This window comes from Anas acuta, chromosome 1 (genome assembly GCF_963932015.1).
Source record: "Anas acuta chromosome 1, bAnaAcu1.1, whole genome shotgun sequence".
NCBI lineage: Eukaryota > Metazoa > Chordata > Aves > Anseriformes > Anatidae > Anas > Anas acuta.
In genome coordinates, this window is record NC_088979.1 from 12332626 (window position 1) to 12404714 (window position 72089).

Here is a 72089-nt window from a genome sequence, read left to right on the forward strand (position 1 = left end):
CGCACCTCGAGTACTGTGTTCAGTTTTGGGCCCCTCGCTACAAGAAGGACATCGAGGTGCTTGAGCGGGTCCAAAGAAGGGCGACGAAGCTGGTGAGGGGCCTGGAGAGCAAGTCCTACGAGGAGCGGCTGAAGGAGCTGGGCTTGTTCAGCCTAGAGAAGAGGAGGCTCAGGGGTGACCTTATTGCTCTGTATAAGTACATTAAAGGAGGCGGTAGCGAGGTGGGGGTTGGCCTGTTCTCCCATGTGCCTGGTGACAGGACGAGGGGGAATGGGCTAAAGTTACGCCAGGGGAGTTTTAGGTTGGATGTTAGGAAGAATTTCTTTACTGAAAGGGTTGTGAGGCACTGGAACGGGCTGCCCAGGGAGGTGGTGGAGTCACCATCCCTGGAAGTCTTCAAAAGACGTTTAGATGTAGAGCTTAGGGATATGGTTTAGTGGGGACTGTTAGTTTTAGGTCAGAGGTTGGACTCGATGATCTTGAGGTCTCTTCCAACCTAGAAAATTCTGTGATTCTGTGATTCTGTGATAATAATTTCTCTTCCTTTTCTGTCCTATTAAACTGTCTTTATCTCAACCCACAAGCTTTTACTTTCTTTTCCTGATTCTCTACTCCATCCCACTGAGAGGGGGAGAGTGAGCAAACAGCTGTGTGATGCTGAGCTGCCTGACAGGCTAAACACTGACCAAGAGCTTTTCTGAGAATGGAGATTTCACATTTTCACTTTTGCTAATACATTGCTGACTACAAAGGTAGGCAGTCTCTAACCAGAGCCATGTTAGACCGGTGAGGGAGTGAAAGCAACCATGATTTTAGGAGGATTGCTACAGATAAATGAGGCTTATTGTGTTTCTGCTACCAGTGGGTAGGTACAGAAGGAATACTAATGCTGGAGAAAGGGGGAACCTTTTCCAGAAACAGAAATCATAATCCCACCTGTTTTGTCATTCCAGCAGAAATAAACCTAGCATCTCCAGACCATCGTCTTGCCTTCCTATCTCATTGTTAGCCATTCCGGCTTGGTCACCTACTCCTACATGTATATTATAAGAGCAGGCTGGTACTATCCAAACCCAGCTCCATATCAGGAGACTATTTTTGACAAAATACAAAGAAAACTGGTTTAGTGAAATGCTTGTTAGCAGTACAATCATTGTCTTTCTGAAGCATGTGTCTGTTTATCTATGCAATCTACCTAATCTATCAACATTTTTTCTTCTTTCTCTTGCTTCTTTTCCCTTCCATGCTCCTAAATCTGGATTTTTATTCTAGCATGCATATTTCAAGAACCCTTTTTATTCTTGCATATCATTGATAGAATTTCAAGGTCATGCCCCAAAAAGCAATATTTAGCAGAAATTTTTGTCCATACTTTTCACCTGCTAAAAGCAGGAAATGGCCAACACCAGTGAAATACCCAATATTAGTAATACCGTGGATGCACTGTAACATTCTCTTATTTTTTTTTCCTTTCATTGCCTGGTGAATAGTGAAATCCAAAGCATGTCCACTATCAGTCAGCATGTCACAAAAGTAACAGGTCAGATTCATCTGGCAAACGTAGAGATCTACATTGTAGACATCTAATTCTGAGCTAGGTCTTCCTTCACAGTAGTTGGAGACAGACGTGTTCATTAGGTGTTATAACAAAAATGTTTGAAACAGCTCAGGAGAACTGCTCCCAAGGAAAATCTGTTTTCCTCTGTTGGCCATAAAGCAAGCTCTGAATGACCTTTTGAGATGTAGACAATATTGATATCCAAAACTGCTAGTTCCAAGAGCTGTAACCTGCTTGTGAGGAGCTCCGGTATGGTATCCGCCCAGCAGAAAGCCATGTCCTCTGCATCTCCTGTGGTCTCTCCAGCCACGGGAAACAATGCAGCTACCAGAAGAGTTCTCAAGAGAACATGTGGCCACCTAGATCTCAGGGTGCAAAAGGAAGAAGAGAGAAAACATTGTTCCATTACTTGATGAGGATTGTCACCTCACAAAGGGAGAGCTGGACAAAGCTGAGATATTTAATGCCTTCTTTGCCTCTGCTTTCAACAGTGATGATGGGCTCCGGAACCCCAGGTGCCCTGAGTTGGAGGACTGTGAATGAATCTCCCAGCCAACCCTGAAGCTGTGTGGGATTTGCTGCTCCAGCTGGATGCACTTAAGTCTATGGGACCCAATGGGATTCATCCCAGGGTACTCAAGAGAAATGGCTGATATCATTATGAGACCTCTTTCAATCATTTTCAACAGTGGTCATGTCACTGAGCCTGCCAGAGTTCAAGATGTGTTTGGACAAAGCTCTCACATATTTTGTCTGATTTTTGTGTGGTCCTGTGTGGAGCCAGGAGTCGGACTCAATGATCCTTGTGGGTCTCGTACAGCTTGGGATATTCTATGAATCTAAAACTGATGAGGTAAGTCTGGTCCCCGTTTTCTGACAGTTGTGTAGCCCATAGAACTCCTTTGTGAATAGCTTCACAAGATTCTGTGCTTGAGATAAAATCTTCAGAGACACATCTGCACACATTTTTTTCTATTACTCTGAGAGCAATAATTTGCTGAGGAAGCACCTCAAGCTCCAAACATCTGGTGGAGGCACAAAGCCTCTCTGGCTGCTTACCTATTTCCCAACCACCTGCTTGACAGAAGAACTGCTTGCTTTTCTGATACGTGTGTAACTGCAAACTTCAAATCCTATGTTCAGTATGATCAGGACTAGTGGGTGGAGGGTAAGGAGTTCATTTGATAAAGGATTAAAGTCATACTTGCTGCCAACTCCCCAGTGACTGTCCTTTTGCTGCTCTGTACTGGTGTGGATGTAGTGTAGTTAACAGCATTCAGACAGCAATCTTCAGTGTGGTGACACATATCAGCAGAGGATGTGTGGCACAGGAAGTTCAGAGTACTTTCTTGGTCCCAAGCTCCCTAATAGGAAGGGGAGAAAAGCAGGTGCTTTCAAAGAGTGCATCAGGCTGTCTCTGGTAGCTACATCTCTCCAGTGTCTTCAGAGAAGCTTAGCTGCACTTCACCATTATTTGGTGACTCAAAAATACTAGATTCAGCTCTGAGTTTCAATAGATGCACAGTGGGTTTTTCTAACCTCTTGACCTCCAGACTTCTATAGATACATCCTATCATTCCTGTTTAACCTTTTATCACTGAAGTGTAATGTAACAGACTTTATTACTCTTGAACATAAGAAACCTGACTTAACTGAATGTGACTGGCTGGAGGTCTGCCATTCAGACGTAAGCACCTTTTGGGACCAGAGAGAAATAATTCTGAGCAGGACTAAGGGAGTGGGGGGAAAGAGATTATTATTTTTGTTGTGAGTGTGGTTTAAAAACAAACAAACAAAAAAAACTAGTGCTAGTTCTAATGACCACTGCTAAATAATAGAGCAGCAGTGAAAGAAGTAGCTGAAATGTTATTAGCTCTGTTTTGCAATCTGCTATTGCATGCCTTGCTAATTTTAATGTATTAAACATAACAATATACCACATATAATCCAAAATCATAAAAAGAGGCATCTATGGTTTGTCTGCCTATAACTGGTGGGTTTGCCTGTCTCACAAGATATTGGCTAGCTTCCATGATCCATAATTTGTCATGATCAAAGCACACTTTGCAAGGAATGCAGAAGATGATTTTGCTTAAAAATCAGCTGCTGAAACAAACATCTAAGCATTCATTTATTTATTGTATGGCAGCATTAAAATAATTGGCAGCACTGCAGCAAGTGTATCAGTAAAATGTATTTGTGCTTCATGCTGCAACAAAATGATTTTAGTAGGGACTAGCACAACCTGAATGCCAATAAGGTACTGAGAGCTGTGAAACATAACCACCACATCGTATTTGAGGTTTAGGATTTACTCAACTTACTACAAAATCAATAATGGGATCGTTTGTAACAAAATCTATTTGCTGAGAAGGAATGTCAGTGCAGGTATTCATCACAGGAACGAGATGCAGACAGTACAGTGCCAATGCCAAGGATACAAATGAAGGTCTTTTACAGTATACTGGCTAATAGCTGACAGTTTCAGAAATGCTGGGGACTAACAGGATCTTAATGGGACAGAGTGGATGGGAAGACATTATGAAGTGGAAATATCCACAAAATGGTAGAATTATTTTTGAGCTCATGTTTCCCCAAGACAAGCTGGAATCAGAGTCTCTTGCCTTCTGAATATTTCTTGTTTTCTCTCATGAGTTTTGTTTACTGGCTAAGTGAATCATGTGGTAGTAAAACCCCTCATTTTTTGCTCCCCAAATCTGTTCTGGCCCATGGTAGAAGTGTAGTTTTGCTTCCTTTTTATAGTTCATTACATTTTTCATTTGTATTTTTCCTTTTCTGCCTTAATTATGCCTTGGCTCATAGTCTCTACAATTAGAATGTAAAGCCAAAAGTATCAGAGTTCAAAATACAGCTGTGGTTTCTGCGGGAAGGGTGATACAGGTACATTGCCCAAATAACTGTTTTTGAAAGAACTAGAGGTATTACCTTTCAAGCTGCCTATTCCAAATCAGAAGCACCTCAGGTGTGCAAAACCCCTTTTCTTCAATCATCTTCTGTGAGGGATGGATCTTATTTGAAGCATTTAGTCATTTACCTTATAATAAGACTTACCTAAAATTAAATGTTTTAGTTTTGTTGAATTGGAATTCTTTTTCTGTTCCCTTTGAATGTGCATTCTGTTTCTAGGCATATTCACTGAAAGCATACATGTATGTCTGGAAATGGCTAGACAGAAGAGTTATTAAAACATTCTTCGAACTATCTGAAAGCATCAGTGTTCTTGTAAGACAGTCTCTGCTGACTCTTTTGGTTTGGGTTTTTAAACACAGAAAATTCCAATAGATTGGATCAAGCAAAGTCACAAACTTCTTCAACAAAAGGACTGGACCTGTTCTTCCAGCTTCTTCTCACCAGCTTGTGGCCCTGCATGTGTGAAATGAGGAAGCAGACTGCCACCCTTGCTGTGGTTTGCTTCTGAAGGATGTGTTATGCTGGTAGAGATGGTGTCATCTCCATCAGAACAAATGGCACCATTCCATGTTCTGATCTCTGCATATAGCTTTGGAGTAGTGAAATCCTAATCTATGTGTATGAGAGATATTAGTAATTCAAACCATCTCTGTTTATCTTCCATACATTGATCTTGCTTGGCTGCGTAGAAAGCACAGACTGAATTAGAAACTTAGGAAGTTTGGATATTACATCTTTCTTTGTCTGTTTTGTTTATTTGCCATGCCAGAATCTGGCATCTTTAAAGAGTATGAACTGGACTGCTCATAACAATGTTGAGTTTAGACACTAATTGTAGGTGCTCTGAATGGTGGTATAACCACTCATCAGAACCTAGAAAAAAAAAAAAAAAAGAAGAGAAGATGAAGTTTGCCATAGGTGAGAAGTCCAATAACATTTAAAAATCCGTAACTGTTAGTCTTGGCTCAGGACCTACTGTTGAAGTTACAAAGAATAAAATGATTCACTGTATAACAGATTAACAGAAAGTGATAAAGGTTATGAATCTGCTGGAAACACAGCAGGAGGAAAAGTGATTGGTGAAAAGTTGTCTTGATTTCTTAGGGAGAATTGAAATGGATGGTTTGATTTGTGTGACTGACAAAACAGTTTTGGAGCGTGCTGCTGGAGGTGCAATAGCAGAGCAGTAAAAGAGTAGGAAGCCGGTGGGTTAAGTACCCAATTAAACTTAATCACATATCTTTAAACAACCAGCACAGCTGCAGCACCTGGTATCTGGCCATTATCATTACAAGTTATTTGGCAGAAAAGGACAAAAAATTTTGCAATGAATGCCTACTAGTATGGATGATAGTACTATCAAAGTGTTCTTCAGCAAGGAAAAATCAACGGTGTGTTCACACCACAAATAAGGATGGAGTCTCTAAAACTTTCATATAACGCAACCCACATCTTTCTGGAAAGTGACTCAAACATGCAGAAATAAAATAGTGACTAAGAAGTTCTTAAATATTTAAGGTGTAAGTGGCAGCAATCAATTCAAAAGACAAAAATCTGGAAATATAGTCTAAATTAATGCCTGACTAATGACAACTATGTCAGCACCAAGGAAACAAGAGTTTAAACGTTGAAATCAAAGATTTTTAAAACATGACTTTTTTTTTTGTTGTTGTTCCTTTGCAGCATCTGATACCAAATAAATGAATCCCAGTGTAATGAGCCAAACCTACCACAGATTTTAGTGAGTTGCTCTAATATGGTGGCAGATGGTATAAATTGGTGAAAAAATTGGCAATAGGTGTTAACTGGAATCTGTGATGTTTTCAGGGACTCATAAACATACAATTCATGAATCCATCTGAAATAAGTTTTTTTTTTCATGCGCATGTTTTTTTTTTTTTTTTTTTTTTTTTTTTTTTTTTTCATGAAAGCATGAGCTTGATTTATCCTCATGGACTATTCCTTGTCTTTAAGTTGTCATTAGTCTTAATTCTGAGTTAGAAACAAGTGTATGCTAGGAAGTCAGAGTATGGAAACTAGTGACAGAGAGTCATTAAAACTCATGTTTGGTAATTCAAATAAAAATCTCATTGGACAAAAAGCTGACTACTGCTGTATGATAAGACAGTTTTTCCAGATCTTCATTTCTAATGACTTGAGAGAAAGACTTGGCAAAAAGGCATTCAGCCAGCTTGGAGTTGCTCTCTCTGGTTGTTTGAAATACATTGGAGAAAATAAGTCCAGGAAACAGGACTCTTGACTAAGCACAGCTAAATACTACTCAGCAGTGAGGAAAGAAAAGTCAAGGACAGTGTATGACACATATTTGGTTGTTGTTGTTTAAATTCTAGTATTCTGTCTTTAGGAAAAAAAAACAAAAAACTACTTTAGCAAATCATCTTGTGATTTTATGTACTGGTTTTATTTACTGTTTATGACTTACCAAAGCATTATTTCCTATGATTACTGAACTCTTCCTTTTCCCTGCTCCTTCACCTTAGCTTTGTGTTGCAATTTTGTATGGTCAGGGACGTTGCAGAACTGTATATTCCCAGAAGAGCTCTAGTACCTTGCACATGTACCCACGTATTCTCTGGAATGCTTCCTTATAACTGGCATGAGTTATAACCATTATCCTGTGTCCTCTGCATTTGTGGTGTTTTAACTTTGTAGCTTAGCTGCAAGATACCAATAAAATTTTTGTATGTCAAGTGATTTCTGAATCTGCATTCAGAAATTCAGCTTGACTCATGCAAGAATAGGGACAATCACTGAAATATTTCTTCCCTTATCAATCCCTTACTATGCATTAATGAAAGGATGCTCTATATGCTCTTGAATGATTGGTGTCCTGAGATGAGGACCTTATTTTTCAGGCCATTAGATCATATTTTAAGATAATTACGGTAGTGCCAAGGCATAAGACAAGAAAAGTTATTGGTTGAGAGAGAAAAAAACAGTAGTACAAATTTATTTCTCTTAATGATTTGTACATAAATAGGGTGCAAATCTTGGAATACCAAACATTCTACATGTAGTTATTAGTCATCAACAGGAGAGAGTCAGCTCCAGACAACAATGCACAGAGAAATAGAAAAGATCTCATGGTGTCATCTAATACATCCTCTTGCCTGAAGGCAATATCAACTTTTTCTTTGTTATTCCTAACAGGTGTTTGTATAGCTTGTTCTTAAAGGCCTCTGCAATCTCTCCAGACAACCTATTATAGCTCTTTATTATCTTCACTACTAGAACAATTTCTTCTTTCTTTGTAATAACTACCACGATCTTTCTTGATGCTACTTAAGTCCATTGCTTTTTGTCACATCCATCATGAAGAATGTCCTCTTTCTTTTTCTGTCTGAAGAGCATTCTCTAACCCTGACTTTATTGATCTTCCTTCTTGGAACTGTTGTTTTAGATTGTACACAATTCCTCCTGCTCTTGTCTGGACTGTCTCCAGTAAATTCCCTGCTTGAAATGTAGACCTCCAGATGGGACACCCCAAATTAGGCCTTACTATGCAGTAGGAGATGTTGGTGAATTATATTTCTGTTTCTATGACCTATTACTATATTAAGTCTTTTCACACAGCATGACATTATAGATTTGCACTTAGCTAACTATTCTTATTAACTCCCCGTTCTTTCCAGTAAGTCTAGTTGATTATTTCTACAACATTTTATGTTCATCTCTGTTGAATTTTGTCATATTTTTCCAGTTCACATTCAGAAACCTGCCTCCAAGGTATTAGCAGCTAATTACTGTCAGCGCCCTGACACTTAAAGGTCAACACGCTCTATGAACCTAGTACACACTGTACTCCACCATCGAGGTTATGGACAAGTGGATCAATGAGGAGCACTACAACCAGAACAGACACTTGCAGGACCTAGGGTCATTCTTAATCTTTTCATAGTAACATAGAATGACTGATAACTACTCTCTTTACAGGATCAAATGGCTAGTTTTATACCCATCTCTTCCACATCTTAGAAGGGTTGATACATCATCCTATAAGCCTGTCTGTCCTTTGCTGTTGACTATATAGAGAGACAACTAAATTCCTAGGGTCCCCGTTAGACTTTTAGATTTACTGGGGAAAATACCATCCTTTAGAACCACAGGATAATCATGCAGTCTTATGTGAGCCTAAGATTTTATATTTTATAGGGATTTTCCTATTTTCTTCCATGTAATCTGATTTAGTTACTTTTCAAACTGAAAAAAGTTCCACTTGATATCAAGGAAAGTATTCATGTCCTGTGTAGGTAGTTTGGTCTCCCAGCTCTACTGTTCTAAATTGATTCTTTAGATTGAACAAATCCAAAACAAAGAATCAGAGACAAATTCTCTATCCCTCCTCATCCTTAGAAATTTACATATTTAAATCAAAACAACACTTTCACATTGTTTACAACATAAAGCGATAAAATTCACAATACTCAGGCATCTGAAACAAATACCCACCAAATCACAAAAATTAGCAATGTAATTATCACAAAGAGCCTATTTGAAAAATTAAATATTATTTCAAGCAATTATATTCAACTTTCATAGGAATAACTCAATCAAAATGCAGGATTTCTTACTTAAATTATTAATTTGCAAATATGACAAGTACTGGTTCAAAAATAAATAAAACCAAGCAAGCAAATAAATAAAGACAAACAAATAAACAAACAACCAAAACCTCTAGATCAAGTCAAGGTGGGAAAAAAAAGATTCTTTTATTTTTTTTTTTCCCTTAGAGTCATGGAACTAAGTTTAAATGGTAAAATATTTAGAAAGTAAGACTAAATTCAGTTGGCAAAACCACAAATCTTCATGCTTTGAATTTACAAAATAAAGAAAACAAACAAGTTGCAATATTGATATATTTGAATGGTACAAATTGTATGGTGTGCATCAGGCTTAAATATTGTTCACGATGACTGAGTCATGAAGAAAGTATGAGGGCAAAAACCTGGGAGTGATTTGATTTGATGACATGCAGTATTTTGTTATTTTTTTTTGGTGTTGGGCCATACTTCAGTCAAGGTAAAACACATAGGCAACTCATGCATTTTAGCAATAAACAGCTCTGGCTATGTTCCCCCTGGCCGAGCAAACTTTAAAATGTTTCTGATCTCTTATTATCAAAAAAATCCTATTTGCACTTTTCATTTAACTTTTCTTTAAAAAAAAAAATGAATAATTTTAGTGAAAAATTATTGGTGATAGACTCCAGCCAAATTAATTTAATGCCTACAGCTTAAGTGTTTGGGCACAAATGTATTAGGACAGAAAGGATGCTGGGAAAATCTAGTGGATTTTTAGAGAACTAGGTATCTTGAGCTTTCAGCTATGAAAGACTAGAGTTTATATTGACAATTTTGGTGGGGTGAGCCATTTCTTGTGTGATGTGCTCCCTGTGTTCAGATCCTGGTTGCATGTAGGCTGTGTCATGACTCCACCTGTCCCTGACTTTTTCATTCTTTTCATTCCCTAAATGGAGAGTTAAAGATTCCCCTTCTGTTGTGAAGCCCAAGATTAGTGTGGAGCTATGGTGTCTGTCTTCCTCGGTCCATCCTAGGTGCCCCAGTGGTGGAGCTGTGCTGGAAGCATGCTAATGACAACGGCGTTGCAGGATGTCAGCAGTCCTGCCTGTGCAGCTGTGGCTATACCAGAGCTTCAAGAGTTTCTGTAGACACTCTATATTATGCTGATTTGAACTGTCCCTACTAACTCTATGCACTAGGGGAACAGATAGCCCTGAGTTCTTTTTACAGTTTTTGAGCTGATGTTTATATTGCATCACACCATTGTTTTCAGAAAGGATTGGTTGCCTTTTCTGTACTGGTCTAATTTTTTGCAGACGTTTTCCTCTTGCTGTACCTTGTAATTTGATTTAGGAGGTGGGATGGAGGCAGAGAGATTATTTAATTAAGCAATACTTAATGTTTCTGATGCCAAACCAGAATCAGAAAAAAGTCTGAGACTTCAAAGTCAGCAGTGAGTTGAATAGAATATATTTCTTTTTCTTTTGTTCTTTTTTAAGTGGGAGAAAGAGACAGACAAAAACATAATACATGTACACATTGTACCTTCTGTGGATCTGACTGCCTTTATTCATGGAGATCATCCCTCATGTCCAGCTGTCCTGGAAATCTTACCTACCCTATCTATCATTAGAGATGTTTCTTCTTGACAAATACGCTTTAGGGGATGAATCAAATATTATTGAGCTGTCACTGCTTACAGGTAGTTCAGGAGACCTCCCCTCCCAGATTAGTTCTTTTCTTGCCTTTGGATATTTTAATAGATTCTTGTATTAGAACTGACCTGAGGTCAGTGGTTACAAAAACTGCAAACTGGAGCTCCAGTTTTCTCAGCAAACCAGTCAATTTTGCCAGTTGCTCTCCTCTGGGCAGCTTTCAAGGCCTATTTAATTGTTAAACTGGGAAGAAAAAGCTGAATTCCCCTGCAGTAGCAGATGCATTCTTATGTAGGCACCATGGAGAAAGTAAAAGTTGAAGGACCAAGTTGGGGAGATTTCATAACGGTTTTCTGTCAGAAATTGAGTGCCAAAGCTTTATGTTTGTATTTACATGGAGAACAGCTGGGCACTGACACTTTGAGGTCTAGGGATATGGCCCTGGACTGTCGGGGAATGTGCGCAGCAGTACCTTTGGTGGACAGGATGAGATGGGAACACCCATTGCAATTTTGCTGCAAGTTCTCATCACTGCCTTTTACTTTGTTCAGCTCTGAGCACCCATGTCCATGCACCACAGTTGGATTGTGTGCACACTTGACAGACATATAGGGGCTGAAGATTTTATCACAGTGGATCCTGTGAATGTTGAATGCCTGTAAAATGGCTATCAGAAAGAGCTAGATTTCCTTATTAATAAATACATAGTCAGATGGCTTCTTTCCTCTCCCACATTACCCTACGTAACTCCCTGCCTTCAAGTATCTAAAATAGCAAAAAAGCTGTTTTGCCGTTCCAGATACTGACTCACTTTCCCTGGATACTTCCCAAAAACTCACTCAGTAAATAACCCATCCTTCCCTCTTCCCAAAACTTTCATAAATCTCATCTCCTCCTGCAAGCTTCAGACTCTGGAGGCTGAGCTTTCCTGCAGAGGACTGCATATGAGCCTCTTGTACTGCCAACCTTAACCCTCACTTCAGGATTTAGTTGCTACTGTCAGTTGCTACTGTTTAGTAGTACAATCAAAGCTGACTCTCCTCATTTCCAGCCAATTCAGGACACAAACTCAAACTGAGGGTTTCTGCCTCTCCACAATCTTGTAATTTTGAGGAAAGCAACCACCTGAATCTTTTACAGTTGTGAAAAAAACACAGCAAGGTATCAGTAGGAGTCACAAATCCCTCTTTTGGACAAGGGAAATTCAGATTAGGATTAGGGTGAATTAGGGTTATCAGTCCTCAGTGGTGTTTGAAGTCAAGCAATAAAAATTTATCCTTTCTGAACTTGCATGCTAAATTTCTATACAATACGGAAGAATATGGAAGTATTTACATCAAGACTACCTTCTAGAAGAAGCTGATTGTCTTCATAAGTAGCTATTCAATTTCTAATTTTTTTTCTTGACGTTATAGATTTAGTTGGAACCCCTTCAAAAGGAAGAGAAATTTACAGATAACTAATAACATCTCTTAAAGATATTTATAACACATACACAAACATTGTATGTACATGTATACAAGCCTACATTTAAGTACATTTTATTACATATTCATATATGCAAACATAAAATTACATAAAATGCAATTGGTTACACATATCATAATAATAAAAAAAAATCACACCTCTAAATGGCACATTACTTGATATGGGCTTTTATATGGTTGTATCCCAGATGACCACTTCTGAAAAAATTAAAATGCATACTAAAATTTTTTGAGAATTAATTTCCTGATAGCATAGCTCTTATCAATGACTTCAAGGTCTGTTATGTTGGTTATATGCAAATATGTATAAGTGATGTTTCAGAATGTATTAGGACAAGTTAATTCCCGTGAAAGAAAAACCAGACAAAAAAAACAACCAAACAAAAAACCACAACACCTCTGCTATAGGTACTTCTGCAATATTTAAGGTGACTGGGGAATCAGTGGATCTTAGGGAGGCAATATAAGTTGTACTTTACATTTGAGGTACTTTTGGCAATGGTTGGAGACCATTGCTTCAGCCAAGTATGACATTTGTACCACATAAGTGAGTTTTGCATTATCATGGCATGCTTCTATAGAATCTTCATGGTTCATAGCTATAGCAATGCAATATGTTTGTGCTGCTTTGTGAATTCAAGCTCTCCCTTTGCATGTTTTACTGATAATAGTTTCATGTAATGGTTCCAACCAAAAAGCCTAACAAGTGATCTGACTCCTCTCAGCACCTGGCTTTTTGGCAGTGCTCTTGGGAAGCCCATGTGGCTGTCTCCTGACATATTTAACCTCTTTACCATTAATTTGTGTGCTGACTCTGGCACCAGATTTGCACCTTTTTGGTAGCAGTCATTGAGCCCTGTACAAATAATAGTTTGTTATAGTTAACATTAGCATATCGTTCATCTTGTGTGTTTTCGTAAAAGTACCTGATCTGTATTTAAAACAGAGAAAATATCTATTGTGTTTTTGGTCTGCCATCCCAGTTTTCAAGGAGGAGTTACAAACCTTGCATGGAGTAAGTACAAGGAAACTGGTTTTTGTTTGTTTGTTTGTTTTGTTTTGTTTTTGTTTGTTTGTTTTTGTTTTTAAAGAAATGTTGGTGCTTTCCTAATACAATTGCACAAGTAGTATGAACTGTAATTAGACAATAGAACAGATGTTGGAAGGTCATTGTAGAACCAGGAATGACACATCTTTAGATTTAACATGTTGGTCTGATTCCCAGGCAGCTGATTCTCCCTTGATTATTAAACAAGAAAAGAGCAAGTGTTTGGACCAACCTTTTGTTTGGTGTTCATGCAGCGTGTAACACAACAGGATGCTGGTCCATCAAACAGCAATGATTGATTGTAACTCCATCTCCATGCCTGTAATGGGTTTAAGCAGTAATTGCTGTATCAATGCCAAAAGATTTACAAAGGTCAAAATCAAAAGGGGGAGAAGACCCCTGTCCCTGTCCCTGCCACCAGGAAAGTAATTGTTATCAGTGGCTCCAGTAATAGCAAAAGTGCTGAGCTTGCTTTTTTGGTCCTACATTAAAAACATTATGCTTCACTGGTGTGAATGCCTCACTGGCAGGTGCTGCATACTGATGACAGTCATTTTTCTTTCCACTTGAAGTTGACCACTGCAGCTGTCCTTGTAGAAAAATAACAACACAATCTCATTATAGTTTCAGCAACACTCTTGCAGAACAACAAAAGAGGCTTAAAGGGAGATGCCCCCTCTGGTAACTCAGCAGTGATGGGCAGCAGAGATTGATGCAATAGGGGAGCCTTTGCTCTTGGTTAGATCACTCTGCTACCCCAAAGAGAGTGAGACTGTCCTAGTTTTGGCTAAGACAAAGTTAATTTTCTTCATAGTGGATGGTATGGTGTCATGTTTTGGATTTAGGAAAATAATTCTGATATCGCACTGAAGTTTTAGTTGTTGCAGAGCAGCGCTCACACAGAGCCAAGAACTTTTCTACTTCTTGTGCTGCCCTGCCAGTGAGGAAGCTGGGGGTGCACAAGGAGGTGGGAAGGGACAAAACCAGGACAACCGACCTGGACTGGCCAAAGGGCTGTCCCATACCATCTGATGTCATCATAAGGAACAATAAAAACATGGGGAGAGTTGGCTGGGGAAGGGATACTGCTCAGAGATGGGATAGGCATCAGTTGTCTAGTGGTGAGCAATTGCATTGTGCATCACTTGTATTGTTTTTATTATTATCCCTTCCTTTTCTGTCCTATTAAAGAGTTTTTATCTCGACCATTTTATTTATTTATTTATTTTTCTTCTTTCCCCCATCCCACTGTGGGGGAGTAAGTGAATAGCTGTGGGCAATTTATCTGCCCGCTGGACTAAACCACAACAGAGATAGTGGTCATTTGGAAAGAAGAAGGCCTGAAGACATTTTTTTGACATGGGAAGTGCTTGCTGGGGATGCTGTCAGTGAAGTTTTTCAGTTTAGGATTAGCCTCTGCCACAGATGCTTTGACCATCACTGCCTGGTCAGCAATGAAATGGCCACAACACACAGAATGGTTGAGGCTGGTGGTGATAAGCAAAATGCTCATACTCCTCCTCCCTCTCATCCCTCCTTCCCTCCTTCCTTCTGTTTGTGGTTTGCCATGTAGCCCTCTTGCCCCATGAGCCACTGTGAACTGCATCTTCCCTGTTCTTGATGCCAAATCATCTGTTTTGTATGGGAGGGGCAATACCATGCCCATTGACTTTGGTATATATAGGAAAGAGTATCTTACAATGCATCCAGGCTGTGCCTGATCTTCCTTCTTATTTCCACTGATGTCAAAGCAATACAGATTACTTTGCTTCCAGAATGCCATTCTTGCCTTCTGTTGGTGAGGCAGGACAATCAAGCCAATCTGTTGAACTCTGTACTAACTTAATTTTCGTGGTTAAAATAGACACTTCTTAGCTACGATGCTTAAACTAGATACAAATGAATTTATGTATGAACAGTAAGTGAATGCCAGCATATTTTTCATTGCAATAATGTTTTCCTCCAAATGCCTTGTTCTACTTCTAGTCATGTAATAAATTAATAACTATTCCTCATATTCTATATACAGTCTATCGAAAACGATATTTTTCAACCTTTGTCTATTTACAAATTATTACTGCTTTTCCAAAAGCAGGTACACAGATCTCATTTTCTAGGGAAAATCAACTACGTTAGCAAGTTCACTGAGGATACTAAACTGGGAGGTGCTGTTGATTTTCTGGAAGTCTGAGAGGCCTTGCAGAGGGACATTGGACAATCCTTAAGGACATGAAGTTCGATAGAGGAAAAAGCCAGGTGCTGTACCTGGGATTGAGTAATGCCAAACAGGCCCAGACAGGGAAATGTGTGGCTGGAGAGCAGTTTAGCAGAAAGGGACCTGAGGGTGATTGTCAACAGAAGGCTCAGCATGAACCAATGGTGTGCCCTGGCATCCAGGAGGGCAAAATGCATTTCAGGGTGCATTAAACACGTCATGGCCAGTTGGTCAAAAGTTTGCTCTGTTTAGCTGGTAAAAGGGCAGGGAGGCATCTGCTATGAGGGGAGGCTGAGGACTCTTGGGCTGTCCAATCTGGAGAAGAGAAGGCTGTGAGGTAGCCTCACTACTCCCTGCAGATCCCTGAGGAGGGAAGCACCAAGGGAGGTGCTGGTCTCTGCTTCCTGGGACCGGTGGTAGAACACAAGGGAATGGCACAGATCTGCACCAAGGAGGGTCAGCCTGGGCATGAAAGAAATCTTCTGTACCATGAGGGTGGTCAGATGCTGGAACAGGCTGCCCAGCAAGGTGGTTGATGCCCCACACCTGCCAGTACTCAAGAGTCATTTGGATAATGTCCTCTATAATAGCCTTTAAATTTTGGTTAGCTCTAAAGTGGTCAGATGGTTGAACTCCATAATCTTTGCAGATCCCTCCCAAATGAACAATTCTATCCAATTCTAAAAGCCATCCTAAATCCACCATTGTTCTATTCACTCAGATTATGATTTCAGAAGTTATGTAGTCTCAGGGAGTGGCACCAGAGGATATCAAAATAGTTAAAGAAACCAAATTCAACAACTTAGACTTTGGTTTAAAATTCAACTTCAGTTGGGAAATGACTTCACATTTAACTAGACAAAGCATGAAAAAAAACTCACCACACAAACAAAACAAACAAAAAACTCAATCATTTTCTGTTCATATCCTCCTAGTTTTTCTACAACATAACCAGAACAGAGCATCATTTCAAATCTTATGACAGAGAAGACATCAGCTTTATGTAGTCGTTTATCAGAACAAGTATACACTTTAATCCTTATATTTAATAGCTGCTGAGTTCTGCTCTACTTGTCCGTGCAATGTTTTATAATATCAGGGTATCCCTGCTTGCCATTCTGCATTGATTTCATCCTTTATTTCCTCTTTTTGTTGAGCTTTTGAATTGCTTGCTTTATTTTTTAAATTTCATTTTCCATTATTTGAGTTTTCTTTCTAAGCCCTAAAACACACCTTTTGTCACTGAAACACATCTTACCTTCTGTACATATCTTCCTCTGTTCAGCTAGACAAATGAAAGGGAGATAAATCCGTCAGTGTCTAGAGACTGTTTTGCATGCATCTGCTATTCCTAGAAGTTCCTAATTTCAGATTGTCATAAAGGAAGGAAATAAACCAAGACAAATCAGTACAAGCTTTATTTCTTATATTCTTTACCATTGTCTTTACTTTCGATTTCACTTGCAGACACTGTACAGGGGTAAATTAACCTTTAAAATAGCTCTGTATCTGTATTCTTTTTGTCACGTTTATGTATTTTTTCCCTTTGTTTCCACTTCTGTCTTTTAGTAAGTCTTATCAACTAATTCACTTTTAGTTTATGTAATTTTTTAAATCTTTGTCTTTCCCCGGTTATTGTAAAGCATGAGGAAATATTCTCTCCATACTAAAAACCTCTCAAACAAAACCCACTTCTATGCTTGATATGTTTATTTGCTTCCAAAATCTTGTAATTACTGCATGGTATTATTATTATTACTGTGATTATTTTAGAGAGCAACATCTTTTCACCAACACATTGTTTGCATGATTTCAATCAGATGCAAAACCTGATTATTCTCATTTTAAAGGGAAATCTAATTTTTTCTGGTAGTATCTATAAGCTGATGAGCAAGATTTACTGGGTGGCAAATAACACTATCTAGTTATGCTGCTTCATAATGTGTCTTTAGTTTGTGGTGCATTTGAAACAGTTTAAAATGTCCTTCACAGTAGTGAACTACAACTGCAGAGAGATTCTAGTAACATAGCTAATATAAATAGTGTTAGAAAACTTCATTTCTGGGTTCATGCCCAGTTTTTTGACAGCTATATTCATCAAGTAAAGGTTGAAAGGTAAGAAACAGCTTTAAGAAATAATGAGAATCTAGAAATAAGATATTAATCTTATCACAGTTTAGTTAGAGGAGACTGGGTGTAAGCCAGGATTTGAAATTGGAGATGCAGAAATTAATGGCAGAGAGTGATATGGGTTGTAAATCACATGCATTTACGTGCCATCAGTCTTGTCATACAGGTGGATTGTACCATGACTGACAATTGAGAAAGTATTAATTTGTAAGGATCAAGATGTTGGAGTTAATAGAATTTGATCATCAGACTCACCAAAGGTATGGAACTGAAATATTTAAATGACATAAGAGTGAGGCATAATCAGACAAAAAATTAGTTTAAAGAAACCTAGGAACCCTATGTTTTTCCCCTTCTCTTATGCTGTAAATGCTTATTTTTCTCATGAATGTCCTTGGCCCATTCTTTAGACAATCTCATCTACTTCCTGGACAATATTTTTGTCTCTAGCATTTTTTTTTTTTAACATTACTACTTCTATTACATTTTGATTTCCCTGGGTGCAACACAGAGAAACTCCTCTACATGTGATTGCTCTTATCCTGTACATGAAAGTGGATTTGGGACAGAGGATGAAGTACTGTAAAGGATTAGCTGACAGCAGAGGTTTACAAGATCTTTTCCTCCCTCTCTCTTTTATTCCTGCAATGGCAACAGTGATTCATAGGAACTGGGTGTGATCCCTAGCAGGGAACTGGCAGAAGACAGTAGGTAATTATTTTGCCATGGGCCTTCAAAGAAGATGGACCACAATGTTACCTAACCCCTTATGTTTTTCCACCTTTCTATATGTCTTCTATAATCACATTCTAGTCAATATTAAGGTCAGCAACTGGGGAGCCTTTGATTGTTCTATGTATATTGAAATCTTGTTGCTTCTTTCTCCATATCAATTTTATGAAATGCTTTCTGAAAAGAAGCAGCAGCATAAAAGTAACAGAAAGAGAGCATTTGTTGAAAGTAAAAACTTGTAAGAGGAAATGTGTGCTTGGTGTGTTGTGTACTTACTAGCTGATTATCTATAGATATTTATTAAAAGCAATGGTCAGTTTAGTTTTATATTTTTTTATCATGTGAAAGTTATAAGCAAGTTAAGATGTTGTATGGTACTGCGGACTTGTTTGGCATGTGATGATTTTTGTGGTATTTGCCTGGACCTTCATCTGTGCAGTCTAATGTCCAGACATGCACACGGCATATGCCATCTTCAAATCTTTTCTTGAAAAGCAGTTTTTAAATGAACATTTAAAAGCTTCATTTTGAAAAGATCCTGTCTGTGGTGGACCAGAAAACTTAGATGTATGTGGCTTTTTGCTACATGTTGTAACACATTGTGCCATGCTGAACGGGCATTTGTATTGATATAGGGGCATGGTCTCACTCTTGTGAATGCAGAAAGCTAGGAGAAAAATCATATTGATTGTCCCATCTATACACTTGTGTTTCCTCACCTTCCCAGTGCTTCTTGGCAGAATTAAGCTTTAACAAATATACTCTTTTTATACTCTTTTATACTCATTTATACTCTTACTGTATCATCAGCAAAATAGCTCAGATAGTTGAAGAAATAAGCAGACAAGGAACAAGGATTTGAGCATGGGCTCAAATCTTTCATCTGGCCCTGATGATTTCTTTCCCTGTGGTTCTCTCTCGTTATTTGACAAGTAAAGCTACTGCATGCTACAGAGTTGCAGCAGAAATAATAACATGGAATATATCAATGAATAAAATACACAGAAGTTTTAGCCAGATCAGGCCCTCAGTTATCATGAAAGATAAAAGCTGAGGAAAATGTAAGTAATAAACAAGCTTAGCTTTGATATATTCTTGTTTCTGTCTGGACAAAATTCCAGAAATTTTAGGTATTCAGAGGCTGCAGTTTAGAAGACACTAGGAGCACTAAAAGGTGAGAGTCACTGCTTCTCTTGCTGTTGGTGTAGGACAAGACACAGTGATAAAATAAAGTTTTTAACATCAAGTTTGAAAGTAACAGCAGTTCACACAATTAAGCTGGTGACTCAGCGAATTACATCTTTTAAAATTTCCCCAGCTTTGACACATCATGGGGTGACTTTATGTCCTACTGTTTTTACATCCTTGTTGATATCTTGAATTAGCCAAGCATCTGTTACCCCAATGAAATCAGATATCTGTTTTAATATGGTTGTTTTCAACACTGCAGCGTGTTCTGATTATTCTTTGTATTAAAAAAAAAGCATGCACTTCTATTCCTTTTTTCTTTCTTACAAAAGAAAATTATTTGTTCCATTCGCTACTCCTTTTCTAGCGGTTCAATTAGATTTACCTACCAATAGCTTCTATCAAAGCTTCTCCTTATCTGATTTGGTATTCTTTATATGAAAAAATATTATATTCAGAAAATAAGTATTCTGAAATATATACCCATTAAAGGACTTTCATTAGCTCTTTCTGCACATTCCTAGGGTAGCAATGGCAGGGATTTGTTTTATTTTATTTTTTCACAAAACATGACATTTTTTGACCACACAGACTTAATTTATCCATGAAATGTGGTGTTTTTAATGTTATTCTGTTACAGGATGACTTCTTTTCTGGGGTCAGCATGGCTTAACATTCTTAATTTTGTGTGTGTCTGCTTCAAATAAGGGAGCAAAATGCTGTTCTGAGATTTATGGAGATAAATTTGGAGCAATTCTAGGCAAATAAGCGATGTTGCTCCAAATTTAGTTTTTGTGACCTAAGGGTACTTTCTGGACATGTACAACCTTTTATGTCTTTAGAACAGTCAAGGGAAGAATGCTGTATTTCTAATGCATTAATGATATTAATGAAGTTGGTAGACATTGATATATACTGATGAAGTGTTTTGTACTTCTCACTAGTCACATGTAGGGTAACTCACAACTTCAAGGAAATAAAATCAGTATATTTTCTTTGAACTTAGTAGATAGAAACCTTCCTTAAACTTATATATGACCCTACAGCTTTAAGTAGTTTTCAATAAGCTCTGGGGTATAGGTCACAATCAATACTCTTGGGTTATCCGTTATGACTCTTGTGTCTCTTTGCCAGATGGTAATATAGATTATTTCTGCAGGTTACATGTGATGTATACCCATGATCTCCCTATAGGTGAGATCAGAATTGGACCTTTAAACTCTATGCCAGAAGCCAGTTAATGAAGTGAATCTATTCCACATACTTCTTGCCTAATTGCAACTTGTAACATGCTATCACAGAAAATTTATCAAAGCCCAAAATGTAAATCAGGTAATGGAGCCACTTATAAGGTAACTGGGGTTTCTGTAAAACACTGTAAAGTATCACTGAAGAGATAATATGCAAAAGATTTCCCTAACATAGATATGTGTGCCAGCTGTTAGATTCAGCAGTGATATTGGCGTACGATGTTGCTATTTAACCACTCCAATTCAGCCACTTTCTCCTAAAACATGTTTCAAATGTGCCATCTCAAAGTAATAGGGAATTATCTGGATTTGGGGAGAATACTTTAAAAGCCAGAGCTTCTGATATACTGAGGCAGGGCCTCTAACTGTTACAGAGATGCTACATCTCTAGTCATTTTGTATGTCACTAGTAAAGAATTTTAAGAAAAGCTGCACCAAGCAGTCAGCAGTGATGTTAATTGATGCATATCACAGAAATCAGATTTATTTATTTATTTATTTATTTTGTCATCTAGCCACACAAGTTAGGAATATGCTTGTTCTCTATTGGGAGCTATTGCCATTCACATAATAAACTCTAGAGACCTCAGTCTGAAGAGTTGGAAAGGGGGATTTGCTCAAACTAAAGCTTACTCATGCAATGTATTTGCTTATTTCTAATGCAAAATTTGAAAATGTTTTTCAAATGTTTATAATTTAAAGGATGTAGTTTTTTATTTCAGAATATACACCACAAGTTTATAGGGAGTTTGTTTGTGCCATCCATGATTATATCCCTTGCCTGAATTTTCCTTACAGACTTGTGGGAGCACCTCTGCTCTTCTTTCTGGTTACTGTTCACTGAGTTTAGTGGCCCTTTTTTGCCTGACTTACTTCCTTCAAATGTTCTATTCTGTTAAAACTACATAATATATGCTTCTCTGTATAATCTACAAACTAAATTCAGCGTATGCCATTCCATCATGTGGTCAGACTCTATGTTTTGAATGGTGCTTGGATCTCTTTGTGGTTAACATCACAACTCACAGCAACTGGATCTCAACATAAATCGAAGTTGGAGCCAAACAAACAAACAAAAATATTTAAGTATCATCAGCTGGCTAAATCACAAGACACATCCTCCAATTAACTTGAAACCCTAGTTAACAAAGTCCATTATTTAGCACAAATTTTAGTACAAATTACTTCCAACAGTATTATACTTCAAGTACTGCATCTCATAGAAGGGGAAGAGAAAGCAAACACTAAATAGACAGTCACTTTGCTCAGTCCATTGACTACAGTCATAAGTGTGAGAATCTGCACAGAATGGGAGAGGTGTCATTGTTCACAGCCACCCTTTGCCCTTTACTCATTAAATGGGAGAAAGATTATCTGAATAACTGGAACTGAGAACTGCTTGATATCACACTGTATATGTGGCTATTTTTCAAGTGAGTATTGTTAAACATTTACCAATAAACCAAAATATTTACCGCAAAATGTGTTCTGACAGATACCATTTAAAAGCTTTGCTTTTTCTCATACTACAACAGCACAAGTTGCTCATCATTTTTATTTTACAAAATGCAATAAGAAGCTAAAACTGATGCAATATAAAAGTTCAAGTTGAAGAAAGTCATAACCCTTGATCCAGATCTAGCCATAAATACTCTCATTAAAGGACTGGAGACTGTGAAAAACCGATGCTGTAGGCTATATTGAGAAAAAATAAAAAAATAAATAAATGCAAAATCTTCATCATCTACTGCTATCCTTGCCCAGGGAGCATGTTTTCTCAAACAACTACAAAATACTAAAAATACTTTTTAGCAATGGGGTACTACCTAGAAATAAACTGAATGAAAAACAGCAAGCCTGGTACAGATCAGGACTCAGCTCTGGTTGTGAATATGAAACAAAACATTACATACATCTCAGAAAGTGATATACCACATCTGCAATTTACATCATTGAAGGAGAGGCTCTAAATTGTAGAAAACAAGAATCCAGACAATCTCAAAGGATAGAGGTGGATTAGAGGCAGAGCAGACTTTCTTGGCCCATTGATTCTCTATGAGTGTATTTTGTTGATGTGAAGTGGTGTTGCACTTTTGTTGCAAAGTCTACAGAAAAGCTCACACTCATCTCCAGCTGTTGGGTAATAGGAAGGGTTGTTGAGATATGCTGATTGATCTGAACTGTAAAATAAGTTAATTTGTCATCTATTTCATGTGGGTTTAAGTCACAGTGAAGATACGGCAGATATGTCCTTTAGGATCCAAGCAGATGCACAGGATTCAGGACTCTAGCAAGGCTCGACAGCACATACTAAAATCCATACTGCTGCATACAACTGCTCCTTGAGTTGCTTTATGCTTATGCTTTAATTTTACCACTGAGCATTGTGCAGATGTATTCAATCCTTCTCACATCTTTCCAATATTGTCTTTATTCACTTTTACCATCTAATCCATTCACCAGTTGCATGAATTGATCACTCAGGTGACAGGACCCTTCAGTTTCTAGAAAGAGGAATAAATACAATTGAGCAGACATGACATGTGTATGATTACACACACATACACATGCCTGCAGGGTGTTCCTGCATGTGCATTTGTATGGAAAAATGGTATTCCACATTAACTTCTCACACACAGGTGGGAGGTTCCTGCCCTGCTTCCCTTGGGACAGGGTTATGGTCTGAGAAGCTCTTCCAATATAGGGCAATTGTGGGTCATTTGGATGCTACTTTAGTTGACCATGCTACCATGTTCACAGCTACTTGCAAAAGTCTGTTTTCTAATGTGAAGGAAAAAAAAAATCTAAAGGAGAAAATGGAATGGGAGCAGCCATGTCCTATACCAGAAGAATATATTTTCCTTTTTTACTATACACAGGAAAGGAATAGTTGGGACATTTATCCATACGACTGGATGCCTTGGCCCAGTGATTTCTACCAGTCCAAAGAGAAAATTGTGGCATAAATTACTTTTCTTTTGTTCTAAGGGCACATTTAAAACTCAACCTGGCAAAATTACCTCTGTTGATTCAATGTGTCCTTAACTGATGTCCCAAAGACATAAGATAGGAATAATGGTACATTGTGTTTAAGACTGTAAGATAAGTTTCAATAAAACTAGACATAGCTTCTTTATGGTTCTGGACAAATACCTCATCTCTGCTGTCTGTACGCTGAGGGTAAATTTGTTGTAACTCATGTCAAAATCCTTACAAGGATAATTCATAAAGTCTCAAGATGCACTGACATATTGCCAGAGGGACTATATTGATAGATAAAAACCACTACACTGTCAACAAATGTCTTACTGGTACCTACAAAAATGGATGAGCTTTTCTTACTCTGCTGGGTGTCCTGCAAAACAGGGCATTCACTCATATCAGTAAATCTCAGTCAGTTATTTTAATTGTAAACTGAATTTTCTAAGTGCAAAATTTGTAGCCTGGAATGTTCATACCTGCATTAAATAAAGAGACGGATTTGCTTTACCAATTGGAATAAGTAGATGTTTTCCTTGTTTAGCAAGTTGTGAACTGCTACATTTATTATTGGAGGGAACCAGACCAGGAAATAGTTATGACACTTTGTGAGCTACAGGTTATTACTTATGAGCAATTCCAGACACGTCCCATGAACCAGTCCTCCATGAGGTCTGAAATTGAAGAAGCTGTTTCATCTTTTGAAATCCAACAAAGTGTTTTGTATTGTTCAAGATAATGGCTAGGAATATGTGCAACAAAAAGATATCATTTTCAACATCGGTAGTGACGTCTTTTTTCTTTCTTTTCTATTTGAAACAAAGCTGTCAGACAAGAAAGCAACCCTCTAATCTGTCAGAAAAGATATCACATTGCATCACAATGTCTAGCAAAAGAGTTGCCAAAATATTTTATAAAAATGAAGTGGCATGTTTAACATGTTCAAACAATCCTTTATTGAAAAATCTCTCATTAGAGCAAACTACTAATGAAAGGTCAGCAAAACCATTCATTGGTTTGAATTAACTAAACCATATAATAAATTCCTCTAATGTACACAGGAAATATTGTCAAAAATTGGTATGCTTTTTGTGTTTGGGTGACTTGTTAAGCAGTTAAATATTATACCTCTAGATGTTGGAAGTTTTATCTTTCACCTGTAAGAGGATTAGGGCCAGCCATACATTCTGTTTGGGAGCAGGTTATGCCCTGGATGGCCTTTTGAAATCCTCTTCAGTGTCATTTCCTACTTCTGTGTTTCTGGAAACAATCTAGACAAAGCTGACCAACCTGACTACTGGTAGGCCTGAATATATAACAGACCAACTTAACCAAGGTATTCTATCTTTCTGTGCATACATTTAATATTTACTACTTACTGTTTACTATTTACTACTACGAGCTTACCACAGCTAGGCACTCAGAGTTTGACATACTGGATCAAGGCAGTGGTCCTTCAGCAGTGCCTTGCTGGGTTTGAGCAGAATCCTCTTGTAGTCTTTAGAGACATGGTCACATACTTAGACTCTCTACCCGATCACTTCTTTGCAAATTATGTTGAAACTTCCTACCCCTAGCACTCCCTGCAAAAACCTGTACCTTTCCTAGACAATACAAATGTTTGAATTGTTCTAGTAGGAAAAAAACAGAGCAAAATAACTTTGCAAAACAGCTTCTTAAACAAACACAACTTTCACTTCCCAGGGAGAGACTAGCCAAAGACTATACTCAACATCTTTTTCATCTAGTGGTCTGTAAATTATTGCATTTTCCTATTACTGTTAACTAGGTACCTAAGTGCAAAATATTAAAATCTCTGTCTTCATTGCCGCCACATTTTTAAAGCTCTTCTGGCTTTGATAACTGTTTGAGATCAAAAGATACGCTTCAGCTCAGGCTTCCTTCCATGTTTGGTTCATCAAAGCTGCCTGCAAAGCTGTTTGAAGATGTTCTTACACATTTTCCTATCCAAACCATTTTTTCTTTGCTTACTTCTACTCCACTCCTTATGTTTACTCTGCTCTATTTGTACTTCTTGTTTTGTGTCAGTGTAAGGCATAGTGAGATACTGTGTAAACTAGATCACTGTTCCTGTTCTGCTTTAGCCTGAATAAAAAGGAGAAATGTGTGCTGTTAGCAGTGCTTGATTTACCTCCACTGCTTGCCTTCCACAACAAGTATTGAATTGTGAGTCTAAGGTAGGAGCTGAAAGACAACATGGCAGACATGACACGTTTTCATGACCAAAATGGAGTTTGCGGTTTGGTACAGGTAGGTAAAATGGGATTAATCTCATCAAATTTAGACATCTATTGTGTAGATATCTACATCTGATCTTTTTGTCTACAGTCCCTTTGCTGTTAGTGGAGAAAAACAGGCACTTCATAGATAGAATCCATATCATTTAAAGGCATATATCCAAAGTAGGTCAGGAGATCTGCCTTCTCCAACAACCTTATTGCCTCCACTTGCTGTGACTGGACTTCAGTGACTTACAGGGAGTCAGGTGAGATGAAGCCCTATTATAGTATATACCCAACTGACACATTTACTTTACTAAGTCACTGCACAAAATCTCAGAAGTGGCCAGTCAACACAGAATCAGCATCATTGAGATGATTCAGTATGGTTCAGAAACAGAGTTTAGCAAATGCCTCCAGGAAACCACTCTTGTTGCTCCTGTCTCCCCTGAGAGCTGTAGTGCTTGTGCTTGGCTCAGCTAGAGGCTTGACATCCCCACACCTATGAAGCTGCAGACCTGGGAGTCTCTGTGCCTGTTTGTCGGGAAAGGGAAACTCAGTCCTCTACAAGATCACCACCGTCTCTCTACCACAAATTCTTGGACCCTATAGGAAAACATAAGCTTGTGGACCTAGTCCCATTACCCAAGTCTTTCCACAAAACTGCTCTGTATTTCACTTCACAGTCCTTATCTAATGTTTGCTTTAGACAAGTGTTTCTACTGCATATCCATTGATTATAGGAAGGCCAGATGAAGCTGTGACATGGATGAAGAGATAATGCTGTGGTCAATCAAAAGAATTTATGCAGAGAGCAGTGCTGACACCATCTCCAATATCCTGCCAGGAAATATATCCCTGGGTTATATTATGCCAAAGCTGTCTTGTCCATGGAGAGTAAAAATAACTTGTTTGCTTACAGTAAATATTTGTAGGCATATGGGTTGGGCCATGGCTTATTTTACATATGGGAAAAATAAACCACAGTGCAATCATTGTGGGAATGGCCAAATCTGAACTGTTATCAGGAATGTCATACAACAATCTGTACTCATCATGTCCCAGATCTCCTCAAATTCTCCAGCTGAAATTTGCTTTTTGATAGTGCTGTTTGTTCTCTTTTCATTTCAGATACAGTCACTAACACATAAAATTGTATTTGCAAGAGTGAGAAGACACATCTGTGTCCTTCCTGCATGTTGTGACCTGTGTATAATATTGTTCTTTTTCTTTATCTCTGACATATCTATAATCCAAATCTCGATGGCTTGTCTACTACTTTTTAAACAATAGCCTGTTGTTCCTCAAAAGAAATTTGTAATGCATTATCAGTTTCAGCGGTGGACAGAGGAAGAAGAAATGCATGAAAATATCGTCTAGCAGTCATGTTATGAGCAGAACAAACCCACTGTGATAGAGACTAAATGGTCCACAGCTTCACAGCAGTGTAGTTGGATAGCTACAGACTGACCCTCTGGTAATAACCCCTCATGTTTGCTCTGTAGAGCTGGTGCCCTTCCAAAAACTTTTCACAGAGACATTTTTTGGAGGTTCTGAAGGGGAAAGACTATCTGAAGCTTGTTGGACACTATTGGCTTCATGGGCGTGGGGACGTTGTGGCAGCAGATAATTTAGTGTATGAGGGGAAGCTTTTACATTAAGCACTAAAAGAAAAAAAAAAAAGAAAAAAAAGAAAAAAAAGAAAAAGGCTTGAAAGGGACAGGTCTTTCTTCCTCAGGGCAAGATATTATCCTTGCAAGCTGTTCACCAGATAGAGTAAGCCAGTCACCTCATACATGGTCATTAAGAATATCTAGATGCTTCATGCTCTGCTGGGACACTGTAATGAGCTTTGTCTGTCAAGTCTTCTCACCACACCTGCTAGCAAAGGCAGTCTGCTGTGTGGGGGCCCCTGTCCGCGTGCCGGAGGAAGTGTTCAGTGTGCTGTTGCCAGCTCTGCAGGGTGTACCCTACCCAACTGTGCTCTGCCCACCTGCCAGCCTCCGCCCTGCTTCTCCCCCCTCTCAGCAGAGGTACCTGGCACCCGCCAGAAGTGCTCGCAGCCCTGCATCCCACACGGACTGTTACAAACCCCCACACTAACAGGTTAGTGGCTGCTGATCAAGGTCTCCCCTCTTTCCTCCCTTGTCTAGTAGCTTCACTTTATGTATATTTGATTCTCCTTCTACAGAACTTTTTACAGTTTGTCTTCTTTACAGCCTGTGAGTTGCTAGAGTTGCCTTTTTTTTTCCCCAACTATTTGAATTTGTTACACTTATAAAAGTGCTGTTGGTGTTTAGTATGTTTTTTTTCTTTCTTTTCTTTCACTTTGTCTTATCTACCCCCATCTCCTAAATTACAAGTTGTTTTTTTTTGTCTTTACTCTTTTCTTTCAGATTTTACATACCAACACCTCTTTAATTATTGTTTTACATTTGCCATTCATAGTGCTGTTTTTTTTTGTTGTTGTTGTTGTTTTGTTTTGTTTTTCTATTAGTTTCTCTTTCATCTTTGAATTTTTCAGTGAACTGTGGCTTCAAACTGTGTAATAATCACTGAGTTCCTTGGCTGATATCATTTGAAGAGGCAAAAATAATTTGAAAAATCAGGTTTTCATTTCAAGAGCTCCTGATTTTGCTGGTGAGTGCGCGGGCTGGGGTAGGGGGATCAAAGTAATGAAAATCTATAAACAAATGAAAGAAATGTTACTGTGTAGGATTCACAAGTGAACAAGACTAACATTTCACACTGGGCCTGAGATGTCTGAGTGAAGACTGATCTCCTTTACATCCCAATCAGACTCACTACTGTGCTTGTCTAATAAACCAGCTTTCTTCCCAAGTAATCTCTCTCACACCATCATCTGTCATTTTTTTTTTTCAGGCTTTCAGGTAGGACATGTGGCAGCCTTTCAGGGTTCTTAGTCTTAACAAAAAACAATTTTCAAATGTAGATTTTTATGTGAGTAGAAACCACGGAAGGTTGCACCCTGCACTAATTTCTTGCTCTTTTGCATCACAAGTAAGCAATAACTTAGACCTATGCAAAATAGTTGTCAAAAAAGCCATCTAAAAATGACAGCATTTTACATTTAATTTCTCTGGGTTGAAACACTGATCCAAGGTGATAGGAAAGGGTATAGTAAATTGGGTTCTAATGTTTCAGGCCCTGTCCCGCGTAACTCTTCAGGGGTGACTTCACAGCCCTGCCTTCTCCATTGAAGTCTCACTTCTCCATCTTTACACACCCGCAAAGTTAAAGAGCTCCATCCTCTTCCTTGGTAGGAGGGAGAGAGTGCGTTGCAGGTCTCTGATAGTGATCACACCAGGAAATTTATGAACAGAAGCTTACAGCAGTTGCAAAACCTTAATTCTCACTGTAGCAAGCCATGGATTTTGGCTCTGGAGAGCTGTAATTCCATCCCCTAGGGATGAGCAATGTATCATCCATACACAAAATGAGTGAGGAGACAGTTTGATAAACCCACTCATTTTACTTACTACTGGTGCTGTCTAACCACAGGCCGAGCATGTACCTCCGTTGCGTTAAAAGGTAAGGAAGTTTGTCAGGACCTAAACACCCTTTTGTTACAGCTTGTCCTCAGATAGAGGACCTGGGGGCAGATGGGCTTACATTCTGAGTTATGTCCAATTTGGCAATATGTGTGGACACATTCAGTATATTATATTGAATTATCACAATTTGCATTAATTGTTGCATTAATTACAACCACAGATTCACAAATAGCTCAATACACTTTTCAGTCTAGTAGATCACTGGTATAGTTTATCGAGGCAACAGGAGCACAAGTTCTTTTGCATTGCCAGTGATAAATACACTGTCTGCAAAGCACATTCAAATACCAAGAATATGACAAAAACAATGATCTACATATGTGCTAACTTATGAAATAACTCTATAGAGAATGTTAGGTTTTCTGGGGAAGTACTCAGTATAACCAAGAGTTGAAATCTCATCCATAAGGTGTCCCTAGCTGAGGGGGGAAGAGAGATTAAGCCTGTCAACTGATCCCAATAGTTAGTGATATCCTTCCAACTTTTCTGTGATGGTGTCTTCCTCTACATTTTCCCTCTCTTGAGCCACTTTTATACAATTTTCTTACTTTTAGGTGTAGCTGGAGTGACTCTAGTCATACGTGTCTTCATTGTCATTGGTGTAAACTTTTCTTACTTTTCTTTAAAGGTATAGGCTCAGAGAAATTCATAGCACATGCTCAGTGAGGAGTGGTTGCACCTTAAAATTGGGTAGCTTTCGGGATGGAGGTGTGCTTTGGCATTATAATGAGATTATAATGAGCAAAGCTCACCCAGAGGACATGATTTGTTTATCAGTTAGACTCAGGGCTGACCATGTAATCTGTCAGTTCCATAATACGATCAGGTTCTCCATCCCTGTGGTGATAGCACAAAGCCTGGATGGATGCCTTCACTCTGCTCCACCCTCAGTGCTGAATCTCTTAGAGTCAGCACATCAAGCTTCCTTGGTGTTACCAGTACCTAAAGTTGCAGACTATGTTGCCAAGGGGATTGTCACAGAACAGATCCCTTGCATATCTGCTTCATCTCACCCTGGAAGTTTCCTCAATTCTGAACCTTCTCTTATCAGATGCAGCATCAGATGTGGACAAATGTTTAACCTCCAGCAAGTATTCCACAACCTCCTAAACAATTACCATACAGGACAGTAGAGCTGGAGAGGGAGAGATGGTGCTCCAGTGCGCCAGATCTGGAGAGATGAATCTGCATCCTACATTTTTATAGCATACTTTTAGACTAGGTCTGGCAAGAGATCTGAAGGGAACCGGCTATAAAGATAGGTTAGAAACTAAAGATAGGTTAGATGTTACTGGATCAGGCGATGTTAGAGAATATGTCGTCAGTGTCAACTGGGGTATTGGTAATTTATGACACTCATCTATGTACAAAATATGTGAGAGGAACGCTGCATCTGATAATGCTGACTGTGTTTGTACACCACATATTCTGTAAAATAGAAAGCCTGGTTATTGGGTAGCTTGTTGCCAAGTCGTGTAAGTTTTTATATAACTCCATTTCTCAGATAAGTCTTTATGTTAAGTCTGAAGCATAAAGAAAACTGTGGCATGGAGGTATTGGTCAGCTGAAGGGTTGTCATATTTCAAAATTAAATATGGTTCACCAGACTAAAAGCTTGTTCAGCCTCAACATAGCATGGATTCCCATTGGTGTTAACAAATGCCCTGGATTTGCTGTTTTTCATTAGTTTAACTGCTTATTATGTGCCCTGTAAACTCCATTACTCTACCAAAGGTGTACTTAGTCACGCAAAGAAATATTTAAGGCAATTATATCAAATTTCCTCTCTCCAGAAGAGTAGCTATAGAAATAATTCATAACACTTCATGAATAGCAGTAGGTGAGAAGTTTGTTTAAGTTGAAGGGAAATAAGAGAGGTTTATGCAAATAATATAAACACTCTGAAGAATGTGACATTTTAATTGAAAAATAATTAGAAGCCTTTCCATTATTGGAAAAGAATGAATTATTAAATATTTTCAAATGTTTTGAGAAAGGTGGGTAATGTGGAAAGTTTTAAACTGTCTGCCCTTCAGCTTAAAGAACACAAAATGTGCTCAGAGAGTAAGAAACCAAAGTACTATGATGGTAGAGTTAGTGAAGTTAGATTTAAAATTGGATTGATTTTTATTTAGTGCTTTCAACAAAGTAGTCTTGCTATGGAGGAAGTGAACTCTCTGTAGAAAATTTAAGTTCAAATCCCAGATCTGTTCCAGGCCTCCTGTTTGACCTCACTGTATCATCTTTCCCCTCTTTCCTCTATAGGAAGTGTTTAGTAGTTTTTGGTTTGTGCTTTTTTTTTTTTTTTTTTTTTTTTTTTTTTTCCGCTACATTGATTTTCAGTTCCTTGTATGTACTGCAACTAGTGAAAGATAATTCTGATCTTTGTCTAGATGTCTAGATATTAAGGCAATACAAATCATGTTATAAACAATAACAAGTAAAACTTGCAGTTTTTGGCTTTGAGGATTTTTTGGTGCTTGTTTCAAAAGCCAAATATTTTTATTTTGTCACTTTTTTTTTTTTTTATGGATATGAAAGTCATTTTTTTCTGGAAGGAAAAATATTTTTTTGCAAATATCTGGTTTCTCTATGAAAATGAAAAAAAAAATAGCGTGGAGGAAATCTAGAATTTTTTTTTTTTTTTTTTTTTTTTTTAAGGTAGGATGTAGGGATGTAGGTGGGGATGCAAAGTATTCGGTTGGGTCATTTAGTTCAGCTTCTACAGGCTGGTTCTTAGCACTTCGGTGCTGAAACATCTTCAGGTGGGCTTCAGATGGGCTGCTTATGAAAGGACACATTGCTTTCTCTTCAATCTTCCCACGATGTTTGACCGAGATAAAGGCATAACATATGTTGAGGATACATGCCAGTAAGTTAAGAAACTGCAAGGAGAAGGAAGGGTTATGTAGACAGCAGAGAGGCTATAATCAGAAGGGCACTCTTTTAGGAAGGCTGTGTATTTAGGAACAAAGTTTAGAATTAAAGGAGATTTTTCACTGATACTGAGACAAAATATTACCATGCTTAGGAACTTTTCTTACTCTTTTGGAGAAATAGGATTTAATCATGAACAGTGGATTTTGAAAGGAAGAATAAGAGACTTAGTAACAAGTAAACCAATATGCCTTCTTTCTTATGTCCTTGGAATTAAATCTATGGAAAGATTTCAGTCTATTTGGCAAGCACCATTGATTATGCTTTTGTTTATTTGCTTACCTTTCCCCTAATGCATCAGAAGTGATCCATTTCACAGGGCTGTCTGAATATTTACCTTGCCACATGTCATGCTGTTCCTGAGACGTGGGGTTTGCTGATGTCCTTGACCTCTTTTAATAAGATTTTAAAAATACATTTTGGATGACATATATTTAAAGTGTTGGTTATATTTTCATGTATTGGAAGCAGTTTGGGGTAGATGTTCCCAGGACTACTACCTGTTATAGGGATTATAATACCTCTTTGCAGAACTAATACTTGTGATATTATAATCACATAATAGGTGATGTCCACTCTAAGCTACACAGAAATTGTGTGTGCTTCCCCTGGGCACGCAGCTTCCCCATTGACTTTCATCCATGCTATCTTCAGCACTTCTGTAAAGGGAAAAAACAAAACAAAAAAAACTTTCTGCAGCCTGTACTGTCACTCTCACATGAACAGACAGATTTAAACGGGCCATGACAAGATGCTTCAGAAATACTGCATCTACTCATAGTCTTCAGAGGAAAGAAACAATTTTTGGCTGACAATTCATTTAATTATAAACACAGGACAATAAATTTTGTAGCAAGGATATCCTGAACCACAGTAAAATGTTTCAGGTAACAAGCAGAGAAACTTGCCCCTGCTTCCAGTTTTATTAACAGTGTGGGTGTTTATTTCCCACCCTTTTCTTTCCAGGTCAGTAAATTCTGATAGAAGACCATTTACACTTCCTACAATCTGTGCTATCCAGTGCTATAAACCTTACAAATGAATGGGGCAAACCTTGGCTGCCTAGTTTTTCTGGGTCTTGCTGTTGCAGTACATCCATCTTATTTACTTGCTACCTCTCAAGAAGGCAATGAAGCATTGTGACTTCATGAGTGATATTAAAATATTCAGATAAATCCTTGTGACTGAGACTGATACCACCATGGATGCTGAGATCTGTCTTTCTGATATCTGCTGCAACTGGTTTCTCTGTTACTCTGCATCTGATAGAGTTATTTACAGTATGTGGAAGACATTCTTAGATCAGAACATCTACTTTTGCACTATTCTGAAAAGTTTTAAGTGATTCAGTGAGATACAAGTGCAGTGGAGAGTTGGTGCTCCCATTTCTTTACCTTCCCCACTGGCAAAATGAATTTGGGAAATCGTGTAGGTCTTAAGAAGAGCTTCCTACCTATCATTACAAACCATAAATGTGAATTGCACTAAATATATCCCTGCCCATGGCAGAGGGATTGGAATTACATTATCTTTAAGGTCTCTTCCAACCCAAACCATTGTATGGTTCTATTTCATGATATGTATTGCCACTTTGGTTTGTAAATTTGCTACAAAAAATCATCAGTGCTTTCAAGTATGCCATCAAACTGGATAAATAGGAAACCTCTGCTTCAGTCAGCAGTACCATGTCTGAGAGTTCTACAGAGAGAGTTGTATAATCCTGAGAGAAAGAGAGAATTTAGCATTTCTGAAACCTACCCCTGACCACCTTTTTCCTGCACAGTTCAGTTGTTCAGTTGCATAAGTCTATAAGAATGCACTTCAGGTTCAAATACATAAGAACTTTTTTTTTTTTTTTTTTTTTGAAAACTTCAATTACATATAATCGTGTTGGCACAAGTGAAGGGAAAACAAATTGTAAAAACTACTTGGAAATGAGCATAACCAGCTTTGGTAAAGAACATGTTTCATGTAACCAGATCTAGGTGCTACGGCACTTGGATGTACACAAGTCGATGTATGCAAGTCGATGGGGCCAGGTCGCTATCAGGGGAGGTCCCAGTCGACTGGCAGCTAGCAAACGTGACACCCATCTACAAGAAGGGCCAGAGGGTAGACCTGGGAAACTATAGGCCTGTCAGTTTGACCTCAGTGCCAGGGAAACTCATGGAGCAGATTATCTTGAGTGTCATCATGCGGCACTTACTGGGCAACCAGGTGATCAGGCCAAGTCAGTATGGGTTTATGAAAGGCAGGTCCTGCTTGATGAACCTGATCTCCTTCTATGACAAAGTGATGCGCTTGGTGGATGAGGGAAAGGCTGTGGATGTGGTCTACCTTGACTTCAGCAAGGCTTTTGACACAGCATTCTCCTCAATAAACTGGCTGCTCTTGACTTGGACTGGCGCACGCTTCGTTGGGTTAAAAACTGGCTGGATAGCCGGGCCCAAAGAGTCGTGGTGAATGGAGTCAAATCCAGCTGGAGGCAGGTCACTAGTGGCATTCCCCAGGGCTTGGTACTAGGGTCGGTCCTCTTTAATATCTTTATCAATGATCTGGATGAGGGGATCGAGTGCACCCTCAGTAAGTTTGCAGATGACACCAAGTTAGGTGCGTGTGTCGATCTGCTTGAGGGTAGGAAGGCTCTGCAGGAGGATCTGGATAGGCTGGACCAATGGGCTGAGGTCAACTGCATGAAGTTCAACAAGGCCAAGTGCTGGGTCCTGCACCTGGGATGCAACAACCCTAAGCAGAGCTACAGGCTGAGAGAGGAGTGGTTGGAAAGCAGCCATGCAGAGAAGGACCTGGGAGTATTGGTTGACAGTCGGTTGATTATGAGCCAGCAGTGTGCTCAGGTGGCCAAGAAGGCCAACGGCATCCTGGCTTGCATAAGAAACAGTGTGACCAGCAGGGCTAGGGAAGTGATCGTCCCCCTGTACTCGGCCCTGGTGAGGCCACACCTCGAGTACCGTGTTCAGTTTTGGGCCCCTCGCTACAAGAATGACATGGAGGTGCTTGAGTAAGTCCAGAGAAGGACAACGAAGCTGGTGAGGGGCCTGGAGAACAAGTCCTATGAGGAGAGGCTGAGGGAGCTGGGCTTGTTCAGCCTGGAGAAAAAGAGGCTCAGGGGCGACCTTATTGCTCTTTATAAGTACCTTAAAGGAGGCTGTAGTGAGGTGGGGGTTGGTCTATTCTCCCAAGTGCCTGGTGACAGGACGAGGGGGAATGGGCTTAAGTTGCGCAAGGGGAGTTTAAGGTTGAATGTTAGGAAGAACTTCTTTACTGAGAAGGTTGTGAGGCATTGGAATGGGCTGCCCAGGGAAGTGGTGGAGTCACCATCCCTGGAGATCTTTAAAAGGCGTTTAGATGTTGAACTTAGCAATATGGTTTAGTGGAGGACTTGTTAGTGTTAGGTCAGATGTTGGACTCAATGATCTTGAGGTCTCTTCCTATCTAGACCATTCTGTGATTCTGTGATCAGATAGTCAGAAGTCTCTCATTTAGTCAGATGATTAAGACTAGGCCTCTCCCCAGAGCAAGTTTTTCAATTACAGCCAGTGAGTACAGACTGTGGAAATCCTGTTTATCCCATCAAACACCTGGATTCCTTTTTGTGGTCAGAGTGCTGAAAGCATTAATCTTTCTCCAGCTGGTTGATGGCAAATAGTAATACACACATGCCAAAGCTGGCACACTGTACTGCCAGTCATCAGGTTGTATGCTTGTTGTATGGCCATGAAGTGGTGCTGGATTTCACAGAATCACAGAATCATGCTTCAATGTCATTTAAGTTTTATAACCGGTTCTTCAGCTCCACAGGCCAGATTTTAGAAATAAATTGTTGTGATCTACTATAGTGGGTTTATGTGGCAAGGTTTTGGTAGTGGTGGGCCATAGGATTATTCTGCAAGAAGAATCCAGAAGCCGCCCCACGTTAGGTAAGGGACCCACTGCTGATCAGAACTGAGCCAATTAAGTGATGTTGTTTGCACCTCTGTGAGGACATATTTAAGAAAGGGAATAAAAAACCTGCTGCTACACAACAGCTGGGAGAGAGAGAGGAGTGAGAAACAGCCCTGAAGCCCCCAGTGTGAGTGCAACAAGATGGCAGGAGGTGCTCCAGGCACGCAGCACAAGTTCCCCTGCAGCCTGTGGAAAGACCCCTGGTGGAGTAGGCTGTCCCCCTGCAGCCCATGGGTCCCACATGAAGCAGATCTCCACGCTGCAGCCCCCCCATGGGTGGAGGAGCCCCCAGTGGAGCAGGTGGATGTGGCCCGGAGGAGGCTGCAGCCCATGGAGAGCCCCCACAGGAGCAGGCCCCGGGCCGGAGCTGCAGCCCGTGGAGAGGAGCCCACGCAGGAGCAGGGGGTCTGGGGGGAGCTGTCACCCACCCGTGCTGGAGCAGTTTGCTCCCGGGGGATGGACCCTGTGGTACAGAGGTGTGTTGGAGCAGTTCTTGAAGAGCTTCAGCCTGTGGGCAGCCCCCGCAGGCTCAGTTTGGGAAGGACGGCATCCTGTGGAGGGGACACCACATGGAGCAGGGGCAGAGAGTGACTGAGAAGGAGCAGCAGAGACAAAGTGCTATGAACTGACCCAGCCCCTACTCCCTGTCCCCTGCACCACTCAGGGGGAGGAGGTGGAAAAGGGTGGATGGGGGAAAGTGGTTTTGATTTCTTTCCTTTGTTTTTCACTTCTCTAGCTTGTTAGTAATAGGCTATAAATCTTACTGTCTCCCTACTCTGAGTCTGTTTTGCACATCATGATAATTGTTGAGTGACGTCCACGTCCTTGTCTCAACCCTTGAGCCATTTTCATTGTATTTTCTCCCCCTTTCCCTTTCAGGAGGGGGAGTGAGAGAACAGCTGTGATTGAGCTTGGCTGCCCACCTGTGTAAAACCACCATATCTTCCGAGGAAGAGGTTAATGTAGAAACTACAAGCCTTCTTTGACTGATGGTTCTCACCCTGGTCTTTACATATGATCTGGCCCCACTTATGTGCTTTTCTCATGCACTGTGAAAATGACCTTCCACAACAACTGTCAGGGGTAACTCATACAAGAAATGCCCTCACACAAAACATATAGCAAAATAACAAATTAATAAGCAACAAATAAACATTTAAACAATAAAGGTCCAGTTCTCAAACTTCAAGAGTTTGCTCTAGTACAAAGGTACAAAAAATCTGGCTTAAGAATCTATGCAAACACATGTTAATTGGACATGGAGACCTAATTCAGCACTTAGCGAATGATGATATTACTCTCCTGCAGTTTTGAACATGACATGGATTTCCCTCAAAATGATGAGTCTCTGCTAGGGTCTTTAGGCTGGATGTGGATCTCACAGTTTGCCTTTTTCTTGCTGTGCTTTCAGGTTTGCTGTCTCTACTTCTGCTCTCAAGTCACAGCGAAGGATTTTCAAGAAGGCACTTGAATGTACTTGAAGGTAAGCTTAAATTTAAAGTTTAAGCCTTCTTTCTAGAATTGCAGTCTTAGACTGGCTTTCATGAGTCTGTGAAGTAAGGATGGGATTTATGTTCTATAATTTTAGCCACTTAACCACTTTTAAGGCTCTCTTTTTATTTCATCAAGGTATTTCCAGGGAGCTTCCTTCTTGTCTGAGAATACATGACTGTGACAGATACATTACTCTCCAGGTATGTTGTTCTCTCCATTTGCAACTTAAAGCATGATGATAACTATTCTACACTACGTGAGTCTTAAGTTTTTGATGGATAAAATTAGGTGAGATCAAACCAACCACAAACGTGATCTAAAACACTTTAAAGTTGGTAGGGAGTTTTCTATGGACTGCACAAGGCTTTGGATCATCCCCTTGGAAACACTCAGAAACCTGCATTTGAACTCTGCATGATCTTGGGTTAAAAATTGCCAGAGTGATTCAAAAGGTTCCAAAAGGAAAATACTATTTTGTGGAGCACTTATAATAAGGTTTGTCCTTGCATCTAACCTTCCCAGCTTCATTTACCTGTCCTATTATAGGTTGTTTGACTAACTTTTATCAGGTATCGCATTTTGTGTGCATATTGTTCCTGGTGTTTGTTTGTCTGTTTAATGTCCCCTAAAACCTTTATAAAATCAGGTTGTTGCATCTCACGAGGCTGAGAAAATACATGACCAGTGAAGAGACATCATTGTAATACAGAAGGTTGCATTTTGTTTATTGGTTTGCTTTTAAAACATCTTTGTGTTTTGTTGAGGGTCAGAGGCATATCTGGATATTAGACGATGTGCCATTAGATGATGGCAACATGCCTTGCCCTTTGGTTTGCTGAGCTGGGACTTACTATTGCTCTGCTTTGTTACTTACTATTGTATCTTAGGCTGTCAACTCTTCAGGAAGAATAGGTTTTATATATTTATATATATATTTGACAGTAAAACATTTGCAGTGCAGTATCTTTGTACAGGCTGAGGGCACATTATGTTATTATCTATAAATAAAAATAATAAATCTAAGGCAATAATAATGTTATTACAGGGTAATTTATCTACAAATAGGATAATACTTTTTTCCTAGTATCTAACTTTAATCCTGCAAACATTTTAACACATTTATCATTACAACTCTCTTTTGACATCCATGTAGTGTGGTTATTCTCATTTTACAGATAAGAAACAGAGAACATAGAGAATAATAAGAATAGCAGCAGTGTCAACATTCAGATACCTAATTTAGCTATCTAGTATTCCTAAGTTTTGCCTTTATTCAGAGAAAGGAAATGAAATTCCTCAAGGTGATTCAGAGGAACCGTTTTAGATTGTTGTTCTGAGCTATGCTTTTGGAAAGCCTCGTTGTTTTGAGCTGTCCTTTTTGGAAGGCCTACCTTTATGTAGGTTTCCAAAGGGCTGAAACTGACTAAGAGCAAGAAAGAAAAGGTTGCTGAATCTCAGAGGATGATCATACAATCTGTTTATTCCATATCCACTGGTTCAACAGGTTTTGCTTTGCTCTGGTGGTCTGCATCAGTAACCCCATATAGGATAGAGTCAACTTCATGGAGCTTCCAAATTTCTGTTTTTGCTTCATCTCCATCAATAGTGTTTTGAACCCTCATATTTTAAGGCCCAGTTTAAACTGTGTAATGCAGAAAGCTCTGTGTGTGCTGTATAACAACACAGATGTTGTTTCCTGCCTCTTTTGAAATTGTCTGTCACTCAGTTTGTAGCCAGATCTGAAGACAATACTGTATGTAATGATGATAAGCTGGTTTTTATACTACATTTTCTCCCTTTACATGTATTTGAAATCAGGAACACCTATGTATGATAATTAAGAAGCTTCTTCTACTAAAAAAATATTTTAAAAAAATCAAATATTTTAAAGAGAATCTACTTCATCATGCAAAATCTGCTTTATGGTGTAAACAGCATGAAGAATCTACCACACTTAGATCTTTTGTCCTAATGACAAATTTACATTTCAGCTTTCCATCACTGAGATAAATAAGAATACCCCCAAAAAACAGTGTATATTAAAGGAGGTATTTAAAATACCATTCATTTTTAAAAAGTAACAGCAGTAGTGTTTTAAGACAGACAAATAAAACAAAAGGGAAATGAAGAGATGATAAAAATGTGATATTAAGGAGAGAAATAAGAAGCAGAAAGTCAGATAAATAATTTTTGGGGTGAAACTCAGTGAAACAAAGTCTGCCTGAGATTTTCTTTTCCACTAAGAAAGAAGAGTATTCATCCACCTGCATGTGCAAGAGCCAAAGAAAATATAAGGAGGCATGCCAGGTATACATCATGCTAGCAAGATGCAGATAAGATTGGGAAGGAGTACAAATTCCACTTTTGCAAAGAGGAATATGATGAGATGCAACAAAACAGATCCTCCTCAGAAAAGTAAGAAGCATTATATCCTTATGAATCTTAGTCTAGCCAGGTGACAGCATGGATTCAAGGAAAAAATCAAATCCTCTCCTTTGTATGATTACTCTACCTAGCTTTCCCTAATTCAGTTTAAGATGAAATGCAGGAGGTAAATGAACTGAGACACCTGAACAACTACATGAAAAAAATAAGCTTGGTTTTGTTGTGAAATCATGGAAATCCATCAAACTGGATCACTAACCTGGTCAGATATAATCAAATATAATCAGGAAGGGCTATAAAATTCTCTAAGAGATGATGGATTTGTTGAAAGAATGAAGATGTAACTAGATTAACAGCATTGTAACTTCTCAGATTTGAGAAGATCTTTGTAATTAGGTGCAACTATGTTAAAATTCCTGCCATTCCTCAAGAAATTATTGCTTCTTTCTCAGCTAAGATACCACATCTCTAGTAGACTGGTGTTAGAATAGCAGCAGATGGAAATATAGTGCTGTGATCAAATGATTTGATGTTTTCTTTTTAGCAGTGAACACAAGAGACGTATTTGAGGTAAATATTTTCTTTCTTCTTTATAGGCTCATTTAGGACCAAAGTTGTTTAGAATAACTGTGAAAAATTCATTGGTTTGATCAGTGGCAAATCAACTTGCAGATGTATCCTGATACATCTATAAGAAGATGCTATAAGCATACCCTCAGGTTGGCTCAAGCTTTATGGCTTTTTATGATTGATGTAAACTTATGTGACAGGTGTAATGTGTTGTACATAACGGGACTCAGTGAATCTTTTGGGTATTTTGTGACTTGGTAACTTTCTGTTCATAGAAATTAATTTTGCGTGTGGAGTTCAGTCTCTGTAAAGCTAACATCAATGGAGGTAGAACAGGGACTCCAAAAGTCTCTGAATTCACCATTTCCCTGAATGCAAATCAGATGACTATTTAATTTATCTTCATTCATATGGAAAAAAGGTGGAAGAGAAGGGTTATGTTTTTAAATAAAGAGCTAGAAGATACCAGCATTTTTAAATAAAGAGTAGAAGATACCAGCAGGTGCACCACAAAACCAATGTAAAATTAAATGAAATACAAGCCAATGACAGAATGTTGTAATTGTCAAGGTTCCTAAAACCTCCTGTTTTGTGTCCTCATATTTTCTTTTTTTTTTTTTTTTTTTTTCATTTTTGTCTGCCTTCAGCAGATAACAAAATTGCAAATTAAACCCCTTAGCAGCTGATGTTTACAGACTTTATTATCAAGCTCATAGTAAGGGTCCCATACAAACACTTTGCTGCAATACCAATTTAGAATTGCAATTCCTCTTTTAGAATACATTCAGGCAATTAACAGACCAAAGATCATATGAGAAGCCTGCAATCTTAATGGAAGAATTTTCTGGGTTTTATTACAGGACTGCAATGTATTGTTTTTAATTATTTGCTAAAAATAAATTACTTTTGTTCATTTTTTTCTGCAACTGTAGTTTATTCAGCAACACTACCACCATGTTTTTCATGTTCTTAAAGTTACAGTTCTGTTTCCCTACTTGTAAGGGATTGTAGTCCACTCTTTGTGTCACCAAATAAATTTCAGGACATTAGCAAAGGCTCAGTGTCAACAGAAGTGTCCCAATTTATCTCATATCATTTGAGTGGATGTATGAATGATTTGCTCCAATAGCTTGAGAATCTAAAAGGAATATGCAAGCAGGCCTTGGATCAAGGCTGCCACAGGTGAGGAAGTGTTAGCTTGAGATGTGGTCCTACAATAACAGTGCTTCTCTGCTTTGGCATAAATGATGTGCTTGTACTCCCCTAACATTTTACTGTCTTTGGAATTGGGCTTTGAGCTTATCTTGATATTTATCTTGACAGACAAATGAGGATGTAGGTCAGTGTTAGGCATTGCTATCTCTTTCTGACTTGAGTCATGAGTCAGAGTGAGGTATGGAGCAAATACTTTGAGTCTGGAAGCATTTGTGCAGCATGTGACTAGGAGACTCCCCTGAAAGCCCAAAGCAAAAATGTGTTGTGAGTGCTGACAGGTTGGCAGCTTACTGGTAGAGGCTGAGGAATAGAGAATCCTGGAGAAATGAAATAACACCTCAGCAGAAAGCAAGAAAAACCCACTTCAGAATGACTGTTCGTGAAATTCAGCTCTGGATATTCAGCTCTCTTGTATTTTGGGTTTAACGTGAAAGTGTCAAAGCTTCTCATAGAGTCACTGATGGATCATTTGCTTCATACTCAATAGATCCCACTGGGCTGTCAGGCTGATACTACAGTAGATAGCAAGAGGCTGACATGCAAATCATTATCTTGGCTCCATTAACTGGACTGATGAGAAGAGAGAATCAGGAAGGTAAATGTGCAAGAACTCTTGGGTTGAGATAAAGACAGCTTAGTAGGAAAAGCAAAAGCCCAAAAGCCATGCACTCAGGCAAAGCAAACCAAAGAATACATTGACTGCTTCCCATCTGCAGGCAGGTGTTCAGCCACCTCCAGGAAAGCAGGGCTCATCACATGTAATGGTTCCTTTGGAAGACATATGCCATCCCTCCAAATGTCCTCACCTTCCTTCCTCTTTAACCCAGCTGTTATTGTTGAGCATGATGCCATGTGTTGTGGGACATCCCTTTGGCCAACCTGGGTCAGTTCCTGGCTGTGTCCCCTCCCAGTTCCTTGTGCACCCCCAGGTACCTCGCTGGCAGGGCACCACCAGGAGCTGAGCAGTCCTTGGGTCCTTTGCAACAGTCCTCTGCTCCATACCTTGGGTATGAACCCTGCTTTGCAACAACTAAAATAGTGTGTTATCACCGCTATTGTTATCAAAAATCCAAAACACAGCATGTGTGAGCCTTCATGTGAGCCTTTACAAATAAAATTAATTCTGTCCCAGCCAAAATCATGATACATAGCCAGTTAGGATGCCCAGTAGTATCTAAGGCCTTCCGTTGAGGCTGGCAGGTATGAAACAGCACCTATGGCAAGTCCAGAGCTTTCCTCTAGAGCTATTTGGGGGCTGGGTAAGATGCCCTCATGTTTCTGAAGTGACTTTGGGTACCTGAGTATGGGTAACTAAATTGTTCTGTGTTTTTTTTTTTATTATATCAGTAGCTCAGAGAAGAATCACAGAATCACAGAATTTCTAGGTTGGAAGAGACCTCAAGATCATCGAGTCCAACCTCTAACCTAACACTAACAGTCCCCACTAGACCATATTCCTAAGCTCTTCATCTAAACGTCTTTTAAAGACTTCCAGGGATGGTGACTCCACCACGTCCCTGGGCAGCCTGTTCCAGTGCCTAACAACCCTTTCATTAAAGAAGTTCTTCCTAACATCTAACCTAAAACTCCCCTGGCGCAACTTTAGCCCATTCCCCCTCATCCTGTTACCAGGCACGTGGGAGAACAGGCCAACCCCCACCTCACTACAGCCTCCTTTAAGGTATCTGTAGAGAGCAATAAGGTTGCCCCTGAGCCTCCTTTTCTCCAGGCTGAACAAGCCCAGCTTCCTCAGCCTCTCCTCGTAGGACTTGTTCTCCAGGCCCCTCACCAGCTTCGTCGCCCTTCTCTGGACCCGCTCAAGCACCTCCATGTCCTTCTTGTAGCGAGGGGCCCAAAACTGAACACAGTACTCGAGGTGCGGCCTCACCAGAGCCGAGTACAGGGGGACGATCACCTCCCTAGCCCTGCTGGTCACACTGTTTCTGATACAAGCCAGGATGCCGTTGGCCTTCTTGGCCACCTGAGCACACTGCTGGCTCATATTCAGCTGACTGTCCACCATCACTCCCAGGTCGTTCTCTGCCTGGCAGAATTGCACATGCACACACCTGTGTATTCAGCCTGAATTTCTTGAACTTCTTACCCAATACCTCTGTGTTTAAATCTTTCAAGTAAGAAAAATATTTGGTTCAATCCCTTGAGACCCAGTTCTGGGTGTAGGTTTGAGAGTCAGATTCTGAGAGCTACACCCTGGGAGCTACAGCCTGGGAGCTACACTGGTTTATACAAATTATTACATATTTCTTGAACCAGTGAGAAATATGAGAAGTGATAGATTCTGCAGTCCCCCAGATGTGGCATGCCCCTCTAGGATGATGGAAACTGTAGTTCAGTCCTCTGCTCCAATTAATTTATTAGAAGTGACCCAAGTTGGCACAGTTTGTTTTAAAAACAAGCAGAAACAATGTAGTGGGAATGCAGACATGAACTGGTGTTTCTGATGAGCTGAAGGCAGATCAAAATACAGTTTGACTGATTACTCCATTGGTTCTGTCAATAAAATAGTGATTGATAGGTTAATTGATGTGTTATGAGCACAACCGTTGATGCAAGTTCTCTCTTTTGGAACTATTTGTTTTTTTTTTTTTCTTTCTGCCAACAAACTGTCTCATCTAATTATATCTAGAGTAGAAGTGCTGTATGAAATTTACCTGCTTTAATGCTCTGCATTTTTATTTTGTATATTTATTTCCAGATAGTTTATGGTATATTACATCTGAATTGGGGCACTTGAAAATCCAGATTCTGATCACAGTACTTAGTGGGTAAATTTAAAGCAACTTCATTTGCATTCCTGTAGTTATTCTGCACTTGTTTTGGTGAAACCAGAAATTTGCTCATGTTTTAATTTTAATTAAAGGAAAGAAAGTCTATGCCATTTTTCTTTAATACGTGTTAAATGGGAGTTGATATTTTTTCATAAATGAAAAAAAAAAAGCACAAATTGATGTATTGTTGCCTACACAGCCCCTCCAATGTCATGAAGTGCTCCTGTGTAATTATTTTTCAGCAAGAAGTTTGGAATTTTTGTGCCTTGTATTATACATTGTTTCTATGGAGGCACTGCACTGTTTCAGCATCTTGTCTAAAAAGGAAAGAGAATATATTGATACGTAAGTCAGACTGCATTGGCTTGTATAAAGGAAATCTACACAATGAGGTTGACCTGCTTTTGTATCCCTTTTATTTTAGCAGTACCATGGCACCACCTTCTCTGCAAGATAATAAAACTCACAGTGTGATCCAGATTGTTCTTTAATGAAAGGATTCTCCCCACGCTTGGTTATAAGATTTGGCTAATGCAGGAGGAGGCTACAGCCAGCAAGGTCTTTCACATGTAATGTATAATTGATGCAGGATTTGACTGGCAGCACAGACTCATCTTCTAAAGTTATTTTTATCAGCCCTTTCCTGAATGTGGTCTCTCTCATCTGGCTTACAGTTTAATGATGAAGAGTCTTTTGAGCAAAATCCTTATTTTATTAATGAGATCTTGCTTGATTTGACAAAATAATAATTCTTTCTTTAGAAAAAGCTGGTTGCTGCTTTTCGTTTGTGGCTGATCTGCCAACGTGGATATTTTCACTTATTAACACTGCAAATCTGGAATTATTTATTTGCTACTGTGTACAATGTCAAAGCAGTAGAAGAAGATTTTAACTTCCTTGAACTCACTTGTTCTCTTGTCTATGCACTATTGGAATTTTACTCATCAAATTTACATTGATGTAATTTAGAGTGAAAGGTATTCAGGAACTTGCAAGATTAGTTACCTACTCAGTGGTAAGCCCCAAATGAGGAAACAATCATCATCAATCCATATTTAATGATCTGAATACATATGTCAAATAGCTTTTGATAAAGTATTGATAAAGAAATGTTCTCTACTATTTAGAAGTATTGACTCTAATGATATTGTTACATTGAATACATGCACAAATTTCTCTTTAGCTAGTAAATTTACAAGAAGATTTGAAAAAAAAGGAAAGCAAAGATTAGGAATCAGTTATGGTCCCCAATTTGGAACAGGAAATACAACATACTGGGGCGACAACTGAAAACAGACTGTGTGCTAGTTCAGCCAAATAACAGCTGTTTGGGGAGATTTGGGAAGTTTGGTTTCACTTGTTTACTGATGTTCATTTACTACACAATACAAATCTGTGTTCCAGAATAATCTTAAGCTGAATTTACTGTTTCTTCTGAATTACATATGTTTTACTGTTCTTCTATATTGTAAATAATTCCACTCCAGTTACATCTGATGGGAAAAGATCTATAACTCAAAGGATTAGAAATTGCAGTTTTTTAAAGTGAGCACTAGTAAGAAAAATGAAAGTAACCTATCAACAGAGAAATAGTCCTCTGCTCTGGGAACATTGAAAAGACAAACTGAGCTTAGCAGTCTCATTATAACCTGCAGGGAAGACAGATTTCCACTATGGCACAAAAACCTATGTATGGACTTCTTAGAAATCCTCTAATCAGGTTGGATATAAGATGTTTTGGAGCACCATTGCAAAAGACAACATTTGAACTTTTGGGAAAGTAATAAGTACTTTTGGTGATAACATTCTCTGATGTTATCCATGTTGTCCTCATCACTTCCAGTGTCCCTCTAGGTCCTTCATACTGAGGTGGAGGGTATGGGGAGTCATCAACATCATTAATAGTTCTCTGGGAAGAGCATAAAGCTGATGGTGATGGTTTCTTCCTTGTTTTTCAGGTCATTTATATATACTTGCCAGTGTGCTGTAGACCTTATTCTTTCTTCTGTTGTCTGCAAGCCCACATTGCATCTGAATTTGCTTCATATGGTTCATGTGTTTTACATGTGGATGGTCATTCTCTGTTTTTTGTTTGTTTGTTTGTTTGTTTGTTTTTTAACCTCTGTTTTTGCTCAGATCTCAGGGTGCACTATTTATAGTCCTGGCCCTGTGCTATCATCCCATGCCTGTGCTTTCATGCGCTCTATCACCTTATACATATCCTTCACTGAGTTTTATTTTGCTGTCATGGATAGCCCATTCTGCACAGAATAATTACTTGTGCTTTCTATTTATTAGTTACACATACACATATAACAATAAGCATTGCATTACACCATACTGGAAAGCTAAAAGGGAAGGTAAAATGGAAGTAATCGTAATGTGATTGTTGGACCATTTCCTTTACAGGTAAAAAAGCAACTATAAAGCTCCAGGCAGGCTAAGGCAAGGTCCAACAAGTCCTGAGGCTTTTGTTGTTACCGTAATACAAAGTCTACTGCTTCTTAGAAGCAAAGGCAGCACTATTACACCTTGCTATATGTCTTCACCTTTGCACAAGGCTTGTGCCCTCAGGGGCACTAGAGACCCTTCAGCATCTTGTCGTTTCTGCCTGTGCTTGGAAGCTCAAGGAGTGTAGCTCCGCAGCTGGTGATGCCTCCCTGCTTCCAGGGCTGCCTGCAGTGCATGCAGCTCCTGCCTGAACACTGCAGGCACAGCCTCTCCTCTGTCTCTCCACATGCTCAGGAGAACCAAATTTAATTGCCAGTTACAAGAAGCCTAAGTTAAGCCAAGCAAAATAAATGAAGAAAGCAGGTACAAGCTATTATTTCTTTCATTCCTTTGTCACTTGCACTGAGGGAGGGTGAACCCACAAGCTGGTCTGGTTTAATGTTCTTTCTCTTTTTATATAACTGAGCTCTGATTGCCTGATGCCTGATTAGCACTGAACAGGAGCAAATAACTGGTGAAAAAGGATGGTTGCTACAGTGCTGACTGCTAAAGCTGATCCTGATTAAAAAAAAAAAAAAGATTTTCTTTTTTTCTTTTATATAAATTACTGACTAGTGCAACTAGTGCACTGCAAAACCTCCTCCCATTTCTGTTGGTCATCAATCTGCTTTTTCTTTTGTTCCTTTTTTTCTTTCCTTCTATGAAGGTGTCCCTCCACCCCACTCCTGTTCTCCCTCAACACCTGTTTGGTTAAGTATCCATTTCCCTGAAGTTTTGAGATACGAATAGGAACTGACACTGTTAGTCCCTTGACAAAGACATTACTAATGCCTGAAGAACTCCTGGCTATAGAGCTAAAATGAAAACAACAACAAAAAATATTTTTCCCCTTCTGTTGGAGATTTCAGTCCAAAACCGGAGAGAAGTTACATCAAAATAATTGTCCTGATGATTTAACAAATCAATAATAAGCTGATAATAAATGGTATTATTTCATTCAACTTGCAGTAGCTTTATTTGCAAAGACAGTTTTGCTAAAGAGTTGTTCTAAGATAGTAGCTCCTGATCCTGGTTTGGTATTGTCCAAAAGACTGACATTTATAATAGCTGGGATTTTCACTTCTTTTCTTATTACACTAAACCTTGTTATGTTTGTTCAGAGAGGGGATGCATTCTGCCTGTTAATGCAGAGCTATCTGGGGTGATCAAAATGTGGATATAACCAGCGAATGAAGTTTACTTGAGATCACAAACAGTAGGATCTTATCCTCTGGTAGCTATTTAAATAGGAGCACAACCTATAAATAAGCATTGCTCAACTGATGTGAGATGGCCTGCACCAGCTAGTATCAGGTGAGGAGAAGGAAAAATGAAGCCAGAATTACTTCCCATATGATATGACCAACAATGATGAAAAATATTGAGGCCCGAACTTTTTTGATCCTCGTCATTTTGGCTAAAAGTAGGAGAATGCACAAGGCACTGGGCACCCATCTTTGTATTCAAGCTTTTAATATGTGAAAAAGTAACAGAGTGAGTACGCACCGGTTACTCCAGAGATGAGTATGTGCCAGCTAAAAGTCTATGTTTTGAATTTGCTTTCTGTTTTTATCTGAATTAGAACATTTTCCCAGCACAGTGAAAGTAACCTTGATTTCCTGCAGGTCTTAACTTCCAAAGTTGCCAGAAAGCAACCTCAGTTTGGAAGAGTGGGCAGCAAAGATGTGTGAATGCCTTTGAAAACATGGAGCAACTGAATGTCTATCCCTGCTTACTCTTGCAGGGACAGTTCCATGTGCTCCTTGTTCATGAGTATCACCAAACAGCTAGGTCTCTGGGTGCAGCAGTTATGAAGCAGTAGCTTGGGTGCACATTCAGAAAGCAGATGGCTTTCACATTAGGCAGTTGCTCAGCACTTCTGCAGATGAGGTTGATCAATGGTGTATCAGGCTGGACATCTGAAATTTCTCTTTTGGGAAAGCTAGTCTATTGCTTAATATCTGGTACTTTAAGTGACTAAAATATATCTATCTATATATATTTTTTTCAGCTTGGCTATACTGTTCTTTTTTAAGAAAATACATAATAATAAAGGTGTAAGTGGTTGTTCTTTGGTGCTTCCTATAATGTGTCAGTGCTTTCCAATTCAGTGTGTCATTGTGGTCACATATATTGTGTGTCTTGTTCTCTCTTTCTCTAAAGAAGAAAGATGAACATGTCTGAAATGGTTTTGTGCATTTTAAAAATTTATTTAGTGGTTTATTTTATTGCTGCTGCACTTAAATGCTTCTACAAAGTCAGGGTTTTGGTGGTCTAAATGTAGCTTCAATGAGTAAGTAAATACCTTCCTGATCCCAGAGAAACCACAGCCTAAACATTAAATGCAGGTAACAGAAAACAGGAAAAGGCAACTGACACTAAATAACATCAGTATTTTCTGTTTCTCAGCTACATCTGTGTTGCTGAACTCACTCTCAACAATCTGATATTTCATACAGTTTTCTCTTTTCTTGATTCCACTTGTAGTGGTTTATATCAGGCTTTTCTTTTACTACTGTAATCTGTATTGTTTATGCTATCTTCATTTTCTGTCAGCGTGGCTTCGTGTTCCTGCTTTGCTGTATTGTATTGCCATATAAATAACGAAGGAGGCAGCAGCTGTAGCAAAAACTGAGCTGTGCTGGGTTTTATGAATTTCTCTTGTGAAAATTAAAAATCATTTGACTTATATAAATTACTTTGCTGGAAGAAAATCCTGAAATGAAAGTGAGTCTTGCTGGTGCCTGGAAGGCAAGAGAAATGCACAGAATTTGGTGCAATTGTGCTAGGAATGTATCTTCCGTTCATTTCTGGAAGTATAAAGCACATAGTCAAACATCTCTTCACAATTGCAGATTTATTTATCTTAACAATAAAAGGACAAAAAAAATAAAATAACACAAAACAAATTCAGGCACCAGGTGAAACAAAACAAGCCAAAAAATCAACATCAAGCCAAGGTTTTATCACACCATCATGAAAGATATACTCAAATAACTCATTGTAAATTACCGTGAATTAATCACTACATTAGGAAGTTGTATCACAAAATAAGTCTCCAGGGTCTTTTTCTGTAACATGCTTTTATAGGAAAGTTTGGTTGGTGTTCCTGGGAGATGAGTGTTTGTTGTTTCTCATGACAAATCACTGGGGTAGATATCAGTGACTGGCTGAGCTGTTTTTGTTTAGTGATTTCAGTACTTGGGCATTATGATTATAGCAGAGAACTGCAGTACTTCAGAAAGCAAAGGGGATATTAAACTGTGGAGAAAGTAGAAGAAATGATGGGCCATCTGCTCTGCACACTTGACAGTACATTGTGGAGCCTGGTCAACTGTTATGAAAGGCAGAGGAGAAAATTTAAAGGAAATCACAGAGTCACAGAATCACAGAACTTTAGGGGTTGTAAGGGACCTCAACAGATCATCGGGTCCAATCCCCCTGCCAAAGCAGGTTCCTCAGAGCAGAAATGGGTGACTGGGCCTGAGATACGTACTTGTAATGTACAGAATGGGTTGAGGACCATAATCCTTGTGATGGTGAGATGTACCTGGGTCTCTCAGAGCTCATACCACCAGGCAGGACCACTCACACTCCTCAGCAGACACAAATGAGATATATCCTATATTATTGTCACTTTTGGTTACTTACGGTTCATCCTGATTCAGAACTCATTCACAGCCTTAAACTGGACCTCTTTAATTAAATAGAATAGTCTCCATAGCAGAGTAGTTAGGACACTCACCTAGATCTCCCCTTGGGTCTGACACAATTTATAATTCTTGTCTGTTCTCCATTTCGTGTGAAAATATTACAGTATTACTCTAAACTGAGCAAGTTGCCAATATCACCAGGTGGACATAAATGGGCAGTGGTGATGTAAACAAAAAGCATTAACAAGCCATGAGGTGCTCAGTGGCAAAGAGATATAATTGCATAGCTCCCTGAAAGTCTTGCCTTGATTTAACAGGGGTGGTTGCAAAGAATTATTGTTCAGGATGTGTCTTGTGTTTATTTCCTCATTAATGCTCTCCAGTTACTGGTTTCATTTTTATCATTCTATGCTTGCCTTTAGAAAATAAGCAAGTTGGAGCATAAAGTGGGAAGTGCTGCACAAAACTCCCCAAATGCTTACAACCTAAAAAAAGATGAAGAACCACGGTTTCTGTAGTAGTCCTGCATGCCATGCCAGCTTGTGCATTTTGAAACACACAGATGGAAGTCTGGCCCATTTAAAACCAGTGAGATTTTTTTGTTGTGGAGCTCAGGGGCCAAAATATTACTCCAAATGTTTGAAATAGAGGCTGTAGAATTCATACTAATTGAGCCAGAAATGCCATTCTTTAAAAACTGATTGCAAAATATCTTGAAGCTTAGAATGTTTGTATACTTATTATCAAATGTTGTGAGAAAAATATAAGATAAATGAGATAAAAATTACAAGAACAGTGAGTTTTGAGTGAATAATCAGCCTTTTTCACCTAGTCAATATCTCACCATCAAAAAAAGTATGTCTTTTGCATAAATCAGAAATTAAAAAAAAAAAAAAAGATAACTTTTTAAACTTTTTTTTTTTTTTCATATATATATATATTTTTTTTTCCCTAGGAAATGAATGAAGAGGTGTGATATATCTTCCTTTAGCAAAAACCTATGTGAGAGGATTTGACTGGGTCCACAGAGAGATCAAATACTAAAAAGGCAATAAAGGGAGAACAACTGGAAGAAGCTGAATGAGTCACAGTGCAGTGCAGAATGATTTTCTTAATCTCCACCGTGTGTTTCTGTTAAATAACTCCTTATTTTGCTTTTTATGATACTGTGACAGGTCTTAAATTGTTAGTCTCTTTTCAGATTGTATGATAATTATAAGAAACGTGGCAGGATACACAAGTACTGCAAATGTAGATGCTGCAATTTTAATGTCTGTTACCAGCTCCAATCACACCTACATATGCTTTAGACACGAAACTAATCTTAATAATTTAAATGGTACTTGCATATATTAAGCTAAGCAAATTTATTCATACTTTGTGGAATGGGTCATTTTTACCAAACACCTAAAACCAAAATGGGAATATTAATATTTTCCAAGATATTTCATTGACAGTTTTAACTCAATTTTTCCATGTCTTTAAAATATGAATTTTAATATTATGGTGACATAAGAAAAATCAGATCTTCGTATTTTTGGACTAACCCATTTAGTAACTATTTCTGTATTGCAACTGTATGTATTGAGCTTTCAGTCTTACAATAATAAAAACATGCCATCTTCTGTAGTATATGTTAGGTAGAGACATATGAGGAGTTTCATCTGCTTGCTGCTTAAATTTCAGTGCACACTGGCCAGAAGGTGGTGCTTTCAACCATAGATGTGCAAATTGGGAAAGAAAGTATGAATATGAGCTGTGTGAACAGTTTTCTGCAGTAAATAATAGAGGAAAGAAGAGATATCTGTGAATTTCACGCAGGAAAACACAGCCTAAAAATGAGCCACCACAGTATTAAATTAAAAAAAAAAAAAAAAAAAAAAAAAAAGAAAATAAAAAGGAGTAAATGTAAAAAGGAGTCTTCTCTCCTTTTTGCTTTTTGTTATTTCAGTTCAATTTACTGTCTAAATAAGATTTTCTTCTGATTACAAGGTAGTGGTAATAAAGGTTGGAAAGAAAAAGCTTCTACCTGTATCAGTGATGGATTTTTGCCTGACTGCAGAACCCCTGGTGGTCATGCTGCTCCCCAAGTTTGCTCTAAGAAGCAGCGTTAAGAAAGCAGAAGGCAAACTGAAGCTCCTACTCCTCCTTGAAATAGCTTGGATTTTTGAACATCTTATTTGGTTTGCACTGATAGTCTTTAAAACAAACACTGTGGGAAAGATGTTAGCTATTTTTCTGAAAAGTGTATTACAAGTGGAAGAGGTGATAATGACAAGTTTTTTCCTGCTAAAACCTTCTTGCTTTCTGTCCAGCCAGAAGAATAAGAAACATCCTACAGACGGATTCTGAGTGTCTAGGATTAAACATGCACTTATGCATGTGCATCCAGTGTCTAGTTGGACACCTATTTACTGCTTCTCTGCTGCCTTCCAATGATTTTGGAAGATCTTAGGGAAATCCCTAGCCATTTAAAGCTTTTATGCTCTAATCCTGCACCTTCGCTATGCTTACAACTGTGCCATTTCACCTCTGACTAGTTTTATTGCCCTCAGCAGGCTTATTTGCATATGTAAAGTTTATTAACATACTTACCTAAATGTTTGCAAATTCAAGCCATGAAAATTATCTTCTAAAGGTTTGATTGGAAATTACACTCCTTTGATTAGAACTCTGTTCTTAGCTTTCATTAAATCTCAGTGGATTTGCTTGACCTCTGGCTGATCATCCTAATTATCAGCTCTCTTTTAATGTTAATTAAAGATTTGATGGGAGATACGATGTAACAGTAAAATGAAGGAAAATAAGGTTTGTAATACAATCCAGGTCAATATTTTTTTGTTAAAAGTTGACTATATTAATAAAAATTAAATGAAAGTTTACATGCACATCCATGTTTTATTTATCTTGATCAAGCAGTGTTTCTGCTTGTAAAACAACCATTTTAGCATCAGTAGCTAATAATTCTTCAGACTTAGCAGAATTAACTTTCTGTTCTAGTTCCTGTAAATCTCTTTGGATGAGGTCTTTCGTTGTGTTCTTAATGAACATGTTAAGGTTTTTAGTTCTGTTGATTGAAGCGAATTAGTTTTGGACTTTGCTAATTGGGGACAACTGTCAAATTCTTCTCCAGGGATGAACTGAAAACTAATAAAGATATGATATCTTTGGAAATGTTTGAAGGTTCTTAATCCTCAGGGTTCCTTTGTCATTGTCCTCAGTGGAGAAAGTGATTTTTTTTTTCCTTTCAGAAGGATAGCAAAATCTTACATAATATTTAAACACTGCTTTAAAAAAAGTTTTGTATCTAAGTGGTGTATATTTTGCTTAGTGTGAATAGTAATCTACTGGAAAGTCACAAAGTCCTTTCTCTGACATTTTTTTTCAGGGGACGTTTTGCCTTAGAACTTCAAACTAAGATGTATGGTAATAGAAACTTTGGCATTTCCTATTAGTAGGGATAAAGAGATTATTGTTATAACGAGAGAGCTAAACAATGTTATCACTTTCTGAAGATTATATAGATTATTGAATTTATCTAATCCTTATTAGTTCCACACCTAGAGGATTTAAATTGATGGGATGCTTTGAAAAATACTTTAGATACAAGATGAAATGTGCTATGTTTTTTCTTTACCCAGAATAGCCCCAAAAGCTCTTTGGGGAAGATCCTTTATCTTTCCATTGGTATGTGCATGTACCTACATCATACTTGGGACTATTAATCAATAAATTCAAAACTGCACCACAGAATCTGAGTAATAAGAAAAGTCAAATGCAGACAAATCTACACCATGGATAAAATGAGACTTGTGAAGCCACTGCTGTGTAGCATGACTTACAGCAGAAATACTGCACTAGCTGTGTCTAAAAGAGCTCTGTTCTTTTTCCTCTTGTTAAAACTATGCCTGTTTATAAGAGATACTTCTGTCATAAGGAAGGATTACTCAGCTTTAATAATTCTTCTTCATATTAGTCCTCATCACTGTCCTACTTCAGGCCGGAAAAACAAAGACCTCTTGAATCTGGCACAAAGATATTTCTATACAATGTAGAAAAAAACACAGTAAGCAGATTCAACCCTATCCCTGGACAAGATTCAGTCTGCAAGCTCAGAAGTGGGCTGTATCAAAAGCATCAGAAAAACATCAGAAGCTAGCAGAACTAAATGAATTTACAGTAGCAGAGACAGAGCCCAGTATGCCTGGCATGGTCTGGTGAATATAGCTGACGAGCGGGGTAGCCATTTCAAAGATTTCAGCAGAATTGGTCTAGGATTTCCCAGAGAATACTGCAGATCAGAAAATTACCTTTTGATCAAAATCAACCATTTCACCCAAGAAATTTCATCCAGATGAAATTCTGGGCTAAGAAACAAAAAAAAAAAAATAGTTCTCAAAATGGAACACAGCATTTAATGTTGTTTTGTTTTGTTTTGTTTTGGAGATGTATTTTTGTATTACAAATGCTATACTTCTATCATACAACTTCAATCAAAAAATATCTTTTTGTTCAGTGTTTTGTTTCAGAATGCAACCTTTGGTGTGATTCATTGAATTTTTCCTAGTACTTTTTTTTTTTTTTTTTTCCCTGAAAAAAATAGAATTACCTTTGTTTTCATTAAGAAAAGAAATAGGTGCAGATTTTATATATACATGTACATATGTGTACATATATATGTTATAATCCCTTCCATGAATAGAAATATGATATTTCACACAACTCTGTTATTCTTGCTCCAAGAAGAAAGTTTCACTCAGGCAAAGACTCTCTCAGGGCCTCTCTTCACAGATAGGAAGAGATTGAACCTGCTTTTGCTTCATAGGCTTTTGCTCCATATCAAAAGCACAGAGCTGTTTTCTTCAAGAAAACCTTTTGAGACAGGACAGTGGGACAATAAGTTATTGAGCATAATCTTGGTAGTTCCCAGCTCACCTTGCTGGTGATCCTACCTATCTAGGTAGGACAAATACTGCATCCCAGGTTTCCAAGCAGATGTGTCAGGGATGAAGTAAGTGCTGAGAGTTGAGGATGGGCATAAGAGGAGGAAAAGGAAACTTGTATAACGTTGGTATTGCATGTCAGTACCTGGAAAGGTTAACTGTCACAGGAAAGAAAGGGGCTTTGTTGTTGTTGTTGCTGCTTTTTATTATTATTATTTTCTGTATTTGTTCTTTTTTTTCCAGTGAGAGGTGTTGGGAACTGAGATTTATAGTGTGAGAAGGAAGAAAACATTTGAATGAGTTAGTACTTTGGTACACATGTGAGTTATCGAAGGTGCCTGAAGGGACATTTTGCACTGCTCACTTCCTGGGGGTAAGTATCCCTGTTAGTTCTCCCATGGCCAGACAGCTGCTACTAAGGATGATCTTCATCGATCAGCATCTCACATAGCCAGCTGTTGTAGTAAATGGATCCAGCTTCTCCCCTACCTTAAGGAGCATCCCCTTTCTGTTTTTCTCATCATTCATTAAATAATACCAGCTAGCTCTCTGTTGCAGTAGCTGGGGGATGGGAGAAAGCAGACATAATCCCCACTGCAAAGTGTTCACGATCTAAATAATCTATTTCAGTTTAGTGTGATAACAACACAACTGGCAGCAGCCGAGTAGTTCAGTGATGGTTATCAGCAGATATTCATCCACAGCCTTGTGGGATTGCACACTAAATGATTAATAATTCCCATTTAAAGGTAAAGTACGTTAACTGAGAAATAAGGATTTACTTAGCTTTTGCTGAGCATTAGTATAATTGAGCTAAAAATAAATAAATAAAGTTACAGGGCTGCAAGACAAGGGTTAGTTATGATTCTATTTCTAATTTACTGAGGATAAAGGACATTCTTTGGAGGAAAAACAAAACAAAACAAAACAAAACAAAACAAAACAAAAACAGAGAAAATAGGAATGTGATTTTAAAACTTGCTTGAATGACGGAAGTGGAAAATAGATTGGACCAAGGCAAAATGATTACTTATCCTTAAATACTACATTGAGACAGAGGGCTGGCACTTGTACCTATCAAATGTATTAAAGTCCTGGCAAGTTATTTATTTGATGCAATCAGCACAAATTGATACAAACACTTTTACAGTAAAGAAAACTATTCACCAATGAACATCATGTGAAATTACCTAGTGAAATAGTAAGGGGACAAGACAAGTGATTAAAGTGATATTTTTTGCACAGCACAAGGAAGCTTGTAAGGACAGACAGGAGGTAATTCACTGTCTTGTGGTCCATACTTGTCTGAATGGTGAATCATACAATTTATTCAATTGTGTTGTTGGAGCATTAGTACAAAGTTAATGATGTCCTGATCAGGAAAAATAATCAGTCATTTGTTATTTTGTCGCCATGTTCCAAGACAAGATCCACATGCTACTTGGACTAGTACAAATCCAGTGAAGCCATGAAGCCATCCTGCCTTTCCTCAAATCTCACATGACATATTGAAAAGTGGGCCCACGTGAACCCAATGAAGTTCAACAAGTCCAAGTGCAAGGTTCTGCACCTGTGTCGGTACAATCCCAGACAGGAATCCAGACTGGGAGAAGAACTCATTGAGAGCAGCCCTGCAGAGAAAGACTTGGCAGTTCTGGTGGGTGAAAAGCTTGATGTGAGCCAGCAGTGCATGACTGCAGCCCAGAAGGTGAACTGCATCCTGGGCTGTATCAAAAGACGCATACCCAGCAGATCAAGGGAGGTGATTGTCCCCCTCTGCTCTGCCCTTCTGAGGTCCCAAATGTATCTCTGCATCCAGGTTTGGAGCCCCCAGTACCAGAAAGATGTAGACCTGTTAGAGAGAGTCTAGAGGAGGGCCATGATGATGATCAGTGGGCTGGAGCATCTCTCCTCTGAAGAAAAGCTGAGAGATCTGGTGCTATTCAGTTTGAAGAAGAGAGGCTTTATTGTATCTTTTCAATACTTAAAGGGGGCTTATAAAAAAAATGGAGAACAACATTTTGGTTAATCAGATAATGACAGGACAAGGGAGAATGTTCTTGAACTAAAAGTGGTGAGATTTAGATTACAGGTTAGGAGGAAATTCTTCACTCAGAAGGTAGTGAGGCACTAGAACAGGTTCCCGGAGAGGTTGTGGATGTCCCATCCCTGGAAGTGCTCAAGTCCAAGCTGGATGAGGCCCTCAGCAACCTAATTTAGTGAGCTGGAACTGGATGACCTGTAAGGTCCCTTCCAACCTTAGCCATTCTATGATTCTGTGATTCAGTGATTCTTAATTCTATGATATGATTCTACGATATTACCTCTCCATAGAGCTTGTTGTCTTGTGTTCCCAGCACCCTCTAATATGGCTCCACAACTGCTGTTTGGAGCTGTTAATGAAATGTCTTGTGCAAATCCATATAAACATTTCTTCAATGATGTATGGCAAAAATAACATGATGATTACAGATAAAAGTCTGGCACATCTGACTCATCATCATGTCCAGATTTAGTAATTCACCATATAGGCACCATATTATCAGCGAAGATGCTGGCAAGACCAAGAGTGACTACAGGACTTTTGGAGACAGGAGAAAGGCACAGAAGCCAAGGTATATATCAGCTCTACCCTTTATGGCTGTTGTTGCCAGAAGGTGTATTTGGCTTCTTCTGGAACCCTCTCCAAAGCATGAGTATTGCCGGTAAGAAGTTAAATCTGCCTGATGCTATGCAGCAAGAACATATTTGCTAATAGGCATGCTAATGTACTGAGGAGAGCTTAAATTAATTTAACTGGAATACATACTTCAAAGCTTACACATAATTAGGAAAATGCAGAGAAAAGCGTACAAGGGAAGGCATGAGTTGGCAGTATCCCATATTCTTCTGGGTAAGGTGAAAGTGAGATGAGCAGAAGCTCACCTGAAATATCTTTACATAAATGCATGCAGTATGTGAAATAAATGGGAGGAATTAGAAGTCCCTGAGCAGTTGCAGACTTATGATGTTACTGGGATTATGGAGATGTGATGACATAGTTTGCACAACAGAAATGCTGTGACAGATGCATAGAGTGTCATTAGGAAAAAAAAAAAAAAAAAGAAGAAAGAAATCTAGAAACCTAGAAACCTAGGTGTCAAATGGGCTGACTACGATATGTTTTGTTCAGGACCTGCCAGTTGTAATAAGGAAGAATTATGACTATAAAGATCAGAGGCAATCCTGGCTGTAGTGACCATGGCATACTGGAGTTTTAGATCCTGAGGGAGGTGAAGGAGGTGAGTAGTAAACTAAAGACTCTGAACTTCAGAGTGTGAACTTTAGCTTTATCAGGCATAGGATGATCATTACACCATGCTATACTATTCTGAAGGGCAAAGGGATCCAGAAGATCTAGATGGTGTTCAAGGACAACTTACTCTAAAGTCAATTTATGGTATGCAGAAAGTGAAGAAGGTAAGGCAGAAAGCCAGCTTGAAAGAAGGGAGAATGCCTGTTTAAACTCACACACACAAGCATACAGAAGATGATCTATCCAGGAATAATATAATAATAATAATAACAACAACAACAATAATAATAATAATTATTAATAATAATAATCCTGAGAATACAGGAATAGAGTTAGGAGGACCAAAGCTTACCTGGAGTTGAAAGTAGCAGGTCATCTGAAATGTAACAAGAAGAGTTTCTGTACATACATTGACAGTAAAAGTGAGGCTAAGGAAAATGTAGATCCACTGCTTATTTGACAGGAGACATACTGACAAAAGACATAGAAAAGGCCAAAGTATTAAATGTTTCTGTAACCTTCATTTACAATGGTAAGACTTGCCATCAGGTCTCCCAGTTCTATGTGCTTAGTAGTAGAGCTTAAGGAACTGAAACATTCCCTACAGTACAGTAATATTAAATTAGGGACCACTTAAGCAAATTAGACCTACACCAGACTGGCACCAGCCTAGATTTATCTAATGTTAAAATGATAAAATTAATGGTAGAGTAGATACCATTTAGTAGAACAGTCATAAATTAATACCTGTTATGAGGTCATTTTACTTAACTTTAACTTTGTATGACCAGTTTGGTAAAGAAATAAATGTGACAAACCTTGGGAACCACATACTCAAATTAGCACCAAAGAAATTATTAATATTTACCCAATTACAGTTTGTTGCCATCAAGTCATATTTTCGTTGTTGTTACTTTGTCCTACTTTTAAATAGCATTCAAATATTTAGAGCTCCTCTTTGCTCGCAATTCAAAGTGTTCCACAGTGCTCCACAACCTGTCCAAGGGATCCTCATGGTCTTCCAAAATATAATTTTTATCTTTGCTTGCAACAAAACAAAAATATCTCCCTGGACTTTTGTAATTACAACAGTAAGAAGAACATTCTTGAGTTTCATAACATACATTATAAAAACATAATTATGATAGAAGACACAATAAAACAGATAATTTGTCACAATTTTGATCTTTTCTATCACGTAATAGCGAGCTTCAAGATTAATTGTATTTTGTGATTCAATTAAAGGCATAATCATTTTTGTATGCCAAAATGTCATATTTACCATAGCCCTGAGCTTCCAACTTGGAATTCTGTCATTAGATCTTAGAGTACTTTGCAAAACAGGTTAAGTACCAGTCTTGATTTACTAAGGGGGAAGCTGAAATGGGGAGGATTTAAACAATTTGTTTATGTCTGTCAGCAGACCAGTAGCAGCTGAGGGAATAAAGCAAATAAATATATATATATAGTAGGATGCATTCCTTGATAGGTAAAAACATAAAGGTATTTTAGTGGCCTTTATCTTAATTTATATATTATTTTAATTTTGATAGAGGTACGCTTTTCTGAGACTCTCATTATCAAAATCTTGCCTCCTTGCAGGCTGTTTTTGTTTTCATTTGTTAGTTGGTTTGTTTTTAATGTATAATGTCTTTCACAGAATCACAGAATCACAGAATTCTCTAGGTTGGAAGAGACCTCAAGATCATCGAGTCCTACCTCTGACCTAACACTAACAACTCCTCCACTAAACCATATCGCTAAGTTCAACATCTAAATGTCTTTTAAAGACCTTCGGGTATGGTCACTCCACCAATTCCAATGGCAGCCCATTCCAATGCCTCACAACCCTCTCAGTAAAGAAGTTCTTCCTACTATCCAACCTAAAACACCTCTGGCGCAACTTAAGCCTATTCCCCCTCGTCCTGTCACCAGGCACTTGGGAGAACAGACCAACCCCCACCTCTCTACAACCTCCTTTAAAGTACTTATAAAGAGCAATAAGGTCGCCCCTGAGCCTCCTTTTCTCCAGGCTGAACAAACCCAGCTCCCTCAGCCGCTCCTCGTAGGACTTCTTCTCCAGACCCCTCACCAGCTTTGTTGCCCTTCTCTGGACTCTCTTGAGCACCTTGATGTCCTTTTTGTAGCGAGGGGCCCAAAACTGAACACGGTACTCGAGGTGTGGCCTCACCAGAGCTGAGTACAGGGGGACAATCACTTCCCTAGCCCTGCTGGCCGCACTGCTTCTTATACAAGCCAGGATGCTGTTGGCCTTCATGGCCACCAGAACACCCTGCTGGCTCATATTCAGCTGACTGTCCACCATCACTCCCAGGTCCTTCTCTGCCTGGCAGTTTTCCAACCACTCCTCTCCCAGCCTGTAGCTCTGCTTGGGGTTATTGCGCCCCAGGTGCAGGACCCGGCACTTGGCCTTGTTGAACTTCATGCAGTTGACCTCAGCCCATCGGTGCAGCCTATCCAGATCCTCCTGCAGAGCCTTCCTACCCTCGAGCAGATCGACACACGCACCTAACTTGGTGTCATCTGTGAACTTACTGAGGGTGCACTCAATCCCCTCATCCAGATCATCGATGAAGATATTAAAGAGGACTGGCCCCAGTACCGAGCCCTGGGGAATGCCACTAGTGACCAGCCTCCAGCTGGATTTGACTCCATTCACCACGACTCTTTGGGCCCGGCTATCCAACCAGTTTTTAACCAAACGACGCATACGTCAGTCCAAGCCATGAGCAGCCAGTTTATTGAGGGGAATGCTGTGGGAAATGGTGTCAAAAGCCTTGCTGAAGTCAAGGTAGACCACATCCACAGCCTTTCCCTCATCCACCAAGCGCGTCACTTTTTCATAGCAGGAGATCAGGTTCATCAAGCAGGACCTGCCTTTCATAAACCCATACTGACTTGGCCTGATCACCTGGTTGCCCTGTAAGTGCCGCATGATGACACTCAAGATAATCTGCTCCATTAGTTTCCCTGGCAAAAAGGGTATCTTGTTTAAGACAAGATTTTTTACAAGTGAATGGAGATGTCTGTCCAACACTTTTGGAGAGGTTAACTCAGAAGTAATCGATTTTTCAGATCATTTTAGATCATTCAGATCATTCAGATCATTCAGATCATTCAGTCATTTTAACTTTGCTGCATCGGTAGCAGTTTAACAAAAATTTAATCTTGGCTTAATTTACTAATATCTTCTGAATTTCCTCTCTTCTCTAACTCAGTAATTCTGTTAATCTGCTGATTTTTTACTATTCCACAGCCCTATTGTCCATGTCAACAGCTCAGTGTTTTATAAGGTTTATCGCAAATATTAAGCTTATTAAAAGAAATAAAATACTTCAGCTTGTTGACTCATGTTCAGCTTGCTGTTGACCAAAAACCGCAGATCACTTTCTGCAGGGCTGATCTCGAGTATGTCATCCCCCAGTCTGTACATATAGCCAGTGTCGCCCTTTCCCAGGTATAGAATCTGGCAGCTTCATGTTGTTGATGATTGGCTAGCTCTCCAATGTAGGTCTCTCTGTAAAACCTCAGCACCCTTGATGGAGTCAACAACTCCACCCAATTTGGTTTCGTCTGCAAACTTGCTCAAAAAACCTTCAAGTTTTCCAAATTTATTATGAAAACATCGAAGAGGACTGGTCCTAAAATGGAGCCCTGGGGAACCCCACTAGTGACAGGTCACCATCCTGATGTAACTCATTTGATATATTGGATAATAAGACTCATGCTTGGGTAAGGCTTCAAGCAGTAACATTGTAAAAACAATATGGATAAACAACAACTGCAACAACTGCAACAAAAAACAGACTCCAGACAACTAACAAACAGATTAAAAACTTTATTAATTTTAATCAGCCATATTGTGCCTAGAACTATATTAGAAATGGTGAAAGTTGATAACACACTATGTTTATTATGCATCATGGAAGTGTTAAAATAGAAATGTGCATTTTTAGAATAGAAATATATATGATAAAAGTATTTGTGTGGAAAAAATACCCTGGAAAGAAATATTTAGGGTAAATTGTTGACCTTGATGTGAACAAGCTTGAGAAAGCTAGGAAAAAAAAAATTATTTATTTATTTATTTATTTTAAGGACGATTAAAAGGTTTACAAATGCTTATGGTGATGTTTAGTTAAATTTAAATGTACTTGATTAAGATTTTGTACATTTTTTTGGTTGTTTTTTTCCCAACACATGTGTGCTCAAAATGTATTATCAAGACAGATAGCATTGTTCTTCAGAGGCCACTGTGGTCCATCAGGTAAATAATTCATATTTTGCTGTATAAATACAAAATTGTGTTTTCTGCAGTGAATGATAAAAGATCCAGGTTCTCTCTCGCTTTTATTAGCTTTACATAAGCGTTAGGGGACATCACTCCAGAGACAAAAGGGAGGGAACACAAAGACTGCTTTTAGATAAATGATGTACATTTTAACCTCTGTCTCTTTCTATATTTATTACAGACAAAAAAAAAAAAACAAAAAAAAAAAACACAACAACAACAGAAGAGAATGTTTTCAAGGCTGTGAAGCCTAACATTTGAAAGGTAGAAAATGTCAGAGTTAAGATTATGCTGTGGGTTTTATATACCTGTGTTTTCTACCACCCATAGGAAAAATGCCTTAGCCAGGTCCTCAAATCTGTCTGTGAATAGAGGAGTATTAATCCTCTCAACATCTTAGCTACTGTATTCACCCGTGTGGTATCTATGGGCTTCAGAAATATGAATTAAGTTACTCCCACAGGACCTTAATGGAGGGAGGTTAATTCCCAAGTGTCACAGTGGAATCAAGGACTGAGTTCTTGCCAATTGGAGCTGGATAATTTGGGTTGAAAAGCCCTCACTACTTAACACTGCATAGTATTCTGTATGGTCAAGAACAGCTCCCAAAATTTCTCAATGCAGCTGTGAAGGATTAGCTTCTCTGAAAATCAGACCCTTGAGCATCACTTTACAGAGAGTCCAATATTTCCTTAAACCATCTGGCTCTCACTTTTCTTTTTGTCATACTCCCTTCTTTCCTTTGCTTGTTCTTAATCTCATTGCAGCAGGACAAAGAGCCCTATCCAGACATACAAGAATATCATTATCAAAAATTCACCATTAGAATCTACACCAAAACACAGGGATTCCAGGCTGCTCAGAGAAGATCACCAGATCTGATTTTTTAACCTGGACAGAGAAAATATCTTTTCTATTGGAAAAAAAAAAAAATGATTATTATTATTTTTAATCCCCACTGCCACTTTTTTTTTTTTTTCTTTCTTTTCTTTTCAGGTTGGAAACATGCAGAAATCATGAATTTGAGTCAGGCCTTCAGCACAGAAACTTTATTCAGACAGACCCACCGTTCAGCACATATTTGAGAAACACAAATACAAACAAAAACACAGGCTGGGTGGAAGATGTATTGAGAGCAGCCCTGAGGAGAAGGACCTGGGGGTGCTGGTTGATGAAAAGCTCAACATGAGCTGTCAATGTGCGTTTGCAGCCCAGAAAGCCAACTGTGTCCTGGGCTGCAACAAAAGCAGCATGGGCAGCAGGGTGAGGGAGGTGATTCTCCCCCTCTCTGCTCTGCTCTCGTGAAACCTCACCTGGAGCCCTGTGTTCAGCTGTGGGGCTGTGTTCAGCCCCCAGCACAAGAAGGACCTGGAAGTATTAGAACAAGTCTAGGGCCACAGGGATGAACAAGGGGCTGGAGCACCTCTCCTGTGAAGTCAGGCTGAGGGAGTTGGGGTTGTTCATCCTGGAGAAGAGAAGGCTCTGTAGGGACCTTACAGCAGCCTGTCAGTACCTACAGAGAGCTACAGGAAAGCTTGGAAGGTCTCTGTTGGGGGTGCAGTAATAGGACAAGGGGGAATGGCTTTAAACTAAAAGAGGGTAGGTTCAGATTTGATATAAGGGGGAAATTCTTTACTGTGAGAGTGGTGGGACACTGGAAGAGGTTGCCCAAAGAAGCTGTGGATGCCCCATCCCTGGAGGTGTTCAAGGCCAGGCTGGATGGAGCTTTGAGCAACCTGGTGTGGTGGGAAGTGTCCCTATCTATGGCAGGTGGGGGTTGGAATTAGATGGTATTTAAGGTCCCATCCAACAAAACCACTCTATGATTCTATGATAAATCTGACTGAGAACCAGAAAAGAGTAGACAAGTTGATCTTACCAGTTCTGCTTGCAATATTACTTATTTATTGACCTGTGTGCTCACCTAATATGTGGGCCTTTTAGGGGCTCTTTCTCAGAGGATAAAAATCTGATATTCTCTGTCAGGTATGTTTAAGTGTCATCCTGCTTTTTTGCATGTAAACTATACATATATATATATATATATATATATATATTTTATTTTTTTTCTTGAACACCATAAGAAAGGAGGGTGGTGGAAAAGAAAACACAGCTCCTTTTTACATCTTCATACACTTTTTTTTTTCCCTCCCACAGTGTGCAGTTTTTTTTTTTTTTTTTTTTTCCCAGTAAATTCTCTGCCTCAGAGACTTTTCTCTTTTCAGTGTCAGGTCAGGACTACTACTCTTCCTTTCTACTGGCTTTCTGGGTGCCTCAAACATTGCAACAGCTGTTGTTAAGCATAGTTGTTCTGTTGGAAGGGACCTATGAAGATCATCAAGTCCAACTGCCTGACCACTTCAGGGCTAAACAAAGGCTAAAGGCTGTTAATAAGGGCATTATCCAAATGCCTCTTGAGCACTGACAGGCATGGGACATGAACCACTTAACGTGGTTCATTAACTGACCACTTAATGCTTATTCCAGCATTTGACCACCCTCACAGTAAAAGAATTTTTCCTAATGCCTGGTCTGATCCTCCCCCGGCTAAGCTCCATGCCATTCCCTTGTTTTCTACCATTGGACCCAGGGCAGAGAACAGCACCTCCCTCTCTGTCTCCCCTCCTCACGAAGCTGCAGGGAGTAGATTCCTCTTCTCCAGACTGGGCACCCCAAGGGTCCTCACCCTCCTCTCATAGCATATGCCTTCCTGCCCTTTTACCAACTTTGTTGCCCTCCTTTGGATGCTTTCAAGGGCCTTAACATCTTTTTGGTCAATAACATCTGTTAGCTCCTCCTCTTCACCTGAATTCTCTTGATCTCAATTGTCAATTGAGATCAAGATTGGTGCACAACCTTACACCCAAGATACTAGGGAGTATACAGCCTGACTGGTGGGCAAGTCTGCACTGGGACCTGTACCTACAAAGGAACAGTGAAATCCTTCGAGAATACTCCTTAGCTTCGTCATGTAATGCGTTCAGAAGAGTGTTGCCAACAGGTCAAGGGAGGTGATGTTACCCCTCTACTCAGCCCTGATGAGGTCTCAGCTGGAGTATTGTGTCCAGTTCTGGGCTCCCCAGTACAAGAGGGACATGAAGCTACTGGAGCGAGTCCATAGGAGGGCTATGAAGATGATTAGAGGACTGGAGCACCTGTTGTATGAGGACAGGCTGAAAGAATGGGGCCTGTTTAGCCTAGAAAAGAGAAGACTGAGGGGAGACCTCATCCATGTGTACAAATATCTGTGTGGGAAAGGATGTTGAGAGGATGGAGCCAGTCTCTTTTTAGTTCTGTCTCTTTCAGTTCTACAATCTTTTCTTGTACTGTCTCAATGACAGGACGAGAGGCAAAAGGTACAAACAGAAGCACAGGAAGTTTTGGCTCAATATGAGGGGGCACTTTACTGTGAGGGTGACAGAGCACTGGAACAGGTTGCCCAGAGAGGCTGTGGGGTCTCCTTCACTGGAGATATCCAGGACCTACCTGGATGCCATCCTGCGCAATGGCTCTAGGTGACCCTCCCTGGCAGGAGGGTTAGACTGGGCCATCTCCAGAGGTCTCTTCCAACCCTACCCATTCTGTTATTCTATGATTCTGTGTAAACTACTGTTTTGCTGGCATGTTCCTATTATTTCCAGTTAGAATGGTGTTTTTTTTTTTTATTTTTTTTTTATTTAAAAAAAAAAAAAGCATGCCACTGATCATTTATTAACATGAATTAAAAAGTCCTTTCACTTCTGTCTGTTTTATCAAGGACCATGATTGACAACAGTAATTACCTAAGAAAGTGATCTTATTTTAAGATTTAGAGCCTAGAGTAGTCATGTGAGTTGCTTTTTTTTGTTTGTTTTCTAAGCACTTCAGAATCCTCCAAAGAGGGGAGAAAACAAACAAACAAACAAAAAACACCTCTCCCTGAGTGCAATATTATCATAGCTCTGGCATCATTCAGGCAAGAATCCTTATGGTTTTAAATAGGAAACAGCTGCAACTGAGGTATGCCTCGTGAAACGTACTTGGCTTTGAAAATTATTTTCCCTGTTAACCCGTGTACAGAAAAAATTCCTTGTTTTTCAAAACTTTGGGTATGTAGCTGGGTTGGCACTACATTCTTCAGAATTTTGTTTATTATGTTTTCCAGATGAATTTGCTCTCTCACTGGTGCCCTGACATCTGGAGAAAGGTCAGAATACTTTTAATTTTTGCATGCCCCTATTGTAAGATTAGTGTACTGTCATTTCGTATGCATCTCTGAAATTTGGAAGAAAATTCCTTTAGATGTTTGAGAACATACTTTCGTGCAGATCAGGGAAAATATTTTCTTCTTTTGCTTGTCTTCTGGGTTTTCATTACTGGGATTATGGAAGGTGTTTTGGCCAAAGGTCAATGCCTCTTTCTGCCACTCTATTTTTCAGATGCAGAACATATTTATTTCTCTTCTAGCACTGTGAGTTTCTAAATGAACCTGAGATTAAGTGACCAGAAAAAGGGCTGCACACAAGGGAGCTACAAAATTGGAGTTGTAGTATTAGTGAAGCAACAACTGGCATTAACAGTGAGTCAATGAACTATAGACAAATTCCAATGAAATCTAGCTGTTCATGGGGAAATAAAGAGAAGGGTGATATTTTGAAATCCAATTTCATATTAAGCCAGATGTCATATCAATGACTACTCCTTCACAGGAGTCTTCTTATTACAGTTTTTAAATGTTCAGAGGGCAAAGGTCACTTGGCTTGTTCAGTTTAGAAGGCTGAGGAATGACCTCATGGTGGCCTACAGCTTCCTCACAAGGAGGAGTGGAGCAAGAGGTGCCGAGCATTGCTCTCTGGTGACAGTGACAGGACCCGAGGGAACAGCATTAAGCTGTGACAGGTGAGGGTCATGCTGTGGGTTAGGAAAAGTTTCTTCACCAAGAGGGTGGTCGGGCACTGGAAAAGGCTCCGCAGGGAAGTGGTCACAGCACCGAGTCTCTGGCTAACTATGCAAGAATTTATTGTATTTATTAATAATAACAGAACCATACTCCTTCCAGCTTCTGGTTGCTGAGATTTGACATTTATTCAATTTTTTCCAAATCAGTTTTTTGTTTGTTTGTTTTCTTACATACCATTCTCAGATTTTAGGGAGGAAATGATTCTCCAGAGCTTTACACCTTCAAAGGAGACCCAAGGATGACCTACAAGGACTGTTAACCTCCCTTATCTTTATTTCCACCCACTGCACTCCTTTCCTGTTTTGACTGCAGTAGTCAGACTAAAATCTTGCTATCCATATGATTTGTACTTTTCCATGCATTTCAAAAGAGAAAACTCATTCCTCTGAATGCCATTTTCTCATTTTTTAAGTAAGTTTATACCATGATCTTCAAATGAAATTGAAGATTATGTAAAGGAATTTTTGCATGTGCATTGAGAAGAAGCTGAGTAAGTTGAAGGAATGGTGATAATTATACATTATCATTTATGGAGCAACTCAGGTATGCCTGGCAGAAACTCACAACTTGTAAATGTCAAATATATCATGAGCAGATTATATCACAAAGACATAATACCTTCTGATGAAAAATTTAAGTGTCCTGTAGCAGTCACTCAAAGTGGCCTTTTAATGATGGGACAAACACATTTTCTGTGAAAGCTGATATCTAGGAATTGTTCTGGGTTGAACATCTGAGTTATTTAGAAAAATAATTATTTAGAAAAATAAAACAAAAGACAGAAAAACAGAATACAATGATTGTCTAATAACTCAACTGTTTCATTTTCCCATACTTGTCACATCTCTTCCTAGTTCTGGAGGCCTAAAACTAAAATTCACAAGAACAAAAACATATCTAACCAGATATTTTTCATTATTTTTACAGAAACATTTTTTTTTTTTTTTTTTTTAGTATATCAAGTTTTATGGACAAAACCATAAAGCTAGATCTAACAAAATAAGTAAAGACTACCCTTTGGTCTGTGCTAAGCACAAAGCTAAAACCAATAGAGAGGCCACCTTCAAAACCAGAAACCTTTTGAATTACTTCTTTCTTGTGCATAAGAACACTGAAGAATAAATTTAGGTTTCTGGGACTAATGCACTTTTAGAGAACTAGAAGGGAGGCTGCCAAGAGTTAACTTGAAAAGAAAATCAGTTTATAATAATGGAAGTAGTCCATTACAGAAGTATTGGTTTTTGCTCTATGGTTATTCTGCTAATGTATACGAAGAAAAAAGAACCAAAATATGTTCACAACAAAGAGACAAAGAGGAAAAGATAAAAACAGCATCAAATAAAATTCTAATTGAATACAAGGGACAGAAATCATCTTGATGGTGATCAAAGACTGGAACAAAGGCCCAGAGAGGTAGCCAAGCCTCCTTCCTTGGAGTTAACTAGAATTTGGCAAGGTCATGACCAACTATCATCATAGTTAGCTCTGTTTTCAGCAGATGGATCAACCAGTGATCTCCTGATATTCCTCCGAATGTGGGTTATTCTATCATAGGATGATTCTAAGTGAAACATCTCATTATTATAAACATTTATAAACATAATAGAAGGAAATTACATCACAGCGTGCTAAACTTTAAAAATGCAGCAGGCATTTTGGAAAAGACTTGGAAAAGACTAAGGAGAAGCTTCTGTCTTGACTTTACTACATGAGGCAGCCTTTACTATGATGATACAGCTTTTCTGTTCAGTTGTTCAGCCTGAACTCTCCTCTTCCACTAAGTTCAACATGGTACTCCCTGTAATGTTAGCAAAGACTTTGTGTAATAGTCCTAATATTTACTTAGACGTACTGGAATATTTTATATACTTTGCCTTTTGTGGCAGGTACATCATACTGCAGACATGCTGTAACTGCTGTAACTGACAAAGCCCCTTGTCCTTCTCTCCTTTTGTATTTCTATTTCAGACTGTTTTTTGTTTGTTTGTTTGTTTTGTTTTTCTTTTTTCTTTCTTTTTTTTTTTTTTTTTTTTTAAGAGGGATCTTTAGTTTTAGTCCTTAACTTTTTTTTTTTTTTTTTTTCCTTTTCTTTTTCTCCTATTGCTGAATTTCATTTAAGTTGTATTAGAATCTCTCAAGGTCATCCATTGCTTCCTCTGTGTTTATCTTAATCATCTGTAGTATTGATAATGCCTCTCAGATTTGCTTCAGTGACAAATTTCATTAGCTAAAGATCATTAATGAAAATACTCATTAAACTGCAAGACCATTCCTTAAGGAACTCTCATATTGCTCTTTGTTCTGTAACCTCAATTTGCAATAACAATTATTTCAAAACATTCTTTATATACATATATATATATTCTTTTGTGACTTTTATTTTGTCCATCCATGTTCATTAATAATTTTTCATATGTCAGTGATCAAATATTTTGCTGCAGCCCAGTTAGGTTCAGTGTATTGCTCATCTTTCCTTTCCCAGATCAGTTGCTTTATCAAAAGTATACATTATGAAATTATTACAGCATGCTAAACCTTAAAAATGCAACAGGAATGAATATGTACCATAGAGGTTGAAATAGTGACAGCACAGTGAATTTTTTTTATTTTTGTTATTTTTAATGACACTAAATTATTGTGTGGTGTGTTCTCTTTCTGTAGTTTGGTTTGGTGCCCAGTGGCATTTTCACTGGCTTGTTACACTTCCGACAAAAGCAGAAATCTTTATTTTGCACTTGTTAAGAGAAAACTAACCTGATTTCACTGAGCACAGCTGTCAGAATACTCAGACAGCAGAAGAAATACTTCTCACTAGCAATGAGCTCTGAGAAGCATTTTAAAGTAAAGCTTTAATTACACTTGTCAGTTCTGAGCCTCCAGTCCAAAAGTGTTAAAGTAGAATTCTAAGTGAAGATTTTATTTATTTATTTATTTAATATTCCTGCATGAACATAATGCAGTTATCAAGCTGAGACTTTTACCTTTTCAGGAGAATATTTAGACCTAAAAAGCATTCTATGTATAAGTAAATGAACTAGGGATGTGCTGATATTGGATCTTACCTTATTACCCAGGAGTCTAAATTAACTTCATTTTTATTACAGAAAACCAACAAGACGTTATTTTTGTTAAGCTGGAACATTTGGCCTATAAATTACAATTAGGTTAGTAAGCTAGCTGAAAATCAAGTTGTAGTAATATAGCATAGTACTAAGTGTAAGTTATACTATATATAAATAGACACTTTGTTCATGCAAACATCATATTCCCCATGTTAAACACGCCCGAGGTAGGAAATGTGTGGAAAATGCAAACACTACCCAATCTTCTATGCTGTACTTGTAACCACCTGTAATAATTTTTAAGTAACTGGCCCTAAATAATTTGATAGTGAGGTGTGTTGGTCCCATAACCCTCATGCAAGAGGGAAGTGTTAGCAGATGAAGCATGTCCATGAGAAGTGGTGATGGCAGCCAAAGAACACAACAGCAGACTGTGGAAAACAGGTTCATCTGAGTGTATAATGGGCACACAGACAACGATGAAGTTATAGTGCTTGTTGTGAAAAGCTTCCT

General features: G+C 38.7%; 1 long non-coding RNA gene across 1 annotated transcript; it reads left to right on the forward strand.

The window, feature by feature from the left end:
• The first annotated feature begins 27911 nt into the window (after window positions 1-27911).
• Window positions 27912-38124, forward strand: LOC137850063 (uncharacterized). The gene is made up of 4 exons (XR_011092232.1): window positions 27912-28060; window positions 28479-28594; window positions 37841-37912; window positions 38059-38124. It is a non-coding gene; the product is annotated as an uncharacterized lncRNA (long non-coding RNA).
• The last annotated feature ends 33965 nt before the right edge of the window (window positions 38125-72089 follow it).